The sequence below is a fragment of the Acomys minous genome, assembly GCF_964271855.1.
Source record: "Acomys minous genome assembly, chromosome: 3".
Classification (NCBI taxonomy): Eukaryota; Metazoa; Chordata; class Mammalia; order Rodentia; family Muridae; genus Acomys; species Acomys minous.
Window position 1 is genome coordinate 17534233 of NC_140485.1, and position 71667 is coordinate 17605899.

The following is a 71667-nucleotide window of genomic DNA, read 5'->3' on the forward strand; positions in this document are numbered from 1 at the left end:
AACAATTCTCTAGCATATTACAAGAAACAAACTTTCCTGGCAAGTGGAGCCATGTGCCTTACTCTACCCTGTGTCCAGGAGCCCCAGGTACAATTAATCAGAAGCCCAGGGATTCCCTGAGGAACCTGGACCACTTCTGACGATGGCTGTCCTACTTCCAGCAAGCAGGGATTTTTAAACACAAGTGGGACCAGGCAGGGACAGCAGCCAGATAACACACTGGGAAGGAAACATGAGTCGGTCGGTTGGAGAGGGATGGAGAAGGATGCATTATGGGAGACAGAGAGGGATGCATCAAGGAGGATGGAGAAGACTGTGACATGGGAACAGAGGCAGGATGGACTAGGAGGTGGCAAGGTCACACCCAGATGAGAACAATGACCCTGACAAGGAGTCACAGGGTCACATTTCTGTTTCTCTGAGCCTTGTCTTCAATCTATTGACTGTTCAGGGCCCAGTTTCTTGGCAGTGGCTCTATGCCCTCCTCTTTAGCTAGCCTTCCAACTCAGCCTCCTAGGAAAGAACTAGAACCCTGCAGCCCGGGCCCCTCCAGACTCCCTCTTCCTCTTCCGGGGCTGGCCAGGCTGGTCATTGCCATGTTGCTGCCTTCGGTTATCACAGTGATGATATGTCACAGCTAGGCACAAATCTCAGTCATTCAGAAATAACACTGACTACACACACAAGTCTGGTCCAGCTGAGGTGGCTCTTCTGACCTTGCTAGGGTTTATGTGTCTCAGAGCTGGCTGTTCAGAGTGACCTACACCAACCCCGGCTAGTCTCCGGTTAAGGCTAGAGTGACTTGGCTCTGTTCCACATGCCTTTCAGCCTGACCCAGGCATGTTGTCATGGTGACCACAAAATCTCAAAAACACAAGTAGAACACTCAAGGACTGTTGGTGAGTGTTCACTCCCACTTCAGTCTCTTGTCTGAAGTTGCATAGCCAAACACAGATTCATTTGTGAGGGCCTCACCTTTGTTAATAAATAGACAGGGCTGATCAAGGTAAACAACAGAAATGTATTCCCTTACAATTCACAGAGCCTAAATCCAAACTCCATAAACCCAAGATGCTGTTGGGTCATTTTCTCCTGAAGACCTCTCTCCTTGGTTTACAAATGGGCATGACTCATGTGTCTTCAGCCATCTTTTCTTTGTTTGTCTATGTCCTAATGTCTGTTGCTGAATTGGGATCTATTCTAATGACCTCCTTTTCAATTAATTACCTCTTTAAAGAGTCTAGTTCTTAGTTGGTTACACTCTAAGGTGCAGGGGTTAGGACTTTAGGGAATTAGGGTTGAAGACACACTTCAGCATCTAACCACCTCATGAGTGAGAGCAGATACAAAGTGACATGGGAAAGTATGCAGAAAACAGCACTGCTCTTGTCAACCACCTTCAAGATGAGCCAGTACTAACCTGACCTTTGCCTGAACTACAACAGAGATGTAGACCAGGAAACTCCTGTGACTTGAGACTCGCCCACAGCAAACCCAGGTTTTCATCTGTCACTGGAGCCTAGCTTACACCCATTTCGTAAAAAACAAAGGAAACCTGTTGTATATATGCTTTGAAGCATGCTAGAAGTACACAAAGAGGCTGATGTTCTTAACAGAGATCATTTGAGACCAAGGCGAGAGAAGGGCATTCTAGGCCAGGCGTGATGGCGCAAGCCTTTAATCTTAGCAGTTGGGAGGCAGAGGCAGGTGGGATCGCTATGAGTTCAAGGCCAGCCTGGTCTACAAAGTGAGTCTTGGACAGCCAAGATAATACAGAGAAACCATGTCTTGAAAAACACCAGAGAGAGAGAGAGAGAAAGAGAGAGAGAGAAGAGAGAGAGAGAGAGAGAGAGAGAGAGAGAGAGAGAGAGAGAGAGAGAGAAATTCTAAAATCTGAATCAAACCCTCCCTTGAAACTACTCATTAAAGTCAGTGTAAGTGTCATGTGCCTATAATCCCAGAACTCAGGAGGAGGGGATCACAAGGTCCAGTGCAGCCTGAGCCTCTAACCAAAAGAAGTATGCTTTGGGGCTGAGGGTGAAGCTCAGCAGAAGAGCATTTGCCTGGCCTGTGCAAGGTCCTGGGTTTGATCCCTGTCACTGGGAAGATCGTGAAAACTAACAGAGCCCAGTCAATACAGAGAAAATGAACAAGTCTAAAGTGCAAAGGCAATAAAACCAAACTCAAGAGAGCATCTACACAACATACGCACAATAATCCCATGTGAAAACCTATTACCTTGTCAGCTAATTTTAAAAACAAATTTAAAATATTATTTAAAGAATGCATCTATTCATAAAAAATATATCAAAGTCACAAAAACAAAGAATATCACAAACAATTTTAAATACTAGGTATTAAAACCAATATGAATACAGGCTGGAGATATGGCTCAGCACACAGGAGCACTTGTTTTGTAGTTCTGATACCAGAACCCACATCCAGACATTCACAGATACCTGAAACTCCTTCTCCGAAGGACAGAGAGACCTCTGCTGGACTCTAGACACACACACACACACACACACACACATAATTAAATCTTGAAAAAGTTCAGTTAAAAAAAAAAAGAAAACAAGAAAAAGTTCAGTTTTTTAAAAAATTGCCAATTTTTAAAAAAGATTTATTTATTTATTATGTATATAGTATTCTGCCTGCATGTGTGCCTGTCCGGCAGAAGAGGGCACCAGATCTCATTATAGATGGTTGTGAGCCACCATGTGGTTGCTGGGAATTGAACTCAGGACCTTTGGAAGAGTCATCAATGCTCTTAACCTCTAAGCCATCTCTCCAGCCCAAAATTGCCCAATTTTTTAAGAAAGTAGAAGTATCCAAAAATTGGTTTCCAACAGAAAAAGTACAAATTCTCTTCAATGATGTTATCCCACTTGGACTGACAATGCCCACTCACCACACAAGAGCCGTACACCATATAACAAAAGCTCCAGGGCCAGGCCTGAAAAGGCCTCTTGTATTGTGAGTTGTTGGCCAGAGGACTCACAGAGACTCCCAAAACAACAGCTAGTGCTGTTGCCCTTGCCTGCTCCCATAGGCTCGTGGTAAGTCCCTATTGATGAAGACACTTGGAGGATCTGCACTGATCTGACTAGCCTCCTCTCCAACGGCTGGCTTTCATCATACTGAAAGGTGCTGTGCAAGACGCCAAGGGAGGGAACAGCTACAAGTCCTACCAACCACAATAGTGACCATTGTGGCACACAATCACTGCACTCTAAATATGCATCCTTACAGCTGCCAGTAAGTGAGGCTCTTGCCTCAGATCTTTGCAAGAGACAGAGTTCATTACAGAAAAACACAACTGGTCATAGCACAAGACATCAGTGGATCCCGGGAGCCCAGCTCCCTACGATACATCTACAGCTTCACTCCTACACCTAAGATCGTAAGAGCCAGGGGACCAGGAAGTGACTGTGAGAATTTGCATCTCTTACAAATTACTGGGATGCTTCATGCGTGATGCTTCAACAACAGTATGGCTGCCTAAAGAAGACTCAGACAAGTGCAGCATCAGTAGACATGCAAATGTGGAAGGGAGAAGTCCCATAGGGCCCCACTTCTGGACAAAGGACTGCAGCAACCAAGGAGTGCTGAGAACTGCGGAAATAGCCTCCCTGACTCATGAGCCCGTAGCTGGCTATCCATCACCAAGTGCTCAGCCCTGAAATCATACACACAAAAGCAACACTAAACAGACTGAGCGGGCTTATGTTTATATTTTTACACACACACAAACACACACACACACACACACACACACACACACACACACACACCAATAACAATGAAAAAGAGGCCAAGAATTAGAGAGGGACACAGGGAGAGACAGGATGGGAGGGAGGAAAGGGAAGGGAAAATGTTATGTAATTAATTCTAATTTTTAAAAATAAAAATGTTAAAAGGAAAATAAAGGCAAAGCACTATTGAAAGGGCTTTTAGAAATAAAGTCAAGAGCTGGGCAGTGGTGGCGCACGCCTTTAATCCCAGCACTCAGGAGGCAGAGGCAGGCAGATCACTGAGTTCAAGGCCAGCCTGGTCTACAAAGTGAGTCCAGGACAGCCAAGGATACACAGGGAGACCTTATCTCAGGAAATAAAAAAGAAAGAAAAGAAAGAAAGAAAGAAAGAAAAGAAAAGAAAAGAAAAGAAAAGAAAAGGAGTCAAGGACCCTTCAGTGTGGCAGACTTTTTTAGGACTTAGGTGCTGGCTAGGAACTCTCCTCATCTTTCAGCTTTACCTCTGGACCGCAGGCCCAGAGCCTCAAGATGCTCATCAAAAGGTTATCAGGCTCTTGTTTGATGGACCTTCCCTTCTGTTTACACATTCTCTACCTTATCTTCTATCGGCCACATTGGCCTGGTCCCTTCCCAGCACTCACTATCTCACAACCTCATTTTTCCCTGTCTTCTTCTGAACACTCACTCAGCTAGCTGAACTCCTGCCTTCCAAATTGCAATTTCTACCCTCCTAAATAGTCGTTTTCATTTTGAGAAGAAAGTACAAATTCTTAAACAAATATTAACCATTAACAAAATTTAAATAGTATTCAAATATATATATATATTTTAAACCCACAACACTCTAGACATAGTCAGTTTTACAAGTATCTGTAGGTCTTCAGGAAATAGATAGTCAACATTTTACACATATTTTCCCAACATTTATAGTAATGAGACAGAAAGATTATATTTTTCAAAAAGGCAATGGTTCTAGGCGTGGTGGCTCACAGCTGCAGCCCCAGCACTAAGAAGACAGAGGCAGGCAGACCTCTGTGGGTTTGAGGCCAGCCTGGTCTACATAGTGAGCTCCACGTTTAGGAGGGAAATAAAAGGTTACGATTCAGGTTGGAGGAGGAGCCTGAGATTGGTATTTATGACAATTTCCTGGAGATGCTGAAGCTGTGGTTCTAAGGGCCAAGATGCAGGCAGAAGGCAGAGAGGAGAATTGACAAGCTGTTATAAGGAAACCCTCATGGAATACAGGCAAGAGTGGGAGGGGAGGGGAAAGAGGGGGATGGGGAGGAGGGGGATGGGGAGGAGGAGGATGGGGAGGAGGGGGATGGGGAGGAGGGGGATGGGGAAGAGGGGGATGGGGAGGAGGGGAGTTGGCAAGTTTTTTCTACAAAAACAAAAACAACACAGAGGTCATAAAATCAGGAGCACTGCCAGGCGTGGTGGCGCACGCCTTTAATCCCAGCAGTCGGGAAGCAGAGGCAGGTGGATCGCTGTGAGTTCGAGGCCAGCCTGGACTACAAAGTGAGTCCAAGACAGCCAAGGCTACACAGAGAAACCCTGTCTGGAAAAACCAAAACAAAAAAAAAAAAAAATCAAGGTGCACTACCCCCTTGAACTTCTAGAAGTAAACCTCCACACACAGTGCGACCCATCAGCTCTTCCCCTAGCTGCAGCCAACAGAAATGCATTTAATACTCATGAGAAGACACATACTAGAATGTTCACAGCCACTCTGGCCTAACAACCAAACACCTGAGATGAATCCAATGTCTCATCCGCCACCAGAGCGCACATAGAAATCACAGCCCATCACAAAACAGGCTGTGATCTGCAGTGAGGACAAACGGATGCTTGCTGCACAAAGCCACACAGATGAATCACAGTATAAGCTAAAAGTAATGTCACCTTGACAAAATCTGGGGTCACCTGGCAGATGGGCCTCTGAGCATGTCTGTGGGAGCCCTGCCAGATTACAGTATTGATAGAAGACCATCTTAACTGTGGGTGGCATTAATCCATGTCTCACCTCAATGTTGCGTTGCCTTGACTTCCCCTCCACAACGGAATACACCCCTGAACAAAGCCTCTCTCCCTTAAATAGAGTTGTCTGTGTATTTTATAGAAACAGGAAAAGAAACTGGGATGGAAGTTGCTACGGAGGATTGGGGTGTCCCTGTGAAAAGCCTGACGGGGTGGCTCTTCAGCCTTTGCAACTGTTTGGGGGTGGGACTGTAGAAGCGCTTGGCACTTTTGGTTAGAAAAGCCTTCGGATCCTGGAGGTGAGGCTTAATGGCAACTGGTGGGAGCACAGAAGGCAAGAATGCTAAGAGGAAAGTAGGAAATGGAAACCTGACCTATGAGGTTCCATAGGTAAACAGGACTCTAGTGCAGAGCTGGGGTAAGGGCCGTTGATATGATATTTTGGCCCAGAATCTAGCATCTCTCAGTCTTTGTCCTAAGAACCTGAGTAACGTTGAATTTAAAGATAATGGGTTAATTTGCTTGTCAGGGGAAGGTGCTTAAAGCTATGGTCAAGAGATCTTGGTCGCCAAGGCTGCTCTAGCTGTTACGATTAGAGCCATTAAAGGGAAACCCCCTCACTACACTGTGCACTAAGACAACAGGAAATGTGTCCAGAGGGCAAAACCCCATCTCTCGAGAGCACCACCTTATAAATATCCAAATTCACTTCAAGAAAAAAAAAATCTCAGCCGATGGGGCCTTCCTTGTTCCTTTAAAGCTCTGCCTAGAGGAGGTCAGCATACACAACTGATGCAGCTGTGGTCCAGGGGAGGGTCAGCATACACAGCTGATGCAGCTGTGGTCCAGGGGTCCCAAATCCATCCTGTGCCAGCCACCAAGCTTGGCAGAGTCCACCCATGTGGTTTTCATTTTGAATATATGAAAGTTGCAAGGTTGAGAGGGTCATGGAGAGCAGCTGATGCCAGCCAGTGTGTAGCAGGGTCAGAGTCCCCAAAGAGAGGCCCTGAGAGGCCAGTGTGTGCAGTTGTGAAGACGAATCCTCAGCAGAGTCCAGGATCTTGCAGGTGCCAGGACCACAGGAGAGCTTTGGGCAGGGAATAGAGCTGACTCCAGAGAGAACGTATCTGCGCCAAGTATGTCAGAGCTTGAAGGCTTGGGCTACGCAAACCTTCAGAAACCTTGTTGATCACATCACAGTCATAACCAGATTGGGGCTGGCAAGATGCTCAGCAGGTAAAAGCCTGATGACTAAATTGAGTCTCCAGAACCCACAACAGAAGGAGAAAATCAACTTCACAAAGCTGTCCTCTGACCGCCACGTACTCACCGCAGGCACACACACATACACCCCAGTATCATATGTGCACAGCATAGTAATAATAAAAGACTTTTAAAAAGAAGAACGCTGCTGTATCTCTCTCCTCCCTCAATGCTGATTCTGTGTACAAGCTCCAGGCTACCAGTTTCCAAGCTATCAGGGACTACTGGTGACACACCCCATAAGACGATACACAACGAACTAAATGGATCCTGCCTCCCCACTCCTCCCATGTCCTCAAAGTCACAGATTCCTTCCTAGAAATGCAAACACCCCCCACCCAATACCTGAGAATCAGAGGTAGACTCACAGCAAGAACTAGACTACGGACTGTGCCCACGTCCCCTGCAGCCTGTACAAGATCCCCACTCTGCATCGTGGGCCTCAACTTCCCTCAGAGGCCCCACCATGTTGTCTGTAACATTAATTAGTCTTCCAACAGATCTCTTCCCCATGGAATTTTGCTAAGTGTTCTCCTTAACCTTAACCCTTTCAATTAGGAGACCCAGAGGCCAGACAGGGGATTTAGGATTTAGTGTCTACCATGATGGGTTTGGGTTGTTTTAGGGTGACTGTTTTATGCACTGATTCTTCCCTCTGAAATATGAACATTTACTCTGTACCATTAAATGTTGGAAATAAACTGTTTTGTACTTTATAGGAACTGACAATTGAGGGACTTTGGACCTTACAGTGTCAAGTCTGTTCATGACTCTGGGGGACCTGAAAGTTGGACAAATGCATTCCATGTTCTAAGATGGTCCTGAGCTCACTGAGACAGGAGGTAGAAGATTATAGCTTAAAAGTGATGCTTTGACCCCAGTGTGTTGACACACATTTTAACCCCAGCACCAGAGAGGCAGAGATAGGTGGCTCTCTGAGTTCAAGGACAGCCTGGTCTACAAAGCAAGTTCAGAAGAGCCAGGGCTACATAGAACCTTGCCTTGAAAAGCTAAAGATTAAAAAAAAAAAAGGGTGGTGTCCAGTTAACAAGGGGTAGAGTTGTCACAGTGTTAACTGTCACTTTGAGAAAGTTTACAGTCACGTGGGAGATGAGCTGCTGAGCATGCGTGCGAAGAATTGACTTTCTTATGTTAAACTGATGCTGGGAGACCCACCTTGATCTTTGGGGGAACCAACATTTTTCTCTTTAAAAAGTCATTATATGCAACAGTAAAAAAAATTAAGACAGTGCACTTCCATCAAACACAGAAGTGAGCAAGTCTGGAGCTGCAGAGGTGCAGAGAGCAGCTTAGGAGAACTGGCTGCTCTCAAAGCAGCCCCAGGTTCAGTTGCCAGCACTCACAGGAACTCACAGCCACTTGTGACTCCATTTCTGGGCCTCTGTGGGCACCAGGCATGCACATGGTGCGTAGACATATATTCAGGCCAAAGACCCATACATATAAAATAAAACTAAACATATTTTAAAGTACATTTTTAAAGAAATGAGCAAAATTAAAACAAAGATGTCAAGGGTCTTAAGAGTGGCAGCTTTTTGGGCTGATTAGGATCTAAAATGTCCCCCAAAGCCAGGAGTGGTGGCACAGGCCTTTAATCCCAGCACTGGGGAGGCAGAGGCAGTCAGATCTCTGTGAGTCTGAGGCCAGCCTGGTCTACAAAGCGAGTCAGGAAAACCAAGGCTACACAGGGGAACCCTGTCTCAAAAAACCAAAATAAATAAATAAATAAATGTCCCCCAAAGATGCTAGAGCTCTCTCTCCCTCCCCCTCCCTCCCTCCCTCCCTCCCTCCCTCCTGCCCTCCCTTCCTCCTCCTTCCCTCTTCCCCTGCCACTCTTCCTCCTCCTCTCTCTCTCCCCAGACACTTTCTGCCATGATGTCTCACCACAGGCCTCAAAACAGTATGTCTGCAGGGCCCTAAACTGAAACATCCTAGACCGGGAGTCAAAATAAACCTTTCTGCTTTATGAATGGATCGTCTCAGGTAATTTGTCACAGTGGCGGAAAGCTGCCTAACACATCCTTGGTAAGGTTAATGACTGGGAGAGGCACAAAGAGCACTTTTGTTTCTTGATGTCGCACAATGAGGTTCAAGTTTTCTAAAGCACAACCCTCACAATCTGCATTGTATGGGCAATTTGTTGTGCTGTTGAGGTAGAATGAGGGAGAAAGGACCAATTATTGGATATCGATTTATCCAGTGATTTGCTTAAAGTACTGGCTGTTACAAATGCTTCTGTAAAATCTTGTTTACTGGGCTGGAGAGGTGGCTCAGAGGTTAAGAGCACTGACTGCTCTTCCAGAGGTCCTGAGTTCAATTCCCAGCAACCACATGGTGGCTCACAACCATCTATAAGGTGATCTGATGCCCTCTTCTGGCCTGCAGGTGTACATGCAGGCAAAACACTGTATACATAATATTCAATAAATATTTTTTTAAAAATCTTGCTTACCAGCCCCACCTTGTATTTAGAATACAAAATGAGAATATAAACTGGACCAGCACTGAAGCCTTTCAGGAGCTGTCCTGGCTTCAGTCCACCGGTGACATCTCCTCTCCTCCCACTCACTGGAGTCAGTGTTTATCCCAGACAGATTCCCACAACAGTTCAAATGTGACTGCCACCCCCACCCCCACCCCGAAAGGCTCAGATCTAAATACTTGGTCCTGGCTGGCAGCACTGTTTGGGGAGATTTAGGACCCTAGACCTTGTTGGAGGTGGCTTTGAGAGGTTCCAGGTCCCTCTTCTTGCTTGTGGTTGAGGATGTGCCCCTTTGGCTGCCTGTTCCAGCATCTGGCCACACCTCCCCATGCATCCTTTAGGACACATAAGCCAAAGTAAACCCTTTCTTCTGTGAGTGGTCACGGTGTTTTGTCACAGCAACAAACATACAGTTAATACATAACTACTTTCCAGGAGATCGGTTTATTTTTAAATGAACCCTTATTTCGTCCCCATGAAGCAGCCAGATTTAATGGGACATGGTGAGTATATTTATATAGAATACTTACTCATCACACTTGTGTCACTTCCATCAACACATCAGCATTGTGTGCGCATCTCTGATACCCATCTTCACTTGAGCAATAAACTAAAGTCATACTTCTTACTTATTGATTTAGAAAATGCATTTTTTTTTTCAAGACAAGATTTCTATATGTAGCCTCTGCTGTCTTGGACTCACTTTGTAGACCAGGCTGGCCTCGAACTTACAGAAATCCACCTGCCTCTGCCTCCCTGAGTGCTGGGCTTAAAGTCATGTGCCACCATGCCTGGATGTAATACTTTCTCAGCTCAGAGTCTGGCATGATTATTGAAATAACTAAACATCTACTATATGAATAGAAAATAAATAAACGATTCAACAAATGAGCAACAGACAATCCCTAGAGACCAACAGTGTCTCTTTTTATTATTAATGAAAAGTCAATGGCAATGTATAGAGAGATACAATTTATTCATATGTTCAGTGTTTATTAAAGGGGATCCTGTGACGACTTGTTTGGTTCATTCTTTTGAATTCAGAAAAGCTCAGGAAAAAAATACAAATCCTGTCAATGCAGCAAGCGTTGTGTTTCCCGTATGGCCAGAAGGTGGTGCCAGAGGTCATGGCATGGTCCACGGCTTGTCCTTTCTTCCAGAGAGCAGACCTATTAACTTCTGCTTCTCCAGGCCTACCTTATGAGAAGGGGAGCCCAGTCTGCCCACGTGACTCTCTGCAACTGGAAGATCCCCACCACCGATTGCCGGTGTGAGCACAGTGGGATGGAGGAAGCACCCGTGTAGGAAATGGTGTGAGAGCTTCCCTGTGGAGAAGAGCAGAGGACAATGAAAACAAGAGGACAGGTGACTGGAAAGTCAGGCGAGAGGTCCCTGCATTAGAGGGTAGGGTGCGCAGGTGGACGGTCATCGTAGCAGAGGCAGGGTCAACTACCTCTCTCATTTTGTCATGAGGGAATTCCCATGGGAGGCTGGAGAGCTTGCAGTTTGGGTGAAGAAGTGACCTCTAGTCAGCTTTTATTTGTCTATGAGGCCGAAGGGCCTGTTGGCCTGGAGACAGCTAAGAGAACAGCATTGTGGGAAGGAGGGGAGTCCTGGGGGAGAGAGCTGACAAGAGAATCCCCAGAGGACTGTCAGCAGCACTAACGGTGGGTCTCCGGGTTGACATCACTTTCATATGGTGTCTTCATTCCCTTGCCCATCCTGGAAACTTCTACTGTGATCCTGCTTATTGCACTGGGTATTATTTTGCATGCACAGGATTTGTGGCAGTGAACATGGAACTACACAGTAGTGAGGGGACAGACGGGCAACTGCATAAATAAACAAACAGCAAATAACAAAAATGGGGATGAAAGGCTGTGAAGAAAAAGGGGCACAGAACGGGGTAAGTGGGGTAATTGTGAAAAAGGGACACTCAAAACAGTATGCCCAGGAAAGTGTCTGAGTAGAACTCTATGGCTCTCCATCATTCCTGGGTTGTTGACCACTGGTCCCCAGGAACAAGGGAACAGAATCAATGAACTGTGGGAATAACTGGTGACTCATAAGCATGAACGGGAATTACCTTCCTCCGGAACCAGGTGGAACCAGCTGCTGGGAGGCAGAGGGGTGAACATGTACTGAGAAGCCTCATTAACGTGGAGAGGCATCCCAGGGATCCCAGCTCCTCAGCAGCAGTAGGGAGCTGGACCTGTAATCTCCCTAAGGACTACGTAACATTCTTCAGGCAGAGCGTGTGACAGTCCGGGATCCCCAAGCCGAGAAGCAGCAGCCTCACTGACAAAGGGAGTCCTTCATTTTGCACCAAGCTCAGGGCTTTCCAGTAATGCCAGACTGCAATGCAACTCGACATGCAGCGAAGTGGAGCAATCCTGACAAAAAAGAGCAGCCAGGTCTGAGGGAAGGAGAAGGAGGTAGCAGGTGCATCTTAGAACTTCTCATGGGATGAGAGCAGCCCACTAGTTCTCCAGTGTGAGGGCTGCCGCCCGGAGACCAGGGAGGCTGGACTGGCCATGCTGGCTGTGTGGCAAACAGGCTAAAAGAGGAGGTTACAGAGGAACATCACCTAGCAGGCTGCTGCAGCCACTCAAGGCCAAAATGCAGGAACAGTGGGGTGTCTGAAAGGGTTAGATTCGAAACCCTTTAGGGGAGCTGATGAGAGTCACCTATGGCACCTCAGATGATGGGGAAAGGAGAGTGACTTGGGTGTTCCCCTGAAGCCAAAGGATGGGTGGGTGGCGATATCACTTACTCAAACGGAAGGAGACAGCCCTTGGATTAGACTGTGAAGGGGCGGGAGGGAGGGCAAGCTTTGCTTTGGCCCTGCTTTGCCTGTGGAAAGATGGCACAGTCAGCGCCGTATGTTCTGTGTGGTTTGCTTCCTCTGCTTTACTCTTGTCAGTGGGCACTGCCCCTCTCCAGAAGAGCCGGCTGGTATGGCTTGGTTCATGACTGAATTATGCTGACTGGTTTTAGGAGCACAGGGAAAGGTTGAAAGACCAAGTGAATCCATAGGCAAAGGCAAGAGTCGATCCCAGAGCCATTTACACAACGTCAGGATATACGCACGAGAAAGAAGCAACCCAAACTCATAAGCAAAAGACAGCGACCAGCCTACGCAGACAGACCGGATGCTGAAGTCACTCACAAATGAGAAGACAACGTGGTGACATGGCCTTGGGCTGGGGTGTACAGGTGGCTGTGTGATCCCATATGGCCCCACATATTAGGGTAGGGGTAATGGTAAATGCAAGACAAAAATAAAAAAAGTAAATGGTAAGAAAAAGTGAACCCCAAAGTCAATCAGCCCAAATCACATGTGTACTAAAGCTGTAAAAGAAAATGCGCAACACTTCGCATTCCTTAAGAGCAGGTCTGAGGTGTTCCTTAAAATCAGCAACAACACTAGAATAAAGAGACATAATAATGGCTCTTTATCCACTGCCTCCACTTCAAGTGGAGCTACAGGGCAGTGGCCAATCCACTTGTCCAGTATTAAATGTACAGCATGAGGTTCGTTGTCATGGTGACCTTAACAGGACACTTCCTGCCTATAGAGCTATACAAATGGGAGATGAGCTCAATAAACAGGCAAAGCCAGAGAAAATCCAGCCTCCTGACACTCTGCCATTAAGTTGAAAAGACCATTAGACAGGTGATGCTTAAGAGCTCCCATCTTCCCATGCCAGTAAGCCCAAGCAAATGGCAGTGACTGCAACAGTTTGGATCGAGACTGTCCTCCAAAGGCCAGCGTGTGAAGACTTGACCAGGGCCTTATGGGAGGAATCCAGATCATTGCAGACAGCCCCGGAAGCGTGTATTAGGACCCTGGCCCTTTCCCTTGTTTCTCAGCCACCATGAGATGGGCAAACCTCCTCTACCATACATGCTCTTACCATAACCCATTAGCCAAACGCAACCGCCAAGCAGTTTGTCTCAACAACAGAAAGCCTGAATAACGCAGAGACTTCAATGGCAGGTAACTTCACTCCTACCCTATGCCCTATAGGCAGCTGCCATGAAGTGAAAAAATTGTAGCCATTCATATGGCAGAGATAGTGCCTGCCAAGTACCCCCAGGCCCATGTGGAATGTTTCTGAGACTCTCACGGAGCAACCACCCCAAGTTAAGATACCATGCAACGAAGTGTACAGCCTCCAGGATAAAACACAAACTTTAGGAAATAACTTCCCTGCAAGTGACCTTCCGGGCAATGGAAATGACACGGCAACACCCGTGTGGGTGTTGGCAGAAATGCCGCACGCTAGACAGAGCCCAAATGCCACATCTGCTTTCAGAAACTTGGCAGGCGTGTGGGAGGCATCCCACGCCCGTTAGCGGTACTGTCTCCTTCTGAAGGGCTTTTCTCCTCCCTGTCCATCTGCCGTGACTCTGCTCTGGAGACTGAGTCAGGCACACAACTCACAGGACACAGCTATTTGATGGACATCCTGGAAGGCTACCTCAGCGGACTCTCCAGAGCCACTCCTGCTGCACCTGTCTCTGTCCGCATCTCCCAAGGGTCCCTTGGCTTCCTCCTTGGGTTGTTCTCTCCCCTCAAGAGACAGCATGTCCCCTAAGCTGTGTGGCTCAGGGCAGTGCCACATAAGTCCCTTTGAGAACTTTGGTTTCCTCTGCTATGAAACCCTCACTTCCCTCACACAGCTGCAGATACAAAAGGTCACGGGCAACAGACCAAATACAACCACCACCACCTATTACCTGAACTCAAGGCCAGTCCTCATCACCAAGCCACCAGTGGGCTGTGTGACAGTTTGAATAAGAAATGTCACTTATATTCTCAAGCATTTAGCTCCCAGGCGGTGGGCTATTTGGGGAAGCTTAGGGCGGTTGTGCCTTGCTGGGGGAAGTTCATCACTGGGCTCAAACTCTGAGATTTATTTTATTTGTATGGGTGCTTTGCCTGTGTGTATGGTTATGTACCATGTGTGTGCAGTGCCTGCAGAGGCCGGAGGAGGGTGTTAGGATGACCCCCCTGGAAATGGAGTTCTTAAGGATGGTTGTGAGCCACACGTAGGTGCTGGAAATTGAACTGGGGTCGTCTGGAAGAGAAGCCAGTGCTCTTAACCACTGGGCCATCTCTCTGGCCACTCCAAGCCTGGGCTTTGACATTTCAAAGCTGTTCATCACTCTCCGTTGACTCTCTTCGCTTCCAGCTTCCAGTCTAAGATATTGTGCCCTCAGCTTCTCCTCCAGCTGCCATGCCTGCTGCCTCCACCCCACCCGCAGCCACTCTCGTCCCCCTAGAACCCTCAGCCCATCCAACATTTCCTTCTGTAGGTTGCTCTGGACGTGATGTTTTAGCGCAGCGATGGAAAACTATCTAACACAGAGTGGAAGTCCTTCCTCATTTAATCTGCTCTCAAGACGCTGTCAGTCCTCTCAGAGCTGGGCCAATAGGATCATATTTGGGGTTGGGAGGGCAAAGAAGACACCTTCCAATACAGCTCTTTTTTTTTTTTTAATTGAGGCACACGTAAAGAGAAGTATAGAAATTCAGTGCACAGCTTGATGCACTTTGACCCACAGGTAAATGCATCAGCTCCCAGAAACTCTCCCCACCTCCCATTGCCCATAGTGTGGATCAGTTCTGCGGGTCCCTGAACTTTCCAGAAAAGCGAAGCATCCTATGCAGAGCCTGCTGCCTATACTTTCATTCAGTATTGTTGAGGCTAGTCTGTGTTGCAAACAGCCATTTGTTTTACTCTACCGCTGTGTAATACTCTACTGTATCCACATACATGCATTAGTACATCCTTTCTCCTGTTGGGGTATACCTAGGCTGTTGCACGTTTCTAGCAATGATGAATTCATAGCTTCATTGGGCATCTGTACTTTTATTTCTCTTGGGTAGGAGCCAGGAGTGAAATGCTGTCAGGCATCCCTCCCTTCCTTTCTCCCTCCTCCCCTTTTCCCTTCCCCCTTCCCCTCACCTAAATCCCCCAAGGTGCAGTCACCAAATAAACATTTTGAGGCTCCTTATCCCCACAGAGTTTTTTACAACTCCGACAGCTGGTAATTACTTCCCTCCTGCTTTTGTCTGTTGCGCTGCTGCAGTTGGTAGAGAAATGCAGGGACCATGCAGGTGAGCCAGAACCTCCAGACACAAGCTCACGAGGAAGTAAAGGCAGCTTCCCACAAAGGAACCTGCACTAGAAAGAAAGCAGCTGGTGGTGACCAAAGGAGGGCCCACAGTATGCTTAAAGTTCCCTTATGGATGGCATCCAACACATGTCATTAGTTTAAAGCCTAAATCAGACTCACTGCCCTGTGGCCAGGAATGAATTCATCAGACCCTAGTATGGAGCCACAATTCCATAGAATTCACCTTCATTCCACACAGCCTACCTGCCATCCAACCAAGCTGCAGGAAAGGCAAGTGGGAAGAACCAGACCCATGCTAAGGAAGTGGGCACTGGGCAGGAAGAAGTACATATCGGGGGTCTCACCGATCGGACATAACCTGAAAGGTTAAAAGGACATCTTCAATAACCCTAAAGACCTTCCCTTTTAGGAGCACAGCCACAGCTCCTTGTACCGACCCCTAGTCAGAGATGTGATTAAACAAACACACACAGAGGCTGTAAACTGAGGACAGAAGCTAAGGAGCATGGGATTATTTTATTATCCCAAAATGCAAAGTATTGAAGGCACTTGCAATAACATGGAGGAAGGAGGGAAGCAGGAAGCAGACTCCCACCTGGCCATTACCCAGCCTGGAGAAAAAGAAAGGCCAGCCCAGTGTCCGCTACAGAGGTTAGGTTCCATTCTACAGACAATTAGGAAATAAGAGTACACGGGCAAAGGACAGGACCAGCAATCACGAGTTAGTGGTTCTTTAAGGAACACATTTGGCAGTGAGGACACCCTCAGGGCCCCTGCTGGAAGAGGTCTCGGTACATCTCGATGAGACGGGCGGCCTCACGCTGGCCAGAGAGCAGAGCACCATGGGTGGTGGAGTAGTACTTGCGGTGTGTGGCCTCACCGGAGAACAGCACCTGCATGGGCTAAGTAGGAGGAAGGGGCAGTGAGGGTGGAGAAGCAGCAGTGGCAGCAGGCTCCCTGTCTGCCCTGGAACCCCTATTCCTACAAGGCAGATGCAGGCGAGTAGGACACAGGTGTTTTTGTTTCTAAGAGATGAAGCGTCACCCACCCACCCACCCGACCACCTTCCTATTCCGTCCCCATACACCCACACCTCAGTTCCTTCTGTCCCACAGTTGTTGTTACAAGTGCTGGCTCTATGGTCCCAAAGGCTCCATACCCTAGCCCATCTAAGCCTTTATTTTCCTGTCAGGCAAATAGATTTATACCACCTGCTTCAGAGGCCATCTGTGAAGAGTAAATGAAACTACACATGTAATTAAGCACTTAGAATATGGACGACCGTAAACAATAAAGTTAGGTGGTAATTTAACAAACCTTTATGGAGCCCCTACTAGGGTCCAGGGACTGTTCTGGGCACTTGGATGATAAAAGTTGAGCAGGCTGCTGCTTTGTGGAGCTTCCATGCTGGTGGGGAAGCCAGACACGAAACCCAGTTACTAAACAGTGTTGTTTGTGATGGTGGGTGTTTGGGTGAGCTGCTCGAAGCCCAGAAAAGAGGTTCAGTGTCTGGGAAAACCCACAAAGCTTCCTGGAGCACAGGACCTTTGCACTGCTTCTCAAAGGATGCTGAGTGAGTAAACAGGCCAGAGGGAGAAATCACCACACCTGAAGACAGTGAGATATCTGGTCTAGCCAGCGCTCAATCTCAAGAAAGCAGGTGTCTTGGTGAGATGGAGGCTGGTTCGGTTTCTCGCATACCAAACTCATGTGTGGACTTTCTCCAGGGCTGAGTCAACCAAGCCTAGACTAAGTACATGCATGCCTAGCCAACTCCCGAGTGAGCTGCACCCACTAAGAAAAGAGCTAGGAGAGGTGGGTAAACAGAAGGATGTGCTGTGGCCCAGCACAAGCTGTCCACTCTGACACTCACTGCTCTCCTCCCTCCTTAAGCAAGCCCTGGTTCTTTTGTGTCTGTGTGTCTGTCTGTCTGTCTGTCTGTCTGTCTGTCCGTCTGTGTTGAGACATCAAAACTATGTAGCCTGGCTGGCCTGGAACTCACAGAGCTCCACCTGCCTCTGCCTCCCAAGGGCGGCGGGATTGAAAGTGTGCACCACCATTCCCAGCTCAAGTCCTAGTTCTTAATTGGTCCCAAAGTCATTCAAAATGATAAAAAATGACATGGCTCAGCCTCTCTGTCAGCAACGTGTAATCATGTGACTACATTCTGGCCGATTAAGCTTTCAAGTGTACTGCTGTCTCAGCTCCAAGGAATCCCCTTTCTGATTCATGTCCTTTTTCTATGCTGTCAAGGGCATAAAGGTCACTGTTCTTGCAGGCCTCTTGGACCACAAGGTGACTGCTGACCATGAAAGCCAGGAGCTAATGATATTTGGCTCTCTCACTATCCTTCAAAAAGAAGCTCTCTCTAAGCATAGCTACACAAACACTTTCACTGACAGAAATCTCCTTCATCAATAACTCCAAAGAATTACTCTAAATATAATCGTTACATTTTAACATTTAATGTATTCACACTTAGTAAACAAAATTTACTATGGTGGCGTATTTCTGTCTATCTGTTGGGGGGGGGGGGTCACATGTGCGCCATCATGTTATAGGGAAACCAGAGCAACTTGCAGCAGTCAGTCCTCTCCTTCTGTCTTTTCTGTGGGTTCTAGGGATTGAACTCAGGTCAGTCATCAAGCTCAAGGCAGTGAACTCCCCTGCACGCCAAGCCACCTTGCTGGCCTTGAGGCCTTGAGTTTGAGGCTCACCTCAAACTATGCGGCCAAGGATGACTTTGAACTTCTGATCCTTCTCCTGTACCTCTCCAGTGCTAGAATTACAGTTGTGCACCACTAAGTGGGGTTTCTGGGGGTGCTGGGGAATCATACCCAGGGCTTTAGACATGACAGGCAAGTACTCTACCAGATACAACCGCAGTCCCTCAAATTTACTCTCTAACACATACTGAGGAAATAACTGTATTGCTGTCCAACAGCCCATCTGCACTGCATAACCCAATGTGGGAACCACTGGGCACATGTGGCTTTTGAACTTGAAATGTAAGTGATGCAACCAAGGGACTAAAACTTTAACTTATTAATTTAAATCCTATTTAATTAATTCAGTCTAACTGTGGCTGGAGTCGTACTGTCCAGCCCAGCAACCAATGATTCACACTCCAGAGGCTCAAGAAAATATTTTCTATAGGATTCTACTTTTTTTTTTTCTTCCAGATGTTAAGCATTGCCTTGTTTTCTCTTTCCCTATGAGAACCACCCCCATCACTCCTCATTATGGCACCGTTAGTGAACACTACCCTGACCCTCCCCCAGACCAGACACATGCAAAACGCCCCCTCCAAGGCTTCTCCTCACCATTCACGGTCCACTCACCGCTGTTTTGGAGCTCTCTGTATAGGGCAGGGGCTTGGCCAGCTTCTCCACGTCTGCCCCACTCGAGCCCACCTGTGTGTATGAATAGGAACCCCGGAAATATGGGTTGCTGCCCCAGGCTGAGCGCAGGATTCGCCTAGGTTTTGGTATATTGGGGTTCCCTGTTGGGAAGTCAGAAGAACCAAGACAAGGGAGCATAAGAAATGGCTATATATGGAAGGCACCCCCAACACAGACAATCCTCCTACCTCCTAAGCTCCAGGACAATCGAGCGGCCAGGAGGCAGGCATTAAAAACGGGGAGAAATGAGGGTAGCTAGGCTCAAGATGTACTGCCACTCATCGCGTCCCAGTGGCCCCCCAGAAAACAAACAGTACATCTCTCAAGACCTCAGTCTCCCTACTTTAAAGTATTACTGGAGGTGGGAAGGTGCCTCAGTGGGAAATCTCATGGTCAGCACTCGTGAGGTCCTGGGGTTGATTCGTGGCAGCATTTAAAACAATTTCAGAGAATCATGTTTCCTTTTCTAATATCACGGGCTCCTGGGAAGTTCTCCTGCGACAGTCATCAAAAAACACCCAACTAAAAGAGTCAAAGATGCTCTTGGTATGCGTATGCTTGTAGTCCCACCACTCAGAAGGCTAAGGTAGGAGAATCTTGAGTTCAAAGCACATAGGTGCAACCCAGTGAGTTCCAGGCCAACCTAGGCTATACAACGAAACCCTATCTTTAAAATTAATCAATTAATTAATTCACTCTATCAGAGTAGAACAATTCTCCCTCTGAGTAAGATGCTATGCAACAGGAAATGGCCAGCCATGGTGCTGGTAGGTGACACTTGAGTCCTTTTCACCATGAAGCCCTTAGCATAAAGGGCCATCATTTTGAGTCACTCAAACTCCAAAAATGGGACGGTCAGTGACTGAGGAGACAGAGGCTAAACATGGTTCCCTGCAGTGGCTCTCCCAGTAGGCACATGCCACCTCAGTGCCACAGTCTGGAAGAGGTAGAGCTCCTACAGACCTAGGCGTTGAGAAAGCAGCCAGGCCCCAGTGAGCAGCGCGGACACAGGGCCCACCTGTGAACTGCCGAAGCATCTCTGTGCAGATCTCAGCCACGGCCTCATCATCGCACCTCTCCATGACAAGAGCCTCCTCCCCACAGATCCAGCCACTCAGCACGTGGCCATAGCGCTCTGGCGGGTAAAGAACGTCGAAGCCACAGATCTTGCGGTACCAGAGCTCAGGTGGGTAGGTGAGGGTGCAGCTCTCAGCTTCATCCTCCCACACGAACTGTAGGCTGTTGCACTCAGGGCCCCAAAAGGGCTCCTCGAATTCAAGGAAGATCTTGTCGGTGGTACCGATGCCCAGGCGGTGAATGGCAGCCACCTTCTCCGTGGGCAGGCATGGCCTAAAGAAACTGCTGTACTGCCTCTTGAGGACGCCCAGCGAAACGGTCACAATCACATGGTCTGCTGGGATCACCTCACAATCCTCGCACTCCACGACCACCGGCCACTGCTCCTCCTTGTCCCACCTTCCCTGCTGGGGACTCTCTCCACTCTGGCCACCCTCCCCAGTGTCGTGATTGTGGTCACCCTCACCACAGGGCTCGATCTCAGGGCCTCTGGGGCGAGCTGAGGCCTGGTCCCAGTGGATGCAACGGACGGGTTTCCCCAGCTGGATGACATGCGGGGGAATGCCCTCAGCTAGTAGCTCCACAACCCTCATGAAGCCAGAGGGGATGATGTGATGGGCGCCAGGGATCTCCGTCCACTCTCCAAAGGCGCTCAGGGACACCTCATCTATGCTGTGAGAACTGCTCTCACAGCTCTCCACCTGTGGGAAGACCCAGAGAGAAGCCTGGTGAGGCAGGGCTAGCTCCGAGCAGCATGGCACTTTGGACCCAGACTCCCCCAGAATTGGTCTTTTCCACTCTGGCATCTATACTCCACAGCAAAGATACCTTCAGGTACTGCTGGATCATGGCGAGCTTCAGGCGCTTGGTGGCCTCTGTGTCATCAGGGTCATCCCTGATGCGATTGCGCACCTTCTCCCGGGTGAACACCCCGACGCTGTTCTGACTCTCAGCATTGACTGGTTTACCATGCCGGAAGAACTCCTGGGTCAAGTTATAGACCTGCCAGAGAGACCCCAGGACACTGAGCACTCTTACCACCCTCCACAGGAAGCAGAGGGTGCAACTGGAAAGCCACCTGTACCCACATGTCCCTGGTGCAACTGTGGCTTCTGCAGGACCCTGCCCTAGTCAGCAGCTCCTTAACTCCAAGCCTGTAAGAGAGGTACCTTCCACCTAAAGCTTTCTTAGCGAGCCCTTCCTAGTACAAACTGCTAACATATGAGACCTGTAGAATCCTCTTTGTGGGCTCTGCACATGTCTGCAAGGGCCCCTACTCCCCTGGAAAACTTGATCTGCACACAGTCACCTTTTCCAAGAACCAGATGCAGAAAGCTCATCCCCTGTAGACATCCTCCTTGTACTACTCAGACAAAAAAAAAAAAAAAAGACCCTTCATTTGGTCCGAAGTGCATGGAAGAAGAGAGAAGGGAACAACACAGAAGAGAGAGCATCATTTCTGAGAGGCCGAGTAGGCCAAGAGACAGAAACTATTTAGCAGGTACTATTTAGCCAAAACATCAACCCACTCCTTACCAACAGTAAGCATCAGACCCTTAAACAGGGTCCTTCTGCCTCCCCTGCCAGCCTGTCCCATAACCCTCCCATCCCCCATGAACACTGAACAAGTCTACTCCAAGACAGGCCCCAACTTTCTCACTCAGCATGCATTTGTGGGCTCCACACGGAAGATGTACTGAACAAGAGAAGGTCAGGAGCCTTGCCCACACTCAGGTTGATGAGACAATCTAAGAGGATTTCTACATGATACATTGTAACAAGAAAGAACCCAAGAATGCGAGGTCACCTCAACAAGCCTGACTCGAAATTGGGAAATAGCAACAGTAGCAAAGAGAGGGAGAATAAAGGGTTATAAGAATTGCACAAAGACGGAGGGGGAGGCATTCAAGAAACTTGAAATGGGTTGATTTGGTAGAGACCATTGTAAGAAATGAATGGCCTTGGGAAGGTAGGTAGACACCAGAGCAGAAAGGCCTACAGTGGCGTGATCCCCACCCACTGCTGTCACTTCCGGGACTGTAGCAGAGGACTTCTTAGCCATTCGCCTGTGGCCAGGCACAGTAGTGGTCATCTCTCTCCTTAAAGATAGTCTGAATTTGGCCAGCATGCATTCACGGGAAAGATGTCTCTACAAGAGACAGGCGCGCACAGTAAAGATGCCTCTGCAGCATAAGTCACAGCGAAGAACAGGAGTGAAACTATTCGCCTGTCCTGCCTGCAATCACAGGAGGCTGGGTGGTCAGCAGTAGCTGGAGCCTCAGAAAACTCTTCCTGCAGGATCATTGCCAAGAACTCAACCTGGGGACTCTCCCTCTCCTCCCTGGTCTTCCCCTAAAAGATAAGCAACATGGTGACTCATATTTTAGCTCCTGGTCACTGAAGACCATAGAGGCCGGCTGAGGAGTAACAAATGTAGCCATCATCAACTAGGATGTAAGTTGGATCTTCTTAAGTGGATCTTCTTAAGTACTTTTCATTGGGACTGCAATCCTTGTAACAGTGGGAAGTAGGTGCAATCATGTTCCTTTTACAGATGAGAAAATTGGGGGTCCGAAAGGTCCTATACCTTAAGTGCTCAACATTCTGTGTCTAAGGCTGGCGATATAGCTCAATGGGGCAGCACTTGCCCAGCACAGCCAAGACCCTGGGCTCAATCCACTGCACTGAGGAAAAACAAACAAAACAGGGCGGAGAAGATGGCTCAATGGGTAAAGTACTTATAGCTCAGGCATGCGGCCCTGAGTTCACATCCCCAACACAGACCTGCAAACCCAGCCCTGAGAGGCTGAAGTCAGGCAGATCCAAAGGCTTCACCCACCAGTTGTTCCAGCTGAAACAGTGAGCTCCAAACTCACTGAGAGACTCTGTCTCAAATGTTAAGGTAGAGGACAACAGAGGAAGATACCCAACAAGGTTGACATCTGACCTAAACACACACACACACACACACACACACACACACACACACGTGCATGAGTGCTCACACACATACACATGCACACACACATATGCACTCATGCACACACATGCACACACACACACATACATATGCACACACACGTGCACTCATGCACACACACATATGCACTCATGCACACACATGCGCGCATGCACACACGTGCACACACACACACACACACACACACACACACACTCATGATAAAATGCATCCCTAGATGGCCCTTCAGAGCCTTCTTTGTTGGAAACACTCACTAGACAGCTACTCTCAGCCATGGTTTTACCCGGCTTCTTAGAATGGTCACCAGAATTGACTAAAGGCCACAGAAGGAAATCCTGACCTGTATTTCTGCCTTCAGAACCTGCAGCTTGACAACCACCTTGTCCATTTTATTTTCCACAGCCCTGGCTCTTGGCTTGCAAAAAAAAGTGAAACTGACCAACAGGAAACAGAACAAAGCATGGCCACTGAGGCTCATTCTCAGGAAATATCCACACAGCCAGGCATGGTGGCACACATATATAATCCAAGTACTAGGAAAGTGGGAAAAAAAATCAGGACTTCAAGGCCATCCTTGAAATGTAAGCAAATGTAAGGCCAGGCTGAGCTATATGAGACCTAAAATAAAAACATACTGCCAGGCGTGGTAGCCCAGGCCTTTAATCCCAGCACTCGGGAGGCAGAGGCAGGGGGATTGCTGTGACTTTGAGGCCAGCCTGGTCTACAAAGTGAGTCTAGGACAGCCAAGGCTACACAGAGAAACCCTGTCTTGAAAAAACAAAACCCAAAAAACCATAAGTACTCATGCTTAAAGACTTACAATAGCTAAGAGTCAGCGTGCAGGCCAGTAAAGTCTACTTGGAAGAAGGCAGGTTATTGTCTGATCATTAGTAAGTCTACCCTTCGTATGTGAGTGAAAATCTACTGCATTCACGTACCTTGTCGGTACATACACACAGAACAGAATGTACACATCCTCCATGCACCAAAAACCTCACACAGTGAGAGACTGACAAGTGTACACTAAGGACTTCGTGGTCTATTTACTGACCTGGTGTGAGGCCATGACCACAAGAAAACAAGACCTGTTCTTTACCTGACTTCTCTAGTGCAATCCACAGCACTACTGCGAGACACTAAAGACACTCATAAGTTTTTCTGCCTGGATGTTTTGATGATGTACAGTATTGCTACTTCTATCTAAATGGATTGTGATGCTAACCAATGTAGTAAGAGTAATAAATACTCTGAGGCTGGACACTAATACAGTAACCACTAGATGCCTGTAGCAATTTGGAATTTAATATTAGTTCCTGCACAGTTTCACTAGCTACATTTCAACTACTCAAAACCCACGAGTAGCTAGAAACTATACTGGATGGTGCAGATCTGAAACATCCCCATCAGTAAAGAAGGTTCTCCTGAACAATGCTGGTTACATGTGATTCCAAAGATATTATTAGAATTCTAATAGATGTTATTTGAATTAAAATAACCATCAGGGGATTGAGATCAATGCACAAAAGTCAGCTCTATTGCTATATACCAGGAACAGCTAGAAAATGCATTTTCAAAAGGTTGAGTATTAGCTGGGCACAGCGGCACACACCTTTAATACCAGCCCTTGGGGAGGCAGAAGCAGGAGGATCGCTGTGAGTTTGAGGCCAGCCTGATCTACAAAGTGAGTCCATGATAGCCAAGGCTACACAAAGAAACCCAGTCTCAAAAAAAAAAAGTTGAGTATTCATTTTTTTAAAATAAATTATAGTGACAACAATTGTTACAACCCAAACACCTAGTAAAGTCTAACCAATGGCATTCAAGGCCTTTTTGAGAAACTCCATCAGTGTCTCGCCCAGCTCAGCAGCCCCACTGCATCCCCACATTGTCCCGACATTCTGCTTACCTCGTTGTATAAATCGCTGAATTCCTCAACCACATCCTTGGGGATTCGGCGGCCGCGGTTGGTGAGGTAGCAGGCCACGCCATTCTTGGAATAGTGGCTGATGCGGCCCACACTGCGCTCCCCATCTGTTGTCTCTTCCAAAAGGCCATTGGCTTCTGCTAGTTGATAGACAGGATTCCCATGGGACCCATGGATCCAGGTGGCTCCCAGCTCAAAGGTGGCGTGTCCTGGTGGTGACAACAACAGGCCCTTAGAGAGGCAGAGGTTTCCTCAGAGAGGGACAGTATGGCTTCCCCTCCTTCTCTAAGAGGACCCCAACCACAAATTCTCAACAGGGCAGCAAGGGGGTTCGGAGCTCTCTCTGAGGAACAGCCAAAGCCTACAGAGGAACGTCACCTGACATCAGAGGCGACGACCAGTGGGGAAAGCGCTGGCCAGAGTGGCTCTGGCACGTGCCCCAGCATCACCTCAGGCCATCAGTTTTTTCCTTTTCTAGTTTCACCTTCTTCTAAGGCAACACTACACACAAGACCCCTACTCCCGCCCACTCAGGAGGAATCCTGGGGATATCCCTGACATTATTCCTTCTCCTTAGTCCCCCCATGGCTCTAGGGTCCAACACTTCTAGGACAGAAAGGAGGATGACTCCCATTCAGAACACTTTCCCAGGACTTAATCCCGATCTCCAGGGAACATTGGGCCCTGAGATCCCTCCACACAGTGGGGCAGACCCCAAGACTCTGTCTAGGAGTTGAGGGAGCACTCCTGAGTAAGATGTAAGGGGCCTCAGAATCCGCCCTACCTCCTCACCCCAGCCAAGGCAACAGGTCTGAGGTAAGCTGCCTCTGTCCTGAGCCTCAGTTTCTTCTTCAGATGCCATAGGGCTGAGCTGTGAAGCAGCTTTCCCTGCCTGGCTTCTAGAGAGGTGAAAAAATAGTGTAGAGAGCACAGAAAAACTGTGTGTGTGTGTGTGTGTGTGTGTGTGTGTGTGTGTGTGTGTGTGTGTTTTCTGTTTTCCAGGCCAGGCTCAAGCTCTGTATGGTGAATTTCCTGTCAAGTTCACAATAATTTCCTCTACCCTTGTGCACATGCCCTTTGACAAAATGGCTATGCATGCCTCCCACTGAGAGGCAGGGTCTACCCCTTGAATTTGGGATAAACTTGTGACTTGCTCTGATTAGCAAAATGTGGTTAAAAAAAATTATTTGTGGCTTCAGGGTCAAGGCCTCAGGAGGGATGGCTTAGTTCATCCTTCTACTGTGGTGATTAAACACCATGACAGTAAGCAACTTGTCGGGGGTGGGAGGGTGGGGGGGTGGGGGGGAGAGTTTGTTTCAGCATACAGTTCCAATTCACAGTCCATCACGGAGGAAAGTCAGGTATAGACTATCAAACAGGGCAGAAACCTGGAGGCAGGAGATGATGCAGAGGCAGCAGAAAGATGCTGCTTACTGGCTTGTGTGCTCAGCCTGTTCTCTTATAGAACCTAGGACCACCAGCCCAGGGAATGGGACCACCTGCAGAGAACTGAGCCCTTCCATACCAGTCATCAATCAGTAAGATGCACCACAGGCTTGCCCACAGGCCAATTTGGTGGGAGGTAGTTTCAAAATTAAGGTTCCTGCTTCCAAAATGACTCCAGATTGTGTGTCAAGTTGACATAAAACTAGCTAACACAGGGGGCCCCACGGCTTCTACCCTCACCCGCTAAAAGTCACAATGATGAAGAAAAAAACAAAACAAAACAGGCTCACCTTGCTAGGAACATGAACCCAGATCAAAGCCCATACTCCCTTCCAGACAAGAGGGTAAAGCCACCTTAGAGGTCCTAACAAACAGCAGTGACATTTCCAAATGACATGCAGGGATGGAGGCAAAGCCAGCAAAAGGCTCACCTGCCCGAGTCCTGCCCACACATCCAACCCACAGATTCTGAGTAAATAAACAGGTGTCATAAGCTATTATATCTGAGGTGGCTTTTTTGGCAGCAATATCTGTCTAGCACTGTCTAGAGACAGCAATACCGCCCCTCACGCTCAAGAACTGGACAGGCACTCCTTATTTGCATGCCTTCCCTTTCTTGGGATATTTCTAATTAAACCACCAGTTACTAAATATAGGCCCGAAATATGAATTGCCTAAAACAGAGAAGACACAACCTCATGCTGCAGCCAGCAAGAAAAGAATTGCCTGGCATTTCAGAAAGGGGCAGGCATGCACAGGCCCCCCTGTGTAGGAAAAGGCCTCGAAACCTGAAAGTCCAGCAGCGCCTTGCCTACAGGAGCAGCCTGCTGACTACTGAGGGAACCTCTAGAGCCTCAGGCTTGGATGTCCCCGTACTTTGAGCTCCCGACAGGAGCAGTGATATTACTGTTGTTGTTGTTGTTGTTGTTGTTGTTGTTGTTGTTGTTAACAACTTAGTTTGTTTTTAGGCAATTCCACACGTAATACAGTACCAATCACTCTCTCCACACCCAAAACCCCTCCCTCACATTCATGGCTATTCATTTTGTTTTGTGACCCACGGATTAACCAGGACTCTCTTGTCCGACCATGGGTTCAGAGCTAACTGTTGGAGGCTGGTGGGCTCAGCAGTGGGATGACCGAACACAGGAGTCTCACTCTCCCACAGTCTACTAATAATAGCCAATAGTTGAGAGGTAAAGGGGGAAACAGCAATTTGAGAAGGACCTGAACCCTCTCCCTGGCACAGCAGACAGGCTCCAAGGCACACAGAAACTAGGCAGGTCAAAAGCAAGGGGACGTCTTTCCTGTCTCTAGATGTTCCTCAAGCGTGAGAAGAGGTGAGGAGCAAGGTCAGGTTAAGGTTTGCTGGGAGTTGGGAGGACCAGAATAAGGTCATCTCCAAGGATGTCCCCCCCCCACCCTGCCCCCCCCCCCACTCACCCTCCATCTCTGCCGCCTCTGTTCTTACAGACGGCTCCAGGTACCACTTCATGCCTCCTCACCTCAGAGCCTCTGGCTCTGAACCTCGGCTCTCACTATGGACAGGTACATGGCCACCATCTACACACTGGGCTCTGAGGCCTGCCTGTCTGCATGCGCGGACTCCCGCCCAGCATGCGCTCACCAGTCTTCCCATTTCTCATCCCACACACCCTGTTTCCTCCTTCTCTGCCCGTCAAGCTTTCCAGCTGGTCCTCTGCCCCCCTGTGCCTTCCCTGCATGGTCTCAGTTGTCAGCCACCTCAGGGGACTGGACCACTTGTGTCCCCGTCTTCTGTTTCTATGAGCTTCTGAATAGCTCATCAAGCCCAGAGAATCATAAACGGGAATGCTCTTCCCTGAGGCTCCCACCCAGCCAATCAGCAGCGGGCTGGGGCCCCCTGGCTGCCCCAGCTTTATTGAGAACTTTGGATGGCACTTTCATTCTCACGGCCAAGAAACAGCCAAGTCTGTGCCTGAAAAGTAGATATAAGGCCTCTTATGTGCCTTGCAGGAATGGTTCTAAGGAAAGACTCTTAATGTGCTCAACAGCTCTACGAGAAGAGAAGGCGTGAGTGTGCCTTTGGTGTCCACTGAGTCCCATCCTAACCATCTATCAAAGCAAGTACGCTCTGTGAGGCAAATACAAAATCTCCTAGAGGTGTGACTGTGGTGGCTCACACCTGCTTTTTCAGTACTTGGGAGGTGGAGAATTGGAGTTTCAAGGCTCGCCTGGCCTGACAATGGACACCCTGCCTCAAAACAGAAGACAAAGCTGGGAGTCGGCTTAGTTGGCAAAGCGCTTGCCACAAACACATGAGGACATCAGTTAGATCCACAAAACTTCCTACGAAAAACCCAGGCACGGTGGTGCACACCTGCGACTGACAGAAGCAGGAGGAACTTGAGAGAGCTTACTGGCCAGCCAGCCTGGCGGGAAAATGTAGTCGCAGGTTCAGTGAGAGACAGAGACCCTGCCTCAAAAAGATAAGGTGGGAAGCAATTGAGGGCGATGCCCGGTGTCGATCTCTAGCCTCTGAACACACACACACACACACACACACACACACACACACACACCCCTATAATCTAGAGGGTCCACGTCACTCACATACTCCAGGTTCATGTGTGTGGTCTCACCAGATCATCTTCCGGTTTCTAACCCACTACTGGCCAAAACACCCTGACAGGCTGTGTCTGTGGAGGCCCCAGTCTCTGCTCCATCTCAGGAAGCATCCCTACACTCTACAACCCGGACAAAATCTTCCCACCCCAGGGGCACGTCTCTTTTCTGGCTGATTTTTCCAGGGTCTTCATTTGCAACCTCGACAGATGTTCTTTACAGACAATCCCAAGACCTACATGTCACCCACAAAGAAGCCTAAATTCCCCCTTCCACCTTAATAACCTGAGTTCCTCTTGCCTGGACCTCAGTCGTGACATAATAATTCATACTAAAAAAAATAATTCAAAACTTATACAACACTCCCTCCTGTGACATTAGAAATGGCCCCCATAGTTCTAATAGTCTATAGATAGTCAGACAGTCTGACTCTGGGTATATCTTCCCCAACAAACACTGTCAACCTTTCTTTTTTTTTTAACATATATATATTTTTTACTTTATGCACATTGGTATTCTGCCTGCATGTGTGCCTGTGGGAGGGTGTCAGATCCCCTAGAAGTGGAATTACAGACAGTTGTGAGCTGCCATGTGGTTGCTGAGAACTGAACCCAGGTCCTTCGAAAGAGCCACCAGTGCTCTTAACCGCTGAGCCGTCTCCTCAACACCCACAACCCCAACTCTTATACTAAGCCAGCATTCTCCAGAAACGGGATGTCGGTGCAATCTGGAAAATGCCCACATTTGATCTGTACGATCAAACACTTATCCCAAGGAAAGATTAAATCAGTAAGACTTCAGGCAGGACCCTGGGGTCGGGGGGGGGGGGGGGGGAGAATGTATCCCAGAGAAGTAGCCAGGCCTAAGGGGTGCTTACCAAGTCTCACGCTCTGCACACGGCCCCCGATGTGGCTGGAAGCCTCAAGCACGGTGACATCCGTGAAGCCCTGCTCCAGAAGTGCTCTAGCTGCAGCTAGGCCAGCCAGGCCAGCGCCGATCACCACGACACGAGGCTGTCCCCTTCTCCGTAAGCCACGACTGAGAGGGTCATCCGCACTGTCGCCACTGGATTCACAACTTTGCATACCGTCCGTACTCGCCTTCTAGGAGCCTGCGACAAGAGAAGGGGGTCAGGGTCAGCTCACCTGACCCGAGAAACAGTCCCTGGTCCCTGCTAGCTGGAGAGAAGAGACACCCTCCCCCCCCCCAAAAAAATGCAGAAAGGAAGACAGGAAGGGGCACAGAGAGCCAGGGAGGGAGACTTTTTTAGGGCCTACCAACAGCCAAGAGGTAGAATCCACCAATCCTGCCCTCAAATCTCTTAAGCTTTGCCTGCCCCCTGCCCACAGGTCCTAAAGTAGAGACAAGAAACAACCTGAGAACAAATGGCCAAAAGGCCAAAGCCAGGAGACTAACATTGACGCTTTGTTCAACTCAGATTGGCTGTTCTTTGTGCCAACTCCAGGGTGCTCACACAGACATCGGGATATTCACACACACCCGGGGTACTTGCACAGGCCCCAGAACACTCGCACCAGCCCAGGACACCTGTACACACGGCACAGGCCCCAGAACACTCGCACCAGCCCAGGACACCTGTACACACGGCACAGGCCCCAGAACGCTCGCACCAGCCCAGGACACCTGTACACATGGCGCTGGGCTCTGTCCCCATCTCTCACCTGACTCTTCCCTAGTGTCCTGTGTCCCCCTTGTGCTTTCCTTCTCTCTGTCTTCCAAGACAGTGAGGTGGCAGTGTGGTGGGAAAGACAAAAAGCCTTCGACTCCCCCACTCCTCCAGAAAGTGCTAGTGTCTGGCAACCCTTGCTATTCTGGTAGGTCCCTTCCCCATCCACACGGTCCCCAAGTCACCACAAAACAGCAATGAACCCAGGAAACAGTGGACTGTGATGACCTGTGGCACCAGGGACCAGACATCAAATTGACAGTTACACTCTGCCAGCTTGCTTAAGAGACGCCAGACTTGGGCAGCTGGTAATGGCAGGGCGAGGAGGCGGCCCAAGGCTGGGATATGCTGTGCCTCTATTCCCAGGATGCCCGGGATACTTGGGAACTCAGCTTATATCCTATCCCTTGCGTCCCCTGGCTCGAGCAACTCACAAGTCCAGTTGTCTTGGCTAAGGTTTGAGTAGCAGACGCCGCAGAATTTAATAGCACCAGGACCCAGCAAGGGTTTGCTGGGAAGCTGCTGGACCACAACCAGGAAGCAAATAAAAACCTGTCACCCACACCCTTAAAGCCATCAGGACCTTTCCCAGATACAAATTTCCCAGGAATGTATAGCTTTATCATACCGACCAAATCCTGGAACAATCAAAAAGCCCGCCAATAAGAACAGTATGCATGGCCTAAGCATGCAGTGAGCTCGTCCCATGAAATACTGGGCAGCGACAGAAGCAAGCCTCTGTGTTCCCGACAGCACAGATGCGCCTGCAGACATGAGGCTGAGCCAGTAGCCAGACACCCAGCAGCACACACTGTACTGCTCCATTTACATAGAGTTCAAGGAGAGGTAAACAATCTGTTGAGGACGAAGATTAGAGGAAATAGGAAGTGAGTGAGAAGGGCAGAAGGGAACGAATCTACCTTGATCTGAATGGAAGTTACACAGCATGTCCACTTCCAGCTGAGGTTTCCATTTCCCTTAGGACAGTGTCTTTTGTTTTTGTTTTTTTTTTTTTTCTAAATATGTTCTAGCAAAGAGGCTGCCTCTCCCCAACTTATCCCATGTGATACCTGGGCCTAGTCAGAAATGCTTCCTCCCTTACTGCACCTAGCAGCTCCTAGGCTCAAACTGGCCAAGACAGGGTAGAACATGTTTCCCAGACTGCAGGCAGGTGGCGCTCGAGGCCCATAATCCCTCCCAGGCAACCCCAGCTTTGCCAGAGGAGGAGGCCACCAGTAGATGAGGGTAGGGCTTTCCTGCCTCCTCCTCCGCTACCCTCTTCCCCTTCTCGGTCCCCAGCCTCCAGGGAACATGCCAAGCAAGGCTGTCTGGTGTCTCTCCCTCCCTTCCCCTCCGCTCTTGCCCAGGTTCCTGCAAACTAAATTTAGAGGTGAGGATGTGGCGAACTGCACGCGCTGGCAGGGTCAGTGGCGATGCCACCGGAAGTCGGCCAGCCACCGCTGCGACAAGCTAGTAAACACACGGAGGGCTGCGTCAGCTGTAATGATGCCAGGGTGCCCAGGCACCGGGTAAGACCTGACACCGCTGCGTGCTCCAACCCATACTCTGGAACAAGAGTGGGGATTCCCCTTTACAGCACCCCTGCCCCCAGGGACACCCCGACAGCCTCACTTTTGCAATAAAGGAGTGAGAAAGCGGTGGTGTTTGTAAGGCTTAGTTAGGAGTGGGGCCAGGCCTCAAGATGTTGCTGTGTAGAGCAGGGGTTAACAGGGATTGATCTGGAGTTCCCACACTTACTGTGGCCACACCCACCTGAAATTCCAGTACCGGGAAGGCTAAAAGCAGGAAGATCATGAGGTTCAAGCTAGCCTGGGCTATATGACAATACATTATCTAAAAAAGAAAGAAAAAAATGGGGGGGGGGAGTCCTGCTTATCACAGGATCCCTACCTAAGGCGCTCTCTCTAAAAGCTAGGATGGCTGGCCCTCACTATACTGCTGTGACAGCAAATAAGGCTGTCCCAAGACTGTCAGCTTTTAAGGACCTCACATACAAAGGAACAGGTGCTGTAGGTATCTGGAACGGACTATGGGCCACCTTAAAGATGGCTACAGAAAAGAACCCTCCACTCCCAACACCAACTCTCAGAGACCTTGGGTATCAGAGGAAGCATCACGGGAGGAGCAGGACCCTGTGGGGCCCCAGCCACCCACCTTCACAGCTAACCCCACAGCCCCGGTCTTCCATAAGCCTCGCCCCAAACCTGCTCCATCCACCCTTGTTGTTCACTAGAAGCCAGAGGCACCACACGCACAGCCACAAAGGGCAGAGGGATGTGAGCCATGGCCTCTTACTGCCCTCAGGCCCAAGTGTAAAATGAGAGAAGACACATTCAGAAAGCCTGTTGTGCCAGGCTCGACGGATCTTTGCTGCTGCTGGTGTTTCTTCTTGTCGTTGCTATTGTTGTTGTTTATAATTTTCCCCCCTTTGGGTTTTTGGTTTTTTTGTTTTGTTTTGTTTTTGAGGGAGGGAGGAAACTGTCTTATTGAGGAAGAAGAATTTAAATGGTCCTTGGTGCACGCCTGTCCCTCTTTTGCCTTCATCTGTATGCACAGGAGAAACAGAACGCCCTGTACTTGCCCACAGATAAAGGAATGAAGGAAAAGTGCTGGCTCAGCCAGGCGGTGAGGGAAGAGGAGGGGAGCTGAGGGAGACACAGAACAATAGACACTTGCCTTCTTGCTCTGGCCTCCATGGTAAATTGGGGGGTGGTGGGGGGCAGTTCTAGGGCTTCCTGCCCAGCATCCATGTCCCCAAGCAGGCCAAGCCCCAAAAGAGCTTCAAGAAATCAGGTCAGCCACAGCATGAATGGCTGCCTTAAAAAAAAAAAATACTCCCACTGCCTCCTGACACCACTTTCCCAGCCAGTCACGGGCCATGGCTTCCCACTGTCTTCACCACCTCCTCCCTGACCCTGCTGAGCCACAACTGAGCTGAGGTGGCACACAACTTCCTATACTCATCGACAGCCCCAGGGTCAAGGCTGTGGGTGTCCTTAGCCCCAGGGTCAAGGCTGTGGGTGTCCTTAGCAGAAGATCCCCTTTAGCCATTGGACCAAGCCATGTCATTCCTACAGCCCAAACACTGCCTCCTCTACCCACAGTGCCCTCGGGGACCATCCAGCTGCCTCTCTCTGAACCTCACCTGTACCCAGTCCCAATCGCCACCCTCTAGACCAGGGGTTCTCAGCCTTCCTAATGCTGCAACCCTTTAATAGAGTTCCTCATGTTCTGGTGACCTCCCAACCATAAAATTATTTCATTGCTACTTCATAACTGCAATGTGGCTACTGTTATGAATCGTAATGTAAATATCTGTGTTTTCCATGGTCTTAGGTGATGCCCATGAAAAGGCTGTTTGACCCAAAGGGGTTGCAACCCACAGATTGAGAACCACTGCTCTAAAGGATAACTGTGGCTAGGCCTCATTAATATGATCAGAATACAGCACAGCAACTCATTGAGCATGTACTCCATACCAAACATGGGAAAACCCTAAGTCCTCCAGCTGTACTGACCTCAACTCTCACAATATACTCCCCACTACACGCAACATAAACCCCTAATTCTGCCAAGGCCTTGGGCTTACCCCCAACCACCTAATAGCCCAAAGGAAGCATTTTCCTTGCCATACATCAAAGAAGAAGCTGCCTCTGGGTTCTAACCTGAACAGTCCTCTAGGGACTTAAAGAGCTGTGCCACCATTTCCCAAGGCAGCAGTGGACTTGTAGCCCCCACATACTGGCTCTTAAGTACACTAGCTACCACGTGGCTCCCAGAACACAGGTGTCTCACTAGGGATCTATTACTGCCTACTGTCTCAGGACTGAGGCTGCAGCCTCCCTGTCACTGAGCAAGGTTGGATTCCAGGCTGGACTGGTAATTCTCTGGCCAGTGAGCATGGCCACAGCCTGAGAGATACCACTCTGCAGCTTGGCAGCCCAACCAGCACAGACAGACACCCCTTCCTCAGCATTGGGGCCACCTTTGACTCCCCCACTCATCCACAGGTCACTGTGCTCCCCAAATGTGGTTACTACCTCAAATACAACCAGCAACCACCTCCCACACCTTTTGAAGAGACAAAATATTTTAAGCGTCCTGGACCCTCTGAGCGTGAGCTACTCCATCAGGTGCCTGAGGTGCTGCTCTTAGCTCAGCTCATCCCAGTCTGGATTTCCTCATCCGCTGCCTGCAGAAGAGTGAGGCGTCAAGGTCACCAGCCCCCTCCACACAGTGCAGGACTATACTAGCAGAAGCATTCCTTCCAACCAGCACCCTCCTAAACCCCCAAACCCTATGCTTGCTCATGAGAGACCTATCCAGGCAGCCCTCAGCTGCAGGGGACAGAGTACCTGCACCGTCCTCAAGCAGCCCTGTGGAAGTCATGACTCTCACAACAGTGGGCCAGGCAGTAGCCAGCTTTATCTTCCCTATAGAGACACTCTTTCCAGCTTCTAGGAGGAGGGAGGGGGGCATAAAGGAAGCCGGGCTGGTCTAGGGGAACATCTTTGGGCCGCCTGGCAGGTCTGCAGAGGGATCTGGAGTCTTGAAACCCCCTAGACAATGCAATTATTCTTCTAAGGTAAAAAGAAAGAAAAAGAAAGAAAGAAAGAAAGAAAGAAAGAAAGAAAGAAAGAAAGAAAAAGAAGAAGAAGAAGAAACACTCCCAGAAATCCCACAGCAGCTGCCTTGCTGTGCTGGCAAACAAAGGGGCTCTGTGTCTGTACAAGGCTCCTCCCACCCTCCAGTCCCGGGGCAGGGCGCCCCAGCCTCCCAGCCAGACCCTTCCCAGCCTTCTCAGGCCACAGTGAGGACAAGGCACTGCACAAGCAAACCAGAAGGGCCAGGCCAATGGACAGAGACAGAGACGTAAACAGTGGGCAGAACAGGGCAGTCCAGCTTAGTATCCTGCTTGCTTCCTCAGTAACCCTGGGCCAGGGCCTGCCTTTCTCTAGGCCCCATTTGGCCTACACTTCTGAACTCACCCCAAAAATATCATACATGCTCCCAGCTCCTGGGGGGGGGGTGTCACATGTCTCAGCCCCACCTGACACCCTAAGCTGCTGCCAGTCTTCAGGTTTCTCGTGGGGGCACAGGAAAGGAGCTCTGAGTACTATCTCACAAAGAGAAGGTGAACATGGAAGGTCCCCAAAGAATCATTACAGAGGTTGGAATCACCCTCCAAGAGCCCAGAGCTCCACTGCATGTAAAGGAACACAGAACTCTGAGCTAAGAACCCAGCCCTGCATCAGCCTTGGCCCCAGCGCAAACAGGATCTTGACCTTGGTGTCAGTCAAACACCCACAACTTGACGCCCAGCCCAATCCTGACAGAGGCTGAGCCCCTCAACCCTGACTCTGCCTGGCCATCCTACCCAGATTCCACTGGCATGAGACAACTCCAGGTTCACAACAGGGAAACAGAGGCGCCTCATTTCACAGACCAGCAGCCCTGATAGCAAGCAAGGCCCCAGCTTCCTCCTGGTGCCTGGCTTCTCTCCAAGCACAGAGCCTTTGTTAGGCATCTCTCTTCCATCAAAATGTAGTTCTGAGTGGGACAACGTTAAAACCCTTCTTGTAAACCTGATTCGGGGAAAATGGGGTGGGGGAAGTAGGAAGGGGGACAGGCACCCCTGGCAGCCCTTGGCTGGCATTGGAGGAGACAGAATGAACACATCTCCCTCGTGGAAGTAGTGGGCAGGAGTGAGTGGTGCACTGAGAGAGGTGAGCGCCCTGGGCCAGACTCAATTTCCTGCTACACTGCAAAGCAGAACAGACATGAAGTGCTTTTAGAGCTCCCTGCATGGGCAGGCCCAATAGGGAGCCTGTCTGGGGCATCGCCAAGAAAAGATAGCTCTCGCTCACAGTCTCCCCACATCACAGCTTGTCATGTATGTTCTAAGATATGGTCATCAGCTTTTCAGTATTAGTAATCTGAATTTCCACCCCTTACTGGATGATGAGTGACAGATTAGGTGGCTTTTGCTTTTTGTTAACTTGTCACAAACTAGAGCTATCTGTAAATAGGACCCTCACCTGAGAAAATGCCCCCGTCAGATTACCTGTGGGCAAGTACATAAGGCATTTTTGTGATTATTATTAATGATGTAGGGGGCCCAGTCTATCATGAATGGTGCCACCCCTAGGCAGGTGGTCCTGGAGTCTATAAGAAAGCAAGGCTAGCCGCGCGGTGGTGGTGCACGCCTTTGATCCCAGCACTTGGGAGGCAGAGGCAAGTGGATCTCCCTGAGTTTGAGGCCAGCCTGGACTACAGAGGGAGTTCCAGGACAGCCAGAGCTGTTATACAGAGAAGCCCTGTCTCGAAACAAACAAACAAACAAGAAAGCAAGGCTGAGCAAGCCATGGGGGAACAAGCAGCACCCCTCATGGCCTCTGCATCAGCTCCTGCCTCCAGGCCCTGCCTTAGGTTCCATCTGTGGACTGTGACTCAGGACACATACACCAAATGAACCTTTTCTTCCCCAAGTGAGTTTTTGGGTCAGTGTTTTACCTCAGCAACAGAAACCTAAGACAGGTGTCCTCATCAGTAAAAATCGGTTGTGTGACAGTGCGTGCAGAGGCCTAGAGCAGAGCACATAGCAGCGACAGTTCTTTATTCTTCCACAGGACCCCACTTGGACATAGTGGGAGCCACCACAGAGAAGACTGAACCAGGTGAGAAGACGTAGATGGAGCTTCAAGAGCTAAAGGTCACAGACCCTCCTCTCACATTAAGTAATTTCAAAGCAGGAACTGTGAAGCCTGATAGAGCTGCCCACCCCACAAAGCTATTCCTGTTGTCTTATGGTAAGGGAGGAGGAACACACACACATCAGGAGAGCAGAGTCAGCCCGTATCCCACCAGCTGCAGCTGCTTAGACCAACCACCAGGCAAGAGTTGGTGAGTGCAGGCTTCCAAGAGGCCCCTCCTGGTACTCACGCCCTGCCCTAGCCTCTCCTCTTCAGCTGATCTGTGTAGCTAAGAGGATATTGAGAAATGATGGAATGTGACATCCAAAACTGGGTTATAAAAGACACGGTGGCCATGCCGTCTTGCCAGCAGGAGTGACCCACCATGGATGCAGCCCCTCCAGGCCCAGAGCCCTCAGATGCCTGTAGCCTCCTGGGAGATCCTGAGCAAGAGGCACCCAGCTCAACTGCATCCTTAATCCTGACATACAGGAGAACTATAGGTAAAGAGTTTGATATTTTGGGGGTTTTCGGGGGGTTAGGGGGGACTCGAGACAGTGTTTCTCTGTGTAGTAGCCCTGGCTGACCTGGAACTCTCTTTGTAGACCAGGCTGGCCTATGAACTCACAGAGATCACACCTGCCTCTGCCTCCCAAGTGCTGGGATTAAAGGCATGCACCACTATGCCTGCCTCAAAGACTTTGCTGTTTTAAAACTACTAGCTTTGAGATAGTTTGTTGCCCCACCCACACCCTGCCTTGCCTTCCCACTGGACAACAGGATGCCCCGTGGGCAGCATCTCCATCCCTAACCTCCAAAGAGAAGAGGTCATACCGTCACCCAAACAACAGTGTGCAGGTGTCACAGTCTCCACAGGTAGTACCCCTGTGGATGTGGAGTCTGGATGGACACAGGACGTGTGGGTGGGACGTGGTTTCTTACTAAAGCACACAGGCATTCTAGGCCTGGTCTGGGCAGATCTGAAGAGAAGTTGCACAGAAGTCTGAGAGAAAACAGTTGAGCCAGAGCCAGGTAGTAGGGACAAACCTTTTATTCATTGAGCAGGTTTTAATGAGCGCTACTCTGTGGCATCCCTGGGCACCAAGAAGACAGAAAACAAAAACAAAAACAAAAACAAAACTAGAGCTGCTCCCTTAAGAACCTGACAGGTCAAAGTTAAACAAGGGCCACAAAGAAAGAAGTCAGGGTGGAGGGACCAGGAAAGGCACTGACACAGAGGAAGTGAGAATGCTGTGCGGACCTCCCGGAACTTACTGAGAGGCAGGGTGTGCAGCCGAGGCAAGGCAGACCAGCATGACTCGGGTGACCAGTCATGACAGTGCTGGGATGAGCCCAGAGGAGGACTTTGCCATCTAGCTGACTCTTTTACCCCTTGTGATAACACTCGGAGGTTAAGAAACATCAAAACCTACCCAAGGCCAAGGACCTGATGCAGGCCCCACAGGTTGAGGGGTGACGCCTGGGCTCTGGATCCTGAGCCCTGTTCTCCTGCCAGGGTCATCACCAGAGATGGGCAAGCCTCTACAGGTTCCAGCCCCTAGCATGCATGCACGCATGCACGTATACACACACACACACCACAGCAGAACTACACTGGGCATCACCTGCACTGACTAGGCACCACCTACATCCAGAGGCAAATACACCCAGCATCACCTGCAGCCACAGGCCAAACCCACCCAGGATGTGAGTCACCCATGCTCAGGGCTGGATGCAACAGAGAGCTAGCTACCTTGGTGGATGTTGAAAGATGGACACTTAGGACCTGTAGCCTGGCAGGCGAAGGGATGGCTTCCCACGGTGTCCTACCCTCTCCCTTCCCACACACTGGCCATGGCGCTGGGGCGAAGGAGACCGGCACAGACAGCACTTCCTGCTGACTCAAAACCACTTGCAAAGACTGAGGCTGTGAACACAACTCAGCCACCCAGCTCCCGCCACTCCCCAATCCCTCAGTGGCTCTCATGACTCTGCACAAAGCTCAACTGTGTGTGACTCAAGTCCTAGGGAGGCAGGGGTCCCCAGCAAGCCTATCTTCCACCCTGAGTCACAGAGCCTCCACGTCACCCCACTTGAGACGTGTGTTCCCTGCATAGGAAGAAACCCTACAGCCCTACAGCAGAGCTGTCTAAGATTTGCGGGATCTGGGGAGCATTTGTAAGGAGGGAGTCCCTTGTCTTCAATAAACCCCTTTCTAACAAAACTACCACTCAAAGACACACACCCCCATCACACTACAAATTACAAAGCTGAGGCACATGACCGCAAAAAGCATTTCCATTAACAAAAGAAGCCCCCACTCAAATCCAACGACACATGAACACTAGAGCAGACAGACTGCTGCTATTTGATTTCTGTACTCTGTACCAAGCCCTGCGTTAGAGTCTCTGTTCACTGCATCCTTAATGCTCACAATTGCCCAGCCACCCACCGTACAGGTGAGGAGACAGGCGAGGAGGGCTGCAGAGACAGATGGAGGCCACCGCAGCACCAGACTTTGCTCAATCATTACTCGGCTCTCAGGCCCTCACCCTCACCACGCCCTCCCAGGGCAGCAATCCCAGGAGTGGCACTTCTCTTGTCCCGTCCCTCTCCACGTACTGACACTGCACACATTATCCCAGGCACTAGCGGCAGGGAAGAGTCATCTCAAAGCCTGGCAGCTCACCCCCAGTTGCACAGCCAAGACCTCGGCTGTCACTAGAAAGCCACCTGCCTCTTAGCCCACTCTAGTATCCCTGCCCCCTGCTTTGCCAGGCCAACTGGAAACTCCAAGAGAGACAACCCGTGACCCCCGACTAAAACTCAGTCACCTCCTCTCTCTAGCCCAAGACTTGTCGCTCCTAGTGACTCTAGGCTGCTAACGAGGGTGCAGGACCAGCCCCCAAGAGGCTCCTCAGATTATCCATGCAAGAAGCACAGCCGACACATAAGCAAGCAGTCTGCAAAGCCAAAGCCCACAGCCGGGTCTAGGGCTGGTGACTTAGCCCATAAAACACCTGGGGAGCTACGACGCTGAGTTTATGCAACAGACATAGCCTTCAAGTCCTTCTGTGAAGTTCAGAGACACTCAGTGACTCCCTGCGTTTGAAGTCAAAGCGTTCGGCCATTGTTGTCACTATTATTTTTTTACTAAGCAAGTTGAAGGTACGGAGTATAGTGATAGGCACGTGCCTGGGGAATGTCCCGGTTAGCCTGGCAGCAACACTTCCATATTACAGAGGAGGAAACGGAGGTTGAGAAAGCTTATGGAAAGTCATTCTGTGAGACACTCAGCCTGCCTCGCTCTCCAGCTTCTGTCAACGAGTCTTCCCCAAAGCTGCTCTCCAGGCTCCAAACCCTTCTGGTTTAACCCACAGAGTTTTGCATCGTGTGGGGTTTCTAAAGTTAATTTACCAAAGTGAGGGAGAGTAGGGGTCCTGTGAGCTGAACCCCCTTCTACTCTTTCTTCACACTGTCTGCCACAGGCCAGCTTAGGTGTCTCCTGCCAACATCATCCTAAAACGCCACCTGGAGTCTAGGATTCTAGTGGCCTTCCATGGCAAACACCCTCAGCCCCAGAATCAAGACAGCGAGCAGACGGGCAAGGTTGAAGGTGCACGTGCAGGTTCCGAGGGGGGCTATTGGATGAGGACAGAGCATCAGGCCAGGACCTGGGTTTGACCAGTATCTATGAGACAAGATAGTAGCCCACGTCGCATCATGGAAGGGGTGTGGGGGATGGGGGGGAGGGCAGGAACTAGCTCATAGCTAACAGGGGTGGCTAAGTTTTTAGCTTTGTTTTCTAATAAATCCCAACTCACTTCCGAGTGAGGCTTCTCCTGGCCTTGAATCTTAAACCTGGCCTTAACATTCTTCTCTAAGAAGCAGGCCGAAGGACTGAACGGCATGGGCATTGTACCCTACACCAGGCCACCCCGCTATGTCTCAATGCAAATGCTTTTCTTCGACCTCTAACCTTGGTCCTCCACCCTTGGATGTACAGAGAGCTCAGGGCTCCAGCCTGTTGAAAGAGGAAAAGCAAAGTCAAAGGACACGATGACACAAAATACCACGGGTCTGGACTGAGGCTAGTGACTGAGTCCCCTCTTCCCCAGTGAGACCAAGACAGCGGCACCAGGCAGCAAGTCAGCACCTGACACTGCAAAGTCTGGCCCCTCCTCTAGGACTGCCAGTATGCCACCCCCTGTGTCCCCCCTGTGAAGAACAAAGAGTCTTCACCCTACAGATGTGGGGGGGTGGGCCTCAGGAGGTCCCCACCAGCCACCGGGAGGTTAGGGACAGGCACCCTAGAACACACCTCCTTTCACACCAACTCTGGGAAGACCACAGAGCCAACACTCCTAATATTTTGCAGAAAGATGCAATCTGAGGATAAGAGTCACATTAGCAACTCCACCACTCCCCCACTTTGAGCCAGGAAGGGGCACAGATACTGGGGAATCCTGTACCCCCACTTCTATACTGTGTACTCTGCCATGTTTCTCACTAAATCATCGTCCTATTCATGTCAAAACAAAAACAAAACAAACACCTCAATGTCTCCCCCAGGGCCTAAGTAATTAAGACAGGTTCCTACCAGTCTCTTACTGTTTGTTGTTTGTTGCTATACTTTGTTTATTGTGGTTTAAGTTCTGAGATAGGGTCTCACTATATAACCCAATCTGAAACTCTTGGCAGCTTACTACCACTGGGATTATTATGCACAGTAAACACCATAATCATGTCTTGGGCATCAGATTAGTCCACCTGGTCGGCCACTGTTTTCTCACAGGGACCCTCCGACTCCCAGCCTGTGATTACCCGTCTCCTACTTCCTCATCCCACTGGCCAGGGAAGCCAACCTCTGCTGCCCTGGCCCCCAGGCTTCCTTCTCCTAAGCACTGCACTGGTCCACAGGGCCCCACCCCAGCTTTGCGGTGCCTCTGCTGGCTTCCATCCTCTTAACCAGGGCAGGCCTTTCCCTTGGCCCTTCCTGGAGACACTGCTTCCATCCATTTGTTAATCACACTAGCGAAAATTTCAAGCTGCTGCTCCAACACAGCCCTTCAAAGGAGGTAGTATTATCCCCATGGCACAAATAAGAAACTGAGTCACAGGGAGCTTTAGCTTCTTGCCCAGAGGTCCCAGCCTTGCTTGGGTAACTTCTGAAGAAGAGAGGGTGAGAGAGGAATACATAAAGGAGGTGGAGGGGATGTGACACGGGCAGAGGTCCCTTCCAGAATCAGAAGACCCAAGCCTGCTACCATCATGTCCCTGGCATGAGATCAGTCCTTCTCATGCATTCACCCAACAAAGAGAGCAGTCGCCTCAAGAGCCGAGCCTTTTGTGACCTCCGACCATCTAAGTGTACCTGTCCCCCCAAGCCTCCCTCTCTCGGGAAGCTAGCCCTCAGCCCTTCCTTTCCTCACACCATGTTTGTGGTTCCTGTGAGCAGCAATTCCCAAAGGGTATTTTCCTGCTCAGTGAGATATTAGGAAATCTTTTAAAACACATTATTTCCTTAGCCAAATCACCTTGAGAAACATGAGGTCATCTTTCTTGCCTATATAACTTGTCTGGACCTCCAGTTCTCATAAACACAGCATGACCCTCCCACGGGACAACAGAGCAGACCTGCCAATTTCTTCTCTTGCTTGTTTCCCTAATCCCTAAGGAGGCTTACAGCAGTCCTTGGGAAATGGCAACCCGTCACCCCTCAGGAAGGCCCGGCCAAGTGGGGAGGCAGGCTTGACTGTACTCTCCTTTGAAGAACATCTGTAGAACTTAACATAAAAGCAGGCCAATGCCAGCCCTGCTCGCCCTTCTGGGCACCGGGTGGCGTTCACCTTCAGTGTCCATCTTCCCACCTTTTGATGAAGAGTGTTGACTGCATGCTGATGATGCCAGCATCAAACGGGACCTCAACTGACTTTAGGCTGTGCTGAGCCAGGAGAGCAAAGAGCCTTGGGAGAGCCCAAAGCAAGCCAGACAGTTTTCCACACAAATTACTCACTCTACTGCATCATTAGCACACAACTTTTAATGGTAAACCAGAACTTAGGGGTATTAAACTGCCACTCTGGAAATACACAGCGCCCCACCCAACAAACTCTGTGACATCACTCCATGGGGGAACAGAACCTCTCTGTTTACAGGCAAGGAAACTGAGGTGGCAAAAGGGAGCAGACACTTGCCTGCAGTGCCTCAGCCAGGCCCTGACTCCCAAATACACTGGGGAGGTGACCAGGGCAGAATAATAGCACAGCCACAGCTCACGTGACCATCAGCAGCAGGACCAGGGACTTCCAAAGGGAAGGAGAGTGACAGGGCTTGTCAGAAGTGTCACAGCTGTACTGTAGCTGAAGCCAGCTGCAGCCCCAATCTCTCACTCCGCCCTGGCTAGAGGAAGGGTGCTCACTCCAGATTGGCTACTCCAGCAGACTAGGCTGCAAGCAGAGATAAGGTTCCCTGACTTGCCATCTGTGAGACCAGGCACCCTAGGCACTATGAAGCCTGAGCAGCCAGTTTCAGAGACCCAAGATCCCATAAATCCTTCATCTAGCCCTACTTCCAAGCAGGCCGCCACCGAGCATCCTCTACACACCGTTCTTCACTGCCCCAGCCCCTTTCCCCACACAGGTAGCTCCCTGAACTTTGCCAAAACAGTCCACAAGGGACTGAGGGGGACTTACAGTAGTAGGTCCCATCTAAATTGAGCCTGCCCCACAGGACACAAATCTAAATTCATAAACAGTGACCGATGGATTTGCAATTCTGCACTGCCCGAGCACCGAGGAATGCAGTCAGGCAAGGTGCGCTCTGGAGGCAGAAGCAGAGGCAGGTGGGTCTCTGCAAGTTGGAGGCCAGTTTGGTCTACATAGGGAGTTCCAGGACAGCCAGAGCTACATAGTTGAGGCACTGTCTATAAAATAAGTAAGTAAATAGAAAGAGAAAGGAAGGAGGGCGAAAAAAATGCAGATTCCCAGACCTCACCCCAAACCCACTCAATGAGACAGGACTGACTTAGATTTCCGCAAGCTGAGCAGGTGGCACCGCTGTGTTCCAGGGTGAGAAGCATTTTCTGAAAACCACAGTTCTAATCCTATCGTGACAGCCATGGCCTATAACCTTCAGTGGTTCCCTAGGGCCTGGTATAAGTCCAGACTTCGCAGCTGGGTAATCAAGCTTTCCCCAGCCTGGCTTCAAGCCTCTTCCCCAGGCTTGACCTCCCTTCCCACGCCAGGAATGCCACCAGTCCTCAGCCAGGCTTCGGGGCACTCTCAAAGCACCGCTTTTCCAGGAAGCTTCTCTGAACTGCACCTGGCATGGCTCTTTTATTTACTGAACAGTAAGGACCACGCCCTTTGTCCCTGCTGCCTCTGAACACCAGGCTAGGCACAGAAGATTCCAGGGGCCAGTAACATCTACAAAGGCCCGGTGTCCAGCACAGGCTCTGCCCTAACCTCTAACTCAGCAAACTAGGATGTAGGTATAGACAGGCCTCCTCCATGAACCTCCTGACAACTATAGCAATGTGCTTGGTGTGTGCCTCAGTTTCCCCAAATGCAGAAGAGAATGTCCAATAACGCTACTTTCTCTTCTTGGGAAGAGATGGAGCATCTGCCCAAGTGGAGGAACAGATGCCTAAACTTACAGGTCCCTAAACACAGAGAAATAGTTTGAAATAAATGGACGGAATTTGAAATAAACACCAGGTCCCTGTGTGATCAGCAGTCTCCCACCACCACCACCACCAGTCAGGGCCCTAGGGTTGGTCATGTGCCTGGAGGTGTCCCTGGAGAAAGGCTCACAGATACTCCTGCCCTGGCCTGGGTCCCAGAACTGACACCCCTTAGGAAATGCTTCATAAGAACATAGCCCCCACGAAACTGCTGACTTCCATGGCTTCCCAAGGCAAAGGAAAAAAAAAAAAGTCCCTCTCATCTGAATTTACAGAAAGGCAGAGAAGAGGTCAGTGCCACTTCCAGTCCCTCTTCTCTGTCCCCCACATCCTATCCAGTCCACCTCAGACCCCAGCTGGGCTCCCTGAAACCCAAGCTGAAGGCGCTACCTCATTGTTGTAGGCAGGATCGGAAAGAGACTAGCCTACCTACAAAGCCCCATTGAGCTTAGTCCTCTGCAGGGAGGGAGAATTCAAAGAAACAATGACAGGGACATAAACTCAGAGGTGACAATCTAATTAGTGCTTTAGACTAGAAGCACAGAGTGTCGTCGTCCCCCCCCCTCCATGTCCAGAACACTGATACCAGTTCACATGAACCCCAATTACTTGGTGTGGGTCTGGAGTTCATCCTAGAAGAGAATGTGAGGACAGAAGCAGAGAAACTTGGCAGCCTACCCCAAGCAATGACCCCAGCTTTAAAGGGTACGAGGCACCCCTTGCAAGGCAGGAAGGGCCCTTGCTTACTAAGAAGCCCTCCAAAGGCCCAAATCCTAGAGGCATGAGAGAAATAGACTAGATTCCAGAACCAGGTGGTTTGGCTCTGTTGCCACTATTAATTGTAGTACTGTGCCTCCACTCTGCCTTCAATAGATGGAAGTAAAGGCAATCATAAGCTGCTAAGAGCATTAACAGGGGTATCTGCAGAGTCCGTCAATCGATATCCAGTGCCCACTGAGCACACTAAGACATTGCCCAACCCACTTGCCTTTGGCTAGATGTCCTCTCTTCAGAATGCCCTCTTTGCTCCCTCCTATGCCAGTCTGTAGCCCTTCCTAGCTATGCCAGCCTCACCCCAGATACCAACTGTTTGCTCCTAGCCCGAGCACTTGACTCACAGTGTGACTTTTGGGTCTATCCTAGGTTCCACTGTCAAGATCCCAACTCCCATTCCTTCCATGTCAGCGGTCCTCTGGCTCTCTCTCCCTCTACTCTTTAGTATTGGCCCCATGACTTAACCCTCCACTGACTGTTCTGTACAAGCTGGGAAGCCATGGATATCAAGACGAGGGTTCATAAGAAGGCACACCCCCAAGCCTGGCATCTTCCCCTCAGCTCCCTGCCATCTTGGATTTGAGCCTGCAGCAGCCACCCAAGGGAGTGGGCTGAAAATAAATTCCAGGCTGACCCCCATGTGCTGAATTAGGGAATCTGCTTCCTGCATTACCAATACCCACTTCCTCACAAACCCTGAGTTTCCAGGCAAGAGAACAGAGGAAATCAATTAGCTGCGACTGAGCGTGATCTCCATGCGCCTGGTCTCCCCTTGTTAGACAGGAAGGACCTCATGGTACCCATATCTCCTCTGTTTCCTCTTTCCTCATTCTACTGGCTGCCTCACATCCTTGCATCAATTTGTACAATTGCTTTTGTGGAAACAAAATTAAAAAAGAAAGAAAGAAAGAAAGAAAGAAAGAAAGAAAGAAAGAAAGAAAGAAAGAAAAATTTCAGGATCACTTAAGGCTAACTATAATGCCCATTTCTTTCAGCCTAGCCTAACCTCATCTCTATGGCTCAATATTTCCTGAGTGTTACCTACATGGCACCAAGCAAGATGCTCAGGATATAGTAATAGGCCAGCCAGTCAAGGTTCTAGCCCTGAAGAAGCCAATCAAAGATAAGACAACTATAACTCAGGGTTATCAACTCTTACACATACAATGAAGAAAGCAAAGCGAGTTCTATGCCGTGTAGAGGCGGGGCCCTCCTCACAGGCCAGGATGGTGTCTGAGGAAGGTATACTACAATAAGACTAAAAATATATAAACAGCTGGGCAGTGGTGGCGCACGCCTTTAATCCCAGCACTTGGGAGGCGGAGGCAGGCGGATCTCTGTGAGTTCGAGGCCAGCCTGGTCTACAAAGTGAGTCCAGGACAGCCAAGGCTACACAGAGAAGCCCTGTCTCAAAAAAAAAAAAACCCAATAAATAAATAAATAAATAAAAATATAAACAAAGCATGCCCAGTAAAAAATAAAAATAAAAAGCCAAGGAAGATATCACAAGCAAAGTCTCTGGGTGAGAAAAAAGCTTAGGGTACTGGAGAGACAGAAGTGACTCAATGTGTCTTGTCAGGGAGAATATGAAGGCTCAAGAGTCAAATCAGGCTGGGAGGTGAGCAGTGGCCACGTGACGGAGGGTCAGACAGCCCGAGGGAAAGCTTTAAGGTTTTATTCAAATGTAGTAAGAAGCCATCAAGGAATAAAATGATCTGATCAAAATGTTCTATGTTATTCTTGCTGTTCTGTTAAAAATAGATGCAAAGAAGGTTAAGTGTGGGCCCTGGGGGAGGGCTACGGCTACCTTTCCGAAGACTTGAAAGGTGGCTTGGTGCAGGACGGTAGCCTGAGGGAAGAGAAACAGAATCAGAGCATGGAGAATGGGCCCTAGGTCCTTCTTGTTCTAGAACTAGATGCGAAGGGTGGGTAGAAAGGAGCCTGTGCCACCTGTCCTACAAGATGGGTAGATTACCAGCCACTCTCAGATGGCAGGGCCTAAGAGGATCCTGTCCCCAGTACAGTCAGGATGCTGGTTCGTCCATGATAGTGTTTTTGGTCAACCAGGACATCAGAAGAGCGGTGGGCTCCAGTTGGGGCCAGAGACAAAAACACGTTATTCAAAATCATGAGCGTGAAACCACTTAAGAGCTTTGTGTTCAGGGCTAGGGAGATGGTTGCGGGGAGGGGGCGGTTAAGTGCACTCACTGTCTCCTCTTCCAGAGAAGCGGGGATTCAGTTCCCAGCACACACATGACAGCTTATTTGTAAATGCAGTTCCGGGGGATCTGACAGCCTCACACACATATTCATGCAGGCAAAATACCAACACATATAAAATAAATCAAAAAAGGAAAGAATAAAAACTGAGGTAGAAAGTGAACAGGGGATAATGAGGGGAGACGGGGTGGGGGTGGGGGACCAGACAAGCAGGAGGAAAGAACTAGAGAGCATCCAGGGAAAGATCCAACTCGGGGACAGAGCTTTCTAGGAGATGCTACAAGGCCGGCAAAACCTGCTAGAGCGGCCAGTCACTGGAGACCCTGGCTGGACTGCAGAAGGAAAGCGTGCCAGCCTCTTAAGGGCACTGCTAAAGACAACACTTCCAAGAAGATGCACGGTGGTGGGAATCCGGTCCAAGGCGGCGGAGGAGATGAGGATCACGGCCAAAAAGAGAAACTGTCATGGAGAAGGAGGACAAAGCCCGTTTTCAAAACCTGTTGGGTAAGAAACCCCAGGGACACAAGAGGGGATGGTCACAGGGCCCAGGAGCCTAAGAGGAAGCACGGCCCTTCAGGCACTGTAACGCTCCTTCCTATGTTAAAAGGAAAGGGACAGGGGTAAGAAGAACACAAATATGAGAGCCATTCACACACCTTCCTGACCCTTCTATTCACCCTCAGCCCCGTTGACCTCCAATCAGCACCTGCTGTTTCCTCCGAAACTCGGCCAAGTGGACCCCAGGAGGGACCATGCAGTGCCACTATCAGTAGGTTCTTCCAACAACCTGTAGGCTGTGGGCAAGGCTGGCTGAAGGGGCAGCCACTGTTCGGTTTCCTCCCGGTGCAAGATCCAAAAGGTCCGCGGATCGCGCACCTGGTCCACAGCCGTGACACCCCCAGGCCAGCGGCCGGCCTCCGCACCCCTTCCCGGGGAAGCCACTGCTCCAACTAGCCCTACCCTTCGTGAGCCTGGCTCCTGCCAAGTCTGGGGTTGCCTGCGAGCCCCGGGCTGGCCCTCGGGAGAGCTGCTCCCTATTCCTCCCGCCGTCCCAACGAGACCCGCAGACTCCCGGTCCCCAGCCGGCTACCGCCGCGATCTGCGTTCCCTCCCCTCCACAGCGCGCACCCTCCGGGCCGCCGGAGTGCCTCGCCGGCTTTGTCTGCGCCGCCGCGCGGGGCGCCCGGGGGATGTGGCCCGGACCCTGGGGTCGCAGCCGCCCGGGGCAGCCGCCTTTGCCCACCGCCCGCCGCCAGCCTCCGCCGGGAGCCCCTCGCCTGTGCTGCGCCCGCAGCCGCTTGCGCCCGGGCCGGGGAGGCCGCGCGGTACCTTTCCCTGCGGAGCCGGGGAGCGTCTTCGCGAGCGGCCTCGGCCTCTCCGCCTCCCCTCCTCCGCAGCCGCCGGGCTTCCTCCTGCAGCCGCCGCCGGGACCGTAGGGCCGAGCCAGCCGCCGCGGCCTGTGCGGGGGCCCCGCTCCGCCTCGCGTCCCGGGCCCACCCCGCCAGTGCGCTCCGCCCCTGGCCCGCCCACCGGGGGCGGGGAGCCTGAGGCCACCCCGGCCAGGAGCCACCGCCGCCAGCACGGCCACCTGCGCTCCCCTATCTCGCAAATGGGACGCCTCACCCACCCATCCGCCCAGGAACAGAGCCAGCCCCGCGCTGTCCCGCCCTGCAAAGCCGGCGAGGTCTTCCGGCACTGCAGGAGCGCCAGGACTCAGCCGCCCTTTCGAAAGGTAGGATAGAGAGTCCCTGTCATCCTGGGCTACCTCTACTCCCGCAGGTTTCAGCGGGGTGTCCGTGTGAACCCGGAACCTCAGGTGAAAGGGAAAAGAGCTCCCACACCCCCCTCACTGCCAGGCCCGTGGTCTGAGGTGGCCCTTTTAAAAACGTGTGTTCCCCTAGTAAAACCCCAAATAAATAAAAGCTAAAGGTAATATTGAGTGACTTTTTTTTTCTATTTAAAAACATTCATAATTGTTTAGAAATTGTTTTTAGCGGGCGATATTGGCATGTGTCTTTAATCTAGTGGTTCTCAACCTTCCTAATGCTGCCACCTTTGAAGATAGTTCCTTATGGTGGGGTGACCCCCAATCATAAAATTATTTCGTTGCTACTTCATGACTGCAAGTTTGCTACTGTTATGAATTGTAAATATCTGTTATGTAGGATTTCTAATATGTGACCCCTGTGAGAGGATCACGTTGGATCCCGAAGGGGTTGAGACCCACCGGTTAAGAACTGCTTAAAGCGGGGCATGATAGCGCACTCCTTTAGTCCCAACACTCAGAGAAGCTGAGGCAGGCAAATTGATAGTTCAAAGCCAGCCTGGACTACAGAGTGAATTCCAGGACAGCCAGACCTAAAAATTCTCCCACCTCAGAAAAAGAGAAAGGAAGAAAATTACATGTTTATTTATCTCTGTGGCCCTATTCAGTTTTCCATATGTTTTACTGGTAACACATTAGGTCAACACTCCATCCAAGAGAATACAAGGCCTTGGTGGCGGCAAAGCCCCTACTTTGGGCTTTGTCTTAGCAGGGTGGCTTCCCCTAAATTAAACCGGGAGCAGGCCAATGCTGAGCACAGGTTTCTTTGGTGGGTTCTATCAGAAGAAAAACTGGATGTGGTGACATATGCTTGTGATCCAAGCCTCAGGAGGGCCACAGAGTTCAAGGCTAGCCTTGGCTACATACCAACTTCCAGGCCAGGCTTAGCAACACAGTGAGAGCCTGACTCAAAGGAACAAGGAGTAAAGATGCAGCTCAGCTGTAGAACACTTCTCAACATAGCCAAGGCTCTGGGTCCAATCCCCCAAAGTGTCTTTTAAAAAGGGGCCCACAAACCAGGCGTGGTGGCACTCGCTTCCAATCCCAGCTTTCAGGAGGCAGAGGCAGGCGGATCACTGAGTTCAAGGCCAGGCTGGTCTAGAAAGTGAGCCCAAGGACAGCTAAAGCTAGCACAAAGAGATCTGTCTCAAAACAAACAAACAAAAACCACAGAGCGGCTGGGCGTGGTGGCGCACGCCTTTAATCCCAGCACTCGCTGTGAGTTCGAGGCCAGCCTGGTCTACAAAGCGAGTCTAGGACAGCCAAGGCTACATAGAGAAACCCTGTCTCGAAAAAAAAAAAAAAAAACAAAAACAAAAAACAACAACAAAAAAAAAAACCCCACAGAGCCAGGCATGGTGGCCCACCCCCATAATCCCAGAACTCAGAGAGGCAGAGGCATGTGGATGGTGAGTTCGAGGCCAGCCTGGTCTACAAAGTGAGTCCAGGTCAGCCAGACTACACAAAGAAACCCTGTCTACAAAAAAGAAAGAAAGAAAGAAAGAAAGAAAGAAAGAAAGAAAGAAAGAAAGAAAGAAAGAAATGAATTCTGATATTCTGATATTCCCTGACCGAAGGAACCACCTAGGAGCCAACTTTAATGGGGGCAAATGAATTTCAGATGAAGTTTCTTCTCAGCAGAAATGTCTAGTCGCTAACCAAGCTTGAAGTCTCTCTTCCCAGCCCTCTTTTAAACACCGTGCCCTCCTGAGGTTGGGCTCAGGTAGGCCTCAGGACTAAAGCCTTTGGCTGGATTCTGCTTCTGTGCTTAGGCCAATTACAGCTGTTTGGAACACTCCAAGGACACATAGATTGCCCTGGGTTTTTTGTTTTGTTTTGTTTTGTTTTTTCCTGGCACAGACTCAGGCAGGATTGTTTCCGTTTGTAACAGACTTTTTGCTATCAGAAGCCCAAATGAACTCAGATGATACAACCATCTCCACCCAGGACAGAGGGAGCACACCTCCCCTAGTGGCCTAGCAGAGGGACTACCATGACCTATACTGGACCTGTAAACACCAAAATCCATTTGTATGCTAGGTGTGCATCTGTTTGGTGCAAACAGGAAGCATCCTTTGTGCCTGAGAGATGCCCTCCCGCGTGCTGCCTCCACTGGGGTGGCAGCATTCAAATCAGCAAGACGCTTCTCCCAAGTGGTTTTGTCTGCTTTTAACGGTACTGGAAGAAGCAGCAGAGACAGTAGGAGGTAGTGATGGCAGAAACACTGGAGCAGCGGTGGGGTGGCAATCAGCAGGCTAATCTGTGAGCGAGCGTGGCCCGGCAGCTAGCTGCTCCGTAGCTCAAGAAGAGGCAGGTTAAGTTTCAGAGCAGGAACAAAGGGCATGATCAAAATAGAGGGAATAGAAAGCTGAAGCAGAGAAGGAAGGCTGGAAGAAGCCGAGAAGAGGAACTGCAAACCCGGTCGGTAGTGACAATTATGGGATTTTGGCTTCTTTTTAAAACACAGAGGGGGGACTGGGCGTAGTGGCACACGCCTTTAATCCCAGCACTCAGGAAGCAGAGGCAGGTGAATCTCTGTGAGTTCGAGGCCAACCTGGTCTACAAAGCAAGTCCAGGACAGCCCAGGCTACACAGAGAAACTCTGTCTCAAAAAAGAAAAAAATATATAATTAAAAACACAGCAATATTATAAGAATATGTTTTCATTTTAATCCCAGGTGTGGGATACGGGACTGCTTCGCAGCAGCTGACTATGATTTGCCTCGTGCTGTAGCAGAGGCATGGTTCTGCCAGCTGCAGATAGGTTCTGCAATTGTGTGACATTTAGAATTCTGGCAACTTTTCAGAGGGTATATTGATGCAAGAGCCCCGGATAGGTGGGCATGATGGTTGTTGGTCATTCATGGGGCATAGTTGCGGCTTGTTAGTCGTGGTGCTCAAAGAAGAAACAAGAAGAAAGAAAGTAGGTTAAAGGATTTCTATCTTTCTCCCCCTCTATCCCTCTGTCTCTCCTATGTAGTGATAAGGGGTGAAACCAGAGAGGTAAAGTGTGGGGGAAAAGAAGAACCTACAAAGTAGTAAAGACTCCTGGTTCACCGAGGAGTTCTAGAAGGCTGTCTGGGCTTTAGGGCCAATGGTTTTAACCCAAGGCCAGAAGCTGTAGTAACTGCAATCAAGGACTAGAAAATCCTGACTTCTTAGGCCTACCCAAGATATATATAGATATAGATATAGATAGATATATAGATATACACACTTGTTCTAGTCAGGGTTCTCTAGAGTAACAGAACTTATTGAATATATATGGTATTTTTTAGAATGCCTTACAAGCTATGATCCAGCTAGTCCAACAATAGCTGGCTATGAACAGAAAATCCAAGAATCCAGTAGTTTCTCAGTCCAGAAAGCTGGATATCCTCAGCTGGTCTTCAGTATATGTTGGAATCCCAAGGAAGTAGTCTCTAAAACCAGTGAGGAGACGGTCTTGCTAACAAGGTGACAGCAAGCAGGCAGAAAGCATTGTCATTTGCCTACTTCCTGTTTATTAGAGGTATTGAGTTCCTTGGGGCAAGTTTGGTCTTCGTTGACAGGACATTCACTTTCTTCTTCTCTTCTCTCTTTACACACAACCATATGACAAACCTCAACACCGGCAACCAGCAGAAGGAGGAACACAACCAGTGCAGCCCCTCTCAGAGCTCTAACATTTATATACTCTCTCAAGAGTTCCTCAGAATTCCAAATGTCATACGCTTGCAGAAACTATCCGCAGCTGGCAAAACCACGCCCCTGCTGGAGCACGAGGCAAACCATAGTCAGCTGCTGTGGACAATCTGAAGCAGCCCCCCTATCCTACACCTGGGATTATAACAAAAACATATTCCCATAACATTTCTGTGGTTTTTAAAGAAACCAAATTTTGCCTGTAAGCAAAAGTGCTTACGCCTGTAATCCCAGCACTCAGGAGGCAGAGGCAGGTGGGTCTCTGTGAGTTCGAGGCCAGCCTGGTCTACAAAGCGAGTCCAAGACAGCCAAGGCTACACACAAAAACCCTCTCTTGGAAAAAAAAAAAAAGAAAAAGAAAAAGAAAGAAACTAAAAATTCTCACTGCAGGAGCACTTACCACAATAAATAAAAAACGCACTTTCAGTTACCACCTAACTACCCCCAAAACCTAGTGGCTTAAGAAAAGCTCTTGGTTCTCATATTTCTTTGGGTTGACTGAACTCAGCCGGACAGCAAATGGAAACCTGGCTGCAGCCACACAGGGTATGTCCAGCAGAATAGCCTAGACTTCCTTACAACATGGCGGCCTGTTTCTTAGAGGATGAAAAGGAGCACTTCTCAGCATCTTCAGGCTCTGCCCTGGGCCTGGAGAGATGGCTCAGAGGTTAAGACCACTGACTGTTGTTCTTCCAGAGGTCCTCAGTTCAATTCCCAGCAACCACATGGTGGCTCACAACCATCTATAATGTGATCTGATGACCTCTTCTGGCAGGCAGGTGTACATGCAGGCAGAGCACTGTATAGAATAAATGAATCTTTAAAAAAAAAAAAAAAGACTCTGTCCCAAGTCTGCCAAGAAATCATTTCTATCACACCTTATGCCAAAAGTCAGAAAGCCAGCCAGGACTCAAAAGGGAAAGACATGGAGGGAAGTAATTTTTAAAAATAGAAAAAGAAAAACAGAGAAAGGTAAGCCCACTGCACCTTGTAGCAGAGTTGAGTATTTTCTAGGACCACTACTATGAGATAGCACAGATCTGATGGTTTAAATAACAAAACATGCTGTCCCAGAGCTGTGGTAGGTAAAAGAATCGAGGTGTCAGCAAGATTGCTTCCTTCCAGGAGGGAGAAGCTATTCCATACTTCTCTACACATGAAGTTTAAAATTGTCAGGTTTTTCTTTGGTTTTGTTTAATATTTATTTATTTATTTTCATGTATGAGTGCTCTATCTGCATGTACACTTGTATACCAGAAGAGGGTGCCAGGTCACTGTATAGATGGTTGTGAGCCAACATGTGGTTGCTGGGAATTGAACCCGGGACCTCTGGAAGAGCAGACTGTGCTCTTAACCACTGAGCCATCTCTCTAGCCCAAAGATGTCAGTTTTTATCTAGCTCAGCCAGTCCCAGAGACTTTAGTTTTGTTCAGCATATTTCTACTCATAATAATTGAGCAGTTAAAGTAAATCTAAGCTAATCTAGCTACATCCCAGTGTAACCCCATCCCCAGACACCTGCATTTTACGGCTTTCTGCTTCAGCTATTTCTCATTCTTTGTCTGTCTGTCTGGCTGTCTGTCTGTCTGTCTGTCTCTCTCTCTCTCTCTGTCTCTCTCTCTCTCTCTCTCTCTCTCTCTCTCTCTCTCTCTCTCTCTCTCTCTCTCTCTCTCTCCTGGGCCTCTCCTTGTGGCTGAATCCCCTTAATCCCCCACACTCTGCTACTCAGTTATTGGCTGGTTAGTTTTATTGACAAATCAGAGAATAAATGGAAAGCAACGTTTACACAAACTTGAGACAGAAGATTCTTCGACCAAGCATTACAGTGCCATGTCCAGATTACAGCCAGATATGAGGGCAGAGAAATTGGCATTTGAATCACACATGGATAATCTTTATACAGTACGTGATAACATTATGCCAGTACTTTTCTCCTGTCTTCTAGAAGGTGCAGGCAATCTTTGCCATTTCATGACTTCTAGATGCATTTCCTTGGTCTTGGTCTTGGCTATCATCTGCAAATGGCCATAAGAACTTCATTTTACCTTGATTATGTTTGTAAAGAGTAGGGCGTAGTGGTGCACACCTTTAATACCAGAAGTGAGGAGGGAGGCAGAGACAGGGGGGGTCTCTGTGAGTTTGAATCCAGCGTGGTCTACATAGTGATGTCCAAGACAGCCAGGGCTATATAAGGAGACTGTGTGTGTGTGTGTGTGTGTGTGTGTGTGTGTGTGTGTTTTGGGTAATAGGACTCCGACATATCATTTTGGGGGGAAACACAGTCCATCATGTAATAAATATGCACAGAGAAGTGGTAGGAAGCCTTAAGCAGCCATCTTTGCAGGTAATTGACAAGAGAGAAAAATTCTCAAGGGGTACCTCTCTCTTGCCTTCAGGAACAGATTCTAGGGCAGGCAGGTTTAAATTAAGGCCAGGAACTTTAACCAGTTCTTGCAAGCAATACCACCACCAGCAGCAGCAGCAGCCTTGGGCATAGATGGTTTCTTCTCTCCCACCAGAGGAAGCCAGAAAAAAGCACAGAATGGATTCTGCCTCCTTGAAGGAAGGCAGGGATGCTTGGCATTTCACCTTCATACTTGGTGTGCAACCAAGCCAGAAAACCAGCTCCCTGCAAAGCTCTGGGTGACTGTGAGGATCCTAGACTTCCCTCAGATTATTCAAAGTGTTTCACTTAGATTATTTGCTTATACGTATGTTGTTTGTTCCTTGGCTTTTTGACTGACAATCTTTGTTTATTCAGACCCTTGTGCTCAGAGTTTAGGAATTTGGTCTTAGGCAAGAATCAGGGCTCGCTGTAAATGCCCATCACCACCACCATCTTCCCATGGGAATGCCCACTCCCTGCCACCAACCCATAAATCTTCATCCACTTAAAGCCTAAATCGTGGCCAATACTTGGAATCTGGGGAAATTTAAAAAAAAAACAATAATAATAATAAAACAAAACTAAGAAGGGTACCTCAAATCACATGCATTAAACAGCGGCTTGATCAAGGGAGGCAGACAGGGAGTGTGAGAAAGGCACTCACACATTTGGTGGCGGGCTCCTTTACTTATATGTACCTAACTACCTTAAAAGAAATAAGCACATGAAATTAGGTACCTTTCAACTTTCCTGTACCACACACAGATCTTCTAACGACTGAGGTGTCCCTCACTTTCTGAAGAGCTGTGCAATATACACTCACTCAGGAAGTCGGTTCTGAGTCCTGAGCCATGCCCAGCGTGCTGGGTCATTGACGTCAGCGGCCCAGCTGACTGTCCCAGACATGGGTGCATAAGCTCCTGTGAAACAAACAAATCTGGTCACAGTGCGTGTCAGCATCCTGACCCTTCCCATACTGGGGGGGTGGAGTAGGGGGTAGGGGGAGGGGGCCTTGGTAGATAGCCTTGCAGACCACAACCTATGTGTCAGCAAGGATGGGCTAATAGCTGTCTCTATAGGCAGATGCCACACACCAACTAAACAGGAAAGGGAGTATTTCACCCGCACGAGGCCTGCCTTTGATGCTCAGTGATGTAGGAAAGGAGAGAAAAGAGGACAGAGGAGACTGCAGGGGCGGATGGGGGAGGTGGGTAATAGTAACACATGGAGAATGAAGGCAGAGACAGTGAAGAAGAGAGACAGGGACATCTTGGTAGGATCCCAAAACCAAAGTCTTGGGATGCTGTGACTGTACTTGCCAAGCTCCTATGTCTCTCACTGGTCACTCGAGCCCCTGCCACTGGGTCCCTAAAGATGACCTTCTCCTATCTCACCCCTGTTCCTTGTCCCCTGGAAATCGCCACATGCCCGTCTTCTACCCTTTACCAGGCTTTGTTCAAGCCATAGACTGTGCAGAACATCCTCAGGCATTGGATCATCCCTAGGACTTCCCCCTTTGGTACCAAAACGCACCTCCAGCCAGGCTGATTCCCAAAGCCCTGGGTTTGCCTTTGTGCCTTTTGGATGGCTCCTTTGGTTACAGATATCTCCGTTTTTCATATAGAAGCGATGAACCCTTTGTCAGTCTGCCCAAGGCCACCAGCAAATCAGGATCAAATTTCACCTCCTGAGCTTAAGTTTCAGCCCTCATCTGCCTTCTTGAGCCTACATGTAGCTGGGCTTTTTTGTTTTGTTTTGTTTTTTGTTTTTGGCTCACCTCCTCCGGTCTTGGTGGTAATTTTGCCTTGATGGGAGCACCACAGGACTCATGACTCAGGTAGGAGGAGAGGGCTGTCAGCTTCCTGGGAGAAGCACTTAGCCGTAAACAGGCCATCATGTGAGTCACTAGCAGGACCGGGAGACTCTGACTCATCCTTGCTTCCCTTTCAGCTGAGGAGGAGAGCACTTCTCTAAGGTAACAGCCTATTCATTGCTTCTTTCTCCTAACAGTGCTGAAAGCTGGAATTGAGCCATGTGGAAAGGTGGACCAGGCCTTAAGAAGATCCTTGTGGCTATCCTGGAAGGAGAAACCTGGGAAGGACAGTCCAAAGGGAGGACTTTCAGAGCACAGTGGGCAAGGTCAAAGAGCAGGCCACAAAGCTCAACGGTCAAATTCAGACTCAAGAGATACACAGATGGATGCATTTGTAAAAATAGTAATATATATATGAGAAAGAGAGGGAGAAAGAGAAGGTAAAAAGGAGGGGTTGGAGAGATGGCTCAGAGGTTAAAAGCACTGACTGCTCTTCTAGAGGTCCTGAGTTCAATTCCCAGCAACCATGTGGTAGCTCACAACCATCCATAACCATCCATAATGGAATCTGACGCTCTCTTCTTGTATTCAGGTGTATATGCAGGCAGAGCACTCACATTAAATAAATAAATGTAAAAAAAGAAAAAATATTGTTAAAAAAATTTTTTTAAAGAAAACCCCTAAAAAGAGAAAAAGTAAAAAAGAAGTCATAGAGACTAAAAAAGACAACTTCTAGGAGAAAGGCATCTTTAGTATATATAAATAGGCAAGTAGAATTTTCTATTACTAACATATGTATATTATATAACTATATACATATATTTATATAGTTATATCTTGCTACATATATACATATATTTTTAATATATTTTTTTTAATACTCTATTAGAGACATTTGAGAGTTCCTTTAAATGGCGCTGCATTCCGCATGGAAGCTTCCCCAGAGCCCGGAGCACTAGGAACTTCTGCCTGGGAGGATGGCTCCTCTGCTCGCCTGGACTTGCCTGTGCATGTGCCCTTGCTGCTTTCCCCCTCACTCTGTGCTTCTAAGCCTTTAGACACACTGGAGGGCTTGTGAGAAACTGAACAGACCAGGCCTCAGCCCACAGTTTCTGCTTCAGTGGGTGGGGGAGGGGCCTGTGTTCTGCGTTTCTGAGTTCCCAGGTGCCCCGGTGCTGCTAGACCACAAGTGTAAGTAACCTCAGCCTATGCGCTCCTCACATACCCCTCAGAGGACTAGAGAGGTTGTTTTTTATCCAGGCCACAAGGCTTCTCAGGGCACTGCCTTGTCAGCCCACTGCCCTTCTCCTGGGAGTTGCCTTTCTCGGTCTCTGTGACTCCTTTTTACTTTCTGAAGTGTTTGCACCCCCTAACCAGCCCATCTGGTGACCCAGCATCATACCTCACTGAGAAAAACAGAAGCCACGGTTAGCGTTTTTTTATTGCAGTGCTAAACACCATGACCAAAGGCAACTTTGGGAAGAAGGGGTTTGTTTCATCTTGTAACTCTGAGGTTACACTCACTGAGGGAAGTCAGGAACTCAAAGCAGGAACCTAAAGGCAGAAACTGACGCACAAGTCACAGCGGAACACTCCCCCACGGCACGTTCAACCTGCTGCTTTCTTATACAACTCGGGACCATGCACCCAAGGGTGGCATCATCCGCAGTGAGCTAGACCCTCCCACATGAGTCACTAATCAAGAAAATGTCCCGCAGGCTTGCCCGCAGGCCAATCTAATAAAGCCATGTTCTCAACTGAAGTCACCTCTTCTCAGGCGAGTCTTGATTTGTGTCAAGTTGACAAAAATCCAACCAGCACAGACATAGTCTTCTCATCAGCACGTCTCTGACCTCACCCATGTGAGGACCGCAGTCTCTTCTGGAAGGTGCAAGAGGTCTCTCCTGTTTAGGCCACCATTCTTTCTCCAGTAAGCCACTCCCCATGCACAAAATCCCATCTAAAAATAACCGAGGGGGGCAGCTATAGCTCAGCAGTAGACACCTACCTAGCATGCACAAGGAATGCGAAGCAACAAAAAATACCTGAGACCACCCTGAACCTCCTCATTGGCCTCTAGCAGCCACAGCAGAACTAATTCAGTGTTGTGAGGGCTTCCCACTAACCATTGCTTCCTTCCCAGCCTGCTTCTCCCTGGCTTCCTCTGGAAGTACTCTAGTGAAACACCAAACACTCTCGCATGGCCACATCTGGTAGTTGTCACCTCTCTCAAGTCCCTCAGAAGACTTCAGTACACTGACCGCTGCCTCCCACGGGACAGGCTTTCTGCCAGTGGCTAATTTTGACCCTATACTTTCTTGTCTTCTCTCTTACCTTACTGGACATCAGTTAAGACCCTGACCACCACCATCCCTTTCCTACATTCTTTCTGGCCTCATGGCTCCAATATGGTACCTGCTAAATCTTTGTTGACAGCCTGGATCACTCCCTGGCCCAGCTACCTCAGCATCTTAATCTTAGCATGCTTCCAAATCAGACTTTATTCCCTTTCTATCTATGTATGCCATATTGGGGCAGATAAGATGGACTAGCTGTGAGACCTAAGGACCTGAATTACATCCTCAGGACACATGTGAAGGCAGAAGAAGAGAACCAATGCCACAAAGCTGTCTGACTGGTAAACACACACCGTGGTATATATTAACACTAATAATAATAATAATAATAATAATAATAATAATAATAATAATAATAATAATAATAAAATAAGTGAGTAGGTAACACCACAGTAGATATATCATTTCAAGTGTACAGTTCAATAGCATTGAATATATTCATGGTTTGGGTAGCTATGATCTCTACCCACATCTAGAACTCTCTATTGTCCTGAACTAAACCTGTATCCATTAAAAACGAAGCCCAGTCTTGCCTCAGCCTCTGGCAACTGCAATTCTGCTTTCTGTCTCATTAAATCTCACAACTGTGGGCAGCTCATAAAACTGGAACCATGTGGGCTTTGTTTCTGTGTCAGCCTGCCTGACTTTTAACTCTGGCAAGTTCTACCATCCCCCCAGCTGTCCCAGAACACTTCCCCAGACAAGAAATTTAGCTGCTCTAAGGAAGTTTCTGGGCTGTTGTTGTTCCAATTCTTTTTTCATTAGTTTCTATGCCATTGCTTTAAATCTTTAAATAAAAAAGTAAAGAGCTAGAGAGATAGCTCAGCAGTTAAAAACTCTTGTAGAAGACCAGGGCTCTGTTCCCAGCACCCACATATGGCAACACACAGTCTCCTATGACTTGAGCTCTAAAAGATCTGATGCCCTCTTCTGGCCTCCATGGACACCTGCCCTCACAGGTGCATACACACACACACACACACACACACACACACACACACACACACACGTACACACAAATACTTTTAAATTTTTAATGAAAAAAAGAAAAGAATTGCCTAGAAAGACATACAGCCACTGTCAGACTTAATCATTGCTAAATCAATGCTTATATCATTTGCCTTGTCTGTATTTAAGAATTTTTTATGGCAATATAGGAAAGGAGGGAAGGATAGAGGCCAGGAGGTACCCACAGAATGGAGCCACTGGTGTCCAGGACATTAAGAGAAAAGACAAGAGAGTATAGGGTCAAATTAGCCACAGGCAGAAAGCCTGCCCCATGGGAGGGAGGCAGCAGTCAGTGCACTGAAGTTTTCCAAGGGACTGACGGAGAGAAGCGACAACTCCTACATTTGGCCATGTAAGAGTATTTGATATTTTATTAGAGTACTTCAATGGAATCCATGTTGGAGCAGGTTGGGAAGGAAGAAACAGGTTATGCCAAGCTCCCTTGTCTATTTCCTCTGTGTGCATTGTTGGGGGTTTCCATAAATGCGAGTAGAGACCGGAAGTCATGTGAGAACCCTGGGGCTCTAGCTGAAGTCGTCAGGCTCCATGGCAAGTGCATTTGCCACCTCACTAGCCCTGCCTAGTCATTTCAATAGTCTATCTGCAGGTGTTAAAGCTATGGAAAGCTGCCTGAGTTGCAGAAAGAAGGTCACTGGGGCATGTCCCTGGGGACTGCATCTTGCTGAGGCCGGTCCTGTCACAAATCTACTCCACTTCCTGTGTGATGATGTGATGTGTGCTTCCCACCAAGCATCTCCCACCATGGTGGACTGAAACCACATGCAAAAGAACTCTTTCTCCCTTTACATTGTTTACATCACGCATTCTGTCACAGTGATGCCAAGTCACACACAGAAAACACATCAGTCCTGCATCTGCTCCATTACTTTATGATTTAAACTTATACCCCATTTCTTTTTTTGTTTTGTTTTGTTTTGTTTGTTTGTTTGTTTGTTTGTTGTTGTTTTTGGTTTTTTGAGACAGGGTTTCTCTGTGTAGCCTTGGCTGTCCTGGAATGGCTTTGTAGACCAGGCTGGCCTTGAACTCACAGTGATCCACCTGCCTCTGCTGGGATTAAAGGCATGAGCCACCACCGCCCGGCTACCCCATTTCATCTAACCTGATGGATTTTATGATACAAGATGTGTCATTATTTTGAGGCCTGTTGAAAAGAAAAATAGTGGGTCAACAAGATGACTCGAGTAACATGTGAGCACACACATATACACACAGTTCTTGGAAATAAACAATTGTTAAAATACATGACAATAATTTTTTTTTTAATGTTGCCACTGAAACCATGACACCGCACTGTCTTTTATCTATCTAGTCTGAGCAGGTGAGTGTACGCTTATGCACGTGAGTGCCTCGGGACTGGTGTGGAGGCGGGAAGACCGCTCAGGGGAGCCAGTCCTCTCCCTCCCTGACGTTGCCTCTGGGGACAGAACTCAGGTTGCCAGTGAGGGTCCTAAGCTGCTGAGCCTCTTCACAGGCCCATGAGGTGACACTTACTAAGCTTAGTCTTTTTCTCATGAAAAAACATTTTTATACTTACTTAAACAATTGTGCCTCAAAAAAATACAAACCGAAATCTAAAATGCCTTCCAATTTTATATGCAGCCTCATTTCAGAGAATTAAAAAAAAAAAAAAAAACAGAGGCTTTTGGTTTGGTGTTTGTTTGTTTGTTTGTTTTTGCTTTTTTAGACTTAAAAAAAAACATTTTGGATAAAAACAAGTCAAAAGTAAAGTGGTCATCTATGTTATAGTGGCTCCATCTGTTAAAGCTCGTGAGGCAGGTTGGTGACTGAAGTCCAGTTCCTGTTAGAGCTCATTCTTTATATTGTGTGTTTTATGAGTGTTGACAAACACGACTAACAGACATCCAGTGTGCTGACTAGTCTTATGTCAACTTGACACAAGCTAGAATTATCTGAACCGCAATTGAGAAAATGCCTCCATAAGGCCCCAGCTGCAAGCCATCTTTTAAAATTAGTGATTGATGAGGGAGGGCCCAGCCCATTGCGGGTGGTGCTACCCCTGGGCTGGTGATCCCGGGGTTCTTTAAGAAAGCAGGCTGCAGAAGCCATAAGGAACAAACCCATAAGCAGCTCCCCTCCATGGCCTCTACATCACTCCTGCCTCCAGGTTCCTGCCCTGCTGAGTACCTGTCATGACTTCCTCCAATGATGAACAATATGGAAATGTAAGCAGAATAATCTTTTATTTGTTTTTGGTTTTGTTTTTTTGAAACAGGGTCTCTCTGTGTATCTTTGGCTGTCCTGGACTCACTTTGTAGACCAGGCTGGCCTCGAACTCACAATGATCTGCCTGCCTCCGCCTCCTAAGTGCTGGGATAAAAGGCATGCACCACCATGCCTGGCCTACAAGCAGAAGAATCTTTTCCTCCCCAGTCTCATCACAGCAGTGGAAACTCTAACTGTAGATCTTACAGAATAATAGTTTTGCTGTTCTAAAAGTCCGCTGTGCTCCACCCGGCATCTTTCCCTCCTTTAGAACCCCTATGTCGCTGTCTCTATATCTGTGCCCTTATCATAATGTCACAAAGTTTAGATCATATTGTCTGTCTACCTGGCTTCTCACGTTTAGCCTCAAAATGGTTACATAGTCTTTACATAATCCTCCAATATCCTCCAATATCCAAGTCATAACTCACTGTTAAATGTACTGTACTTTTTCATGGTTTTTAAAGTTATTTTCCACACTGGAATGCAGACTTCCCCAGTTGCTCGGGGATTATCTTGTATCCTCATATGGATACGGGAGGAAGTTGGAGATGAGGGAGAGGAGGGTCAGATGTACTCATCTGATCCAGGACTTAGCAAAGCAGGTGGAAAACTCATCAGCTACTGGAGGAAGAAGCCTGAAAGCAACCGTCCTGGGAATTCCACTCCACAAATGTATCCGGTGTGGGGTGAAGGTGTGTATGTGGGAGGGGGGGTGAATCATAAAATAAATTGAGCAGATGTGGAACTGATGTATTGTTGTCTGTGTGTGACTCGGCATCTCTCTGACAGAATATGTGTGCTTTTATGTCAGAGATTGGGGTTGCATGAGACCTGAAGACTCCATCTTCTTGGCTTTTTTCCCTCTTTTGTTAAGGTATCATTTACACCTAGTGACTCACCCTTACAGTGCTGAGTTCCACAGCCCTTGGCACATCACACAGTTGTATAATTACCAACACAAACAATATACAGAAGTTCTATCACTCCACAAAAGAGGCCCCTTTGTCACCACCCCCACACCCCATGAGACCATAATGGTGTTATGCAGCGGAAGCCTTTAGAATCCGATCTCTTTCACTTAGAAAATGCATTGGAGAGTCACCCATGCTGATGTGGCTGTCGAGAGTTCTTGGCCCTCCCTGGGTAGTGCTGAGGATGGAACCCAGTGCTTTACACAAGATGGGCAAGTATTCTACTGCTGAGCTGCATCTGTGGAGGTTGCAAAACAGCATTCAGTTAGCCAGATGCACAGCCAATCTCCCTCTCACAGGTACTGTAAGATAAAGAATGAAGTCACTCAATACTTAGGGCATAGATTATGTAGGATAGCAAGGGCGGTTGCTGTGGTTGTTGTTACTGGCTTTTGTTGTTTTGGTATTGGGGAGAGGGTCTCATTTAATCCAGGCTGGTCTGGAATTTACTAGGTAGCTGAGTCTAGCCTTGAACTCCTGATCCTCCTGCACCCACATTCCAAATGCCAGCATTACAGCTGTCACACTCATGGTAAGTTTTTATTTCACTGGGATGAATCCTAGGAGTTAATCTTACAGTTCTTACATGAAAATATAAATTATATATCAAGCACTCATTAATAATCTTGAGAACATCAGGTCGGCTTTTATGCAGTAAATTTCAAACTATTTGGGCAATGGCTCATGTCAAGAGATACACATAACCTAACCTAGTTTCACATGTAATCACATATATAAATTCTAGTATTTTCCTAGGATACATTATTTTTTAATTCTAGGCACTGTTGCTAAATTGAGTTTAAAATTTCATAAAGAGGTCACGAGTCTCTGTCTAAAACTCCAGCTAGATGTATCTTCTTTCATTAATTAAAATTGTGCCTTGACATCCCATGCATGTAGAAAATGCTTTCTGTTCACTGTCATCCATCTGTCCTATCTCCTGCCCTGTCAACCCTCTTCCCCCTCATTGGTTACTTAATCTGTAATCCCAAAGTGGCAAGTGACATGGAGCACCCAGGCACGTCCTTATTGTCTTCCTATACCTCCACCAGTGAATTATCTAGTAAAACTTTTATCCACTTTTTTAGTGCAATGGCTTCTTATCATTGAATTTTAATAATTCCTTCTCACATCTCAGAGTTTCTAAATGGAAGGGCCAAGAAAGGAGCCTGTCATTTAGTCCCTTTAGGCTGTATCTTTCTCACTTTAGTTTCTATCACAAATTTTAAAATTGTCTTTCTGATAACAACAGGTGTTCTGGCCTTTAAAGGCCTTTTATCTCAGGCATGTGGAGCAGTTGCTTCATTTTGATCTGCAGAAACGTCCCAAGAGTCGGGCAAGTAGCAAATCTGTAAGGGTGGGTGTGTGTGTGCAACAATAAGAGATGACCAGGGTGTGTGTGTGTGCAACACTAAGAAATGACCAGGGACAAACACAGCTGGACTCTTCCCACACACCACTTGTGTGTGTGTGCAACAGTAAGAGATGACCGGGGACATCTCCATTTACTTCTAATGAAGTTCTTCAGGAGAAACACTTGTATGACTTTATCTCATCTTTCTTCAAAGACGTCTCAGCAAGGTATGAAATGCTGCAGACGTTCCCCCCCCCAACCCCAGACACTGAAAACACCATCCTCACCATCTTCACATTTCCGCTGCTATCTAATTAAAATGTCTCTGTCTCCCCAACATGAACTAACTGCTCTTAAAAATTGATCAAATAGGGTGTGTTGGCTCACGCCTTTAATCCCAGCACTTGGGAGGCAGAGGCAGGCAGATCGCTGTGAGTTCGAGGCCAGCCTGGTCTACAAAGTGAGTCTAGGACAGCCAAGGATACATAGAGAGACCCTGTCTCAAAAAACCAAAAAAAAAAAAAAAAAAGAAGAAGAATTGATCAAATAAATGCCAGGCCAGGTGGTGCACGCCTATAATCCCAACACTCCAGGAGGCAAAGGCAGGTCAGTCCCTGTGAGTTCAAGGCCAGCCTGATCTACAAAGTGAGTCCAGGACAGCCAAAGGCTACACAGAGAAATGCTGTCTCAAAAAAACAAAAACAAACAAAAAACAAAAATGAAACAACAACAACAACAGAAGAATTGATGAAATAGGACCAGTGAGGTATCTCAGCAGATAAGGAAACTTGCTGAAATGCCTCAGAACCTGAGTTTGGTCTCCAGGCCTCTCACAGAAGGAGAGACCAGACTTCACTAATCTGTGATACACACACACACACACACACACACACACACACACACACACACACACAAATAATTAATAATGTAATGTTTAAATTGATAAAATACATAAAAATAAAATTGACAGCAAGAAAACAAATTCATGATTTCTCTAAGAATAAACATACAACAAATGACTTAGCAATTGAGACAGCAGAGTAAGCATGGCTAAGGAATATAGGTCATTTGAATAGTTCAGCCAATACACTTGAACTGAAAGACATATGTAGGATTTTGTAGCCATGAAAAGAAAAAAGTCATTTTTTAAAAATTCCTACATGATATTTATAAAACTAACCACATGATGGCCACATAAGTAACCACGTTAATTGACTAGAGAGCAATTTACAGCCAGTAGCAAGGAGCAGGCACCAAAAGTGGTCTCTGGGTAGAAAACAACTGAGTTAGGGCTGAAGAGAGCTTGGTGATTCAGAGCACTGGCTGGTCCTGCAGAGGAGCCAGGTTCCATTCCCAGCACACACTTGGCAGCCCTCCAGCAGCTGTAACTCCAGTTTCAGGAGATCTGCCAGCTTCTCCCATCCTCCACAGGCACTGCATGCATGTGGTCAACAAACATACATGCTGGCATAACAGTCATGTACATAAAATGATTTTTTAATTAAAAATATATATACAATAAATAACTTTTTTGGGCTAAATGTGGAAGTGTATACCCTTAATCTCAGTGTTTAGGAGGCAATAACACGTGAGTCTCTATAAGTTCCAGGCCAACCAGGCCCATAAAATGAGATCCTGTCTCTGAAAATCTTCAGAAAGGTAGCTTAAATTGTTGCCATGCTTTTTTAAAAATGTATCTCTAAATCAGTTATGGACTAAAGAAAAATCTATACAACCATAAATTCCTACAAATATGAAGTTAACAAAAATACTATAGGTGATTGAGAGATAGTTGCAGGTTAAGAGTGCTCACTGCCCGTAGAGGACCAGGGTCCAGTTGCCAGCACAGATGTAGCAACTCACCACCCACAAACGAGGCCTGTGATGGCTGCAACTTGGCTACATCTAACTTAGATCTTTGATGTAGGAAATACACTTTTAATCCAAATCATTTGAGCTGGGGAAAAAAAAAAAAAGACTTGCCTTTAATCTGGATCTTGAGGTGGGAAGATACACCTTAAATCCGGATCTTTAATCCAGATGTAATCTGGGCCACACAACTGATATGTTATGGAGAGATTCATTTGGGGGAAGGGAAGGGGAGAGGAGTTAGGGCCTGAGTGGGCCGTGAGGGGAGAAAGAGAGACAGAGAGATAGGGAGAGAGAAAAGGAAAGGGGGCGCCCTTTAGATGGAGTGCGGGAGAGGGGGTGTGCAGTAAGAGAGGAGGGCAAGAGACAGACAGGTGGCAGGTTTGTCCTTTTTATCCTGGGCCCCTGGCGGTGGCAGCAGGTGATAATGTCAGAGGTTGCTAAGCAACCTAGAGACAGGTTAGTAGATCTGCTTATATGCTAACATTCCTCCCTTTTCCTATAATTAAAAAAAAAAAAAAGATGAGGAGTTAGGGAGGGGAGGTAGAGTGAGGACGGTAGACTGTTCTCATGTAAGGCAAGTTAAAGTATATAAATGTAGCTTCATTGGAGGCAGCTCTTGGCTGCCACGCAAGGTGGTGGCGGAGAGGCAAGAGCAACAAAATGTCTACATTATATAATGAAGGGGAAGGAAAAGTCCCTGTCCTGGGATGTTCAGGTAGAGGGTGGGGTAAGTCAGCCATGCCCTGGAGCAGATAGGGACTGAGGAATGCTGGGAGAACATGGAGCTGTATATCCTAGATCTGAAGCACACCATTCCAGCCTTTTGTTAATAACATATGGATAAGGATTAAAGGAATCAATCGTCTTTGGCTACTTCCTGAAGGAGAGATAAACATGTTTTTTGTTGTTGTTGTTTTGTTTTGTTTAGATCACAAATGGGGGATGAGAAAAAGACTTATGAGAGAGCAGGTAATGTTTATCTCCTTAGAAGTCAAACCACCATGTGGAGGAGATTGGTTATTAACCAGCTGAAAAACATCCTTGAACAAATTCTGAGAGGAGGTATAAAAATGAACCAAAAACAAGAGGTGGGACCTTTGGAGATCTGGGATAGTTTTGGCTGTTCATTGCTCCACTTCGAGACACTCCTAGAGAGAACCGCTCGAGGGAAGGCTTCTGGGGCTCTGGGCTCTGGCTGAGGTTCCAGGTTCTGGTTGCTCCAGGTTCCAGCAGAAGAAATCCTGCTGACTATGCCAGGAGAATCGTTCCTCAGAACTGATGTCCTTACGGTTTCATTATTGTATTCTTCAATCTTCTTTTCCTATTGTTTAGGTTAGTCTGGTTATAAGTGAGGTACTCTCGGTTAATAAGTTCGTAATAAAATGCTGAAATGTTGGCCAAGTCCAGGAAGAGCCAGCTGTTGTATTTGCTGCCCAGGATCTGAGAACGCCTGTGGCTGGGAGGGACTATGCAGGTCCAGCTGGCACAATCTGTGAGGTTGGACTGGGGCACCTGTGGGTAGCTGCTTTGGCTCTTTCTTGGATGGAGGAAATTTGGCAGGATACTGGAACATGCTTATGGGCAGAAGTAGAACATAATAACCAAATTGTAACATTGTAAACAAGTGAATGTCTCTAGAATTAATATATCACAGTTTCCACGGCTAGCAATATAGTAGAACATTATAGAACAATTTTTAAATTGCATTTGAATTTATTATATCAAACCCATTGGCCAGGAATTCTGCAGGTGAACCCAGAGCAGCTTGTGGTGGAAGAAACAGCATTTCATCCATGCATCTAAGAACTAGAGAAGACACAGGTGGTTAGACATATATTTTAAGTTAGCTTGTTTATCTCAATAGACCTTTACAACCTTAAAATGTTTCCATTAATTTTGAAGGGCTGGAGAGATGGTTCAGAGGTTAAGAGCACTGACTGCTATTCCAGAGGTCCTGAGTTCAATTCCTAGCAACCACATGGTGGCTCACAACCATCTACAGTGTGATTTGATGCCCCTTTCTGGCCTACAGATACACACACAGGCAGAGCACTGTATAATAAATAAATAAATCTTAAAAAAAAACAGTTTGAACCAGGGTTGATTCATATATGTACAGCTAGGATTTTTGGCATGTGAGAAAGAGAGAAAGAAAACCATGCTGGTAGGAGAAGGAAGTCTCACCTAGGAAAGGTGTCCAAGTGGAGGTCAGCAGAAACAGCCATCTGTTGCAGTTTACGCTAACCAGGAAGGGAAAACATACCGAGTTGATCAGTGGTGCCTAGCGATCCATGGAACAGAAGGCAAATTGTTGTGGGCAATGTGGCAGGTAAAAGAGGTTCTGGTGTGCCTAGACAGTACTAGAAGAGCCCTTCCTGGGCAATACACCAAATGTTATCATAAAGAATTATATGCCACACAACTGATATGATATGGAGAGATTTATTTAGGGGAAGGGAAGGAGAGGAGTTAGGGCCTGAGTGGACCATGAGGGGAGAGAGAGAGAGACAGACAGTGTGTGTGTGTGTGTGTGTGTGTGTGTGAGAGAGAGAGAGAGAGAGAGAGAGAGAGAGAGGGAGGGAGGGAGAGAGAGAGAGAGAGAGAGAGAGAGAGAGAGAGAGAGTTGCAAGAGAGAGAGGATTGTAAAAGAGAGATGGGTGGCAGGTTTGTCCTTGTTATCCTGGGCTTGTTATCCTAGAGGCAGGCTATTAGGGCTGCTTATATGCTAACAGATATGGCTTCAAGTCTCTGTGTGTGTGTGTGTGTGTGTGTGTGTGTGCACGCAAAACACTTATACACATACATTTAAATAAATAAATCTTTTTTTAAAAAAGATAATCTCTCACAAACTGTCCATAGACTAACCTGATAAAGATAATTACTCAATTAATACAGTTTTTTCAAGCGATTCTAGGCTGTGTCAAGTGACAGATTCTAACTGGGACATGCTCCTTCAATGCAGTTGGTTAAGAGAGACCTTCACTATTAAGCCTGCCTGCCTCTCTGAGTTTTAACTCAGAAGCATAACTTGTGGAGGCCAGCCAAGAACCTAAGCATTTAAGAGGGCAAGAAGAGCATTCTGCAGCTAAGCAGCTGAAACACTTAAGTTTCTGATGCTATAGACATAGCTCCGAAATTTATTTTCCAAAGTTAGGCATAAGCTTATCTTAGAACAGAAAGAAATGGGCCACTCTGTGAGTGCTTGGCCAATGGATTTAACAAGATAACTGCTGTCATTAAAATATCAAGAGACTCCATAATCCAAGATGCCAGGAAAGGCAGACACTAACTGCTCCAGTCACCTGGTGCCTTTGGGAAGGACAGGTGGTACCCAAATAATCTAGGGCTTACCTGTCTGTTCTTCTTTGTATAACCTTCCTCTGATAACCCAAGAGGAAACTAAGCCACTAGCTTTTGCTTAACATAGCATGAAGAGCAGACATAACCTTTAAAATATTATACAGAGCCCTCTCTCAGTAATGACTTCACCTTCAATGTAGAGAGTTGACTGTGCTCCAGAAAAAACAAAACAAAACGAACAAACAAACAAAAAAAAAACTTGAAGAAAGGGAAAAGGCCTGAAAAGGAAAGAAAAGAAACAAACAAACAAAAATGGTTCCCTTCTCATTCTCAGGCTCTTCTTGGCTTAGTAAATCTGCCATCGACTATCACAAAGCCCTTAGCTCTCCTGCACCTGCTGATTGCAATTGGCCCCTGCATCATCAGTGCCTTAACCAGATAGATAAATTCCCACCTAGGAGCTATTAGGCTGATGGTACTCTCCAAGCGTCCAGGGTTTGACTCAGGATCTAACTCAAGGAGAAGATGTGATGACTAACTTGATGTTGAGGGCTATCTTCATGTTTTAAACTTTTAAAGTTTAAAATCTCTGTGCTTAAGAGAACTACAAAACAAAAGCCAGACTTCCAAATGTTAAGGACTGTCAAGGGTTAATCTTCCACTGTTGTTTCTGCTTCTGTAAACAAGCTTGTTTTT

General features: G+C 48.3%; 1 protein-coding gene across 4 annotated transcripts; it reads right to left on the bottom strand.

The window, feature by feature from the left end:
• Positions 1-16141: 16141 nt before the first annotated feature.
• SMOX (spermine oxidase) lies at positions 16142-49623 on the bottom strand. Of its 4 annotated transcripts, none has more exons than XM_084774964.1 (8): positions 49484-49623; positions 29954-30187; positions 25009-25235; positions 20951-21124; positions 20589-20823; positions 18986-19146; positions 16962-17051; positions 16142-16546 (listed from the first exon to the last, which is right to left on the bottom strand). In XM_084774964.1, the coding sequence occupies exons 2-8, from the start codon at positions 30159-30161 to the stop codon at positions 16409-16411; spliced, it is 1233 nt and encodes a 410-aa protein (XP_084631090.1). In that variant the 5' UTR covers positions 30162-30187; positions 49484-49623; the 3' UTR covers positions 16142-16408. The 4 variants fall into 4 exon arrangements, with proteins under 4 accessions (XP_084631090.1, XP_084631087.1, XP_084631089.1 ...); XM_084774961.1 differs by having other exon boundaries at positions 20064-20823; XM_084774963.1 differs by lacking the exon at positions 20951-21124 and having other exon boundaries at positions 20064-20823.
• Between the last annotated feature and the right edge of the window lie 22044 nt (positions 49624-71667).

What these genes read in the sequence shown, in the direction of transcription:
- SMOX (XM_084774961.1), bottom strand. Translation starts at nt 30,161, where the DNA reads ATGCAAAGTTGTGAATCCAGTGGCGACAGTGCGGATGACCCTCTCAGT. An exon ending in TGTGCAGAGCGTGAGACTTG is followed by an intron (nt 25,236 to 29,953) that starts GTAAGCACCCCT and finishes TGTCACCACCAG; the next exon opens with GACACGCCACCTTTGAGCTG. An exon ending in CTAGTAGGGGCTCCATAAAG is followed by an intron (nt 16,547 to 16,961) that starts GTTTGTTAAATT and finishes CCTCCTACTTAG; the next exon opens with CCCATGCAGGTGCTGTTCTC.